This window comes from Panthera leo, chromosome C2, assembly GCF_018350215.1.
Source record: "Panthera leo isolate Ple1 chromosome C2, P.leo_Ple1_pat1.1, whole genome shotgun sequence".
Classification (NCBI taxonomy): Eukaryota; Metazoa; Chordata; class Mammalia; order Carnivora; family Felidae; genus Panthera; species Panthera leo.
The window spans coordinates 103,401,640-103,473,728 of NC_056687.1; the positions used below are offsets into that span (position 1 = coordinate 103,401,640).

The window sequence follows — 72,089 nt, forward strand, 5'->3', positions numbered from 1 at the left end:
AGGGGAAGGGAGAGGAAGGTAAATAAATTGACTCTTGGATACAGTCCAGGGTAAACTTGGGAATCCTGGCTTATGTGCCCTAGGATGAAAAAAAAAAACAATTCAGGACCACTCAATGACCACTCAGTCTTCCTAGGCATCAGTACATTACTAAAATTTCCTTCCTTTTCCCCTATTTTCACTTTCAGTAGAACTTGCATGTGCTTTATAATTCTGAGGCTATATAGGCTAGAAGTCACAAACTCAGTAACCGAAACGAAGGAGCAAGCTGTGAACCAATGACAGCGTCAGAGCTGATACTGGTGTATGGGGGGTGAAAACAATTGTGAATATGGACACCATTGTCTGCAGACCATAGCCAACCCCCCTCCCCCAACCAGTGATGGTTCACTGGTGTGTACCAGTCAAAATGTCAAATTCAAGGTTTGTACATTCTGTCTGCTTTTGGTCTCCCCCCACCTTGCAAGGCCTTTAAAGAACTCAGGAGCCCAAATTCCTTGCCCTTCTAGGTTGTCTATGTAGATCTTGACACAAGGGAGCCATCTCCATAGTAACCCTAGATAAATCTAGACATCAGACAGGCTTTGATCCCTTAGACAGAAATGAGAAAATTTGGTTCAAACTGCCTGACTTTTGATTCTAAAGATGATGAATTCAAAAGACAAAACAAAATTATTTAAGTCTGTCCTCTGTGGCATCTAAATAAAGTGGACAAGTGGACGTATGATTTTCCCAGAGTTTGTCAGCTCTTGTGACTGATGGCTGAGATTTTTTGTGGCTTGGATGCAGCACCCTGGGTGTCTTCAGCAGGCAACAGCTAAAACATCACACAGGTGAGAAAGGACCCCCCTAGTGAGGTTTAGAGCAGAGCAAGCCTTAATCCTCCATTTAGAAACATTTGCAGGGTAGAGAAGAGAGCAACAGCCTTCAGTGCCCACAATGAACAGGAAGAGAAACGAGCACGAGCACTGGCAAAAGTAAGGGTCTCAGAAGACTGGTTTTCCCAGACGTCTGCACTCCTTCCTATCCCTCTACTAGAAGGCCAAATTTTAGAAGGTGCTTTAACTCCCTGGAAATCTTGAGTTGGAAAAGGTGTGGGGCAGTATAACCTGATCCCTTGGCTCCCTGGGGAGCTTGCTCTCGTAGGTCCCCACATGGGTGCAGGGAGATCGAATCTCAGAAGTTTCAGGTCTAGTCCCTGACTCCACCCTGTCCTGCCCTAGGGGATCCTGGCAGTCATTCCAGCAAGGCTGGTCTCTAGGAGTGCAAATCTCCTTCTGCTCCCGAAAAAGAAGGACCATGGGTGGGAATGGCAGGCTGACTGTGGACACGGCTTAGTTTATAACTTTAAAATATTGAGATATATGCTATGCAGCCTGCTTTCATGCTGCTGAATCTGATCAGTAATCAATTTCTAAGAAACACCAAGTCAGGGAAACATGTTAAACCAAAGCCCAGTGATGCAAGCAGCAAAAATCCAAAAAATGGAAACTCTACAGGACAAATAACAAACAAATTGCAAGAGGGAGGGGGAAAAAAGGCCACAGAAACTATAGATTAAAAGAGACTTGAGAAACTATTCAACCAGCTAGCCTGTGCAGCCCTTCAGAAACGGAGGGAGCTGACTGTTACAGTCATTCATGAGCGGCCCGAGGTGATTTTAATACTGACTCGATATTTGGCAAATCTAAGGTATTATTGTTAACTTTTAAAATATGTGGTAATAATATCAAGGTGACATTTTAAAAATTATCTTTTAGAAATATATATTGAAATATGAATGGATGACATGATATGACATCTGGGATTTCAAATAATCTAGTGGCAGGGAGAGGAAGGGGGGATAGAGATGAACTCAGATTGGCCAGAAATTGACCCCTGTTGAGACTGGATCATGAGATATGACAGTTCCTGATACGACTGTCTCTAGTTGTACATAGGTTTCCCTTCTTCCTTCCCTCCTTCCTTCCTTTCCTCCAGCCATGTCTATACATGAGACTAAAAGTAAAATAGGAGCACTTTGTGCGAATAAATGCAACGTCTTTTGATATTTGAGGAACTTAATCTTTCGCGTCAAATGCTTTCCACATGTTAAATGGAGGCATTACCTATATCAAAACATTTGCTGTATCAAGACAGTGTATGAGAGAAAGCAACTCTGAATCCAGAATGAGCTTTAATTTAAATCTCACCTTACCAGCTGGGCGACCTTGAGCAAATCATTAAACCTTGCAGAACCTCCCTGGCAGTGTTCTCACTTATCAACCGGTAATAAAACCACTTTGTTTGCTTTGTTGTGAAGATCAGCAAGAATGTTTGAAAAGTACCAGGAATGTGATAGGTTCTTAGCACACAGAGTTTACAATTGATTATAGACACTGTTGCTTTTATAATTTCTGCGAAGATTTAAATTCTTTGAAACAGAAGACAGAATTCTTGGTTTTAAAACTTCCACAGTTCACCATTTTATTAAGGTTTTTGTTGCATTTATATGTATGACTAACTCTTCCTTTTAGTCTGAGATAGCAGCTATAGAAAACAGCAAGCAGTTTAAAGTTCAATATTAAATGTTGATCTGATAATGAAATTGTCTTTGACCATCACATTTTGCCTTATTCTTACACCAGCTTCTGACTGAATATTTTCTGCGTATATACTTATCCATAAGAATAAACTTTGTCAGTTGGCATATGCAAAATTCATCAGCTCTTGGGAGCGTAAAGAATGAATGTAAAGGAGGAGTATTTATCATTAACCCCCCACAACCTGCCTCCCCTCCTGGAACATGGGAGAAGCGTCCCTCCACTGCAGCTCGGCTTCCCTCTCCTCTTTGTCTCCTCAAGGACATGACTCCATGATTTTCCCTTCTCTCCTCAGCGTCTTCTGTTTCTCCCTCACTACTGGATAAAATACAAATGATAACATCTATTTAAAGAACCCAATGCTCCCTTGACCCTAGGTCCCCATTCAGCCTCTGCCACATTCTTTGGCTTTCTTTAGAGCAAAATTCTAAAGTCCTCTCTCTCTCTCTCCACTCCCTGGCCAACCCCTCTAATCATCTTTCATCCCCACCACTCCCAAGAAACAAGTCTTGTCAAGGACTTTCAGTCACACTCAACCCAAAGACTGGGTCTTTGTCTTCATCCAAACTGACCTCTCACTGCATTTTGATGTCGTTGTCCACATTCCTCTTCCTGATAAGCTTTTTTCTCTTAGGACCTGAAGCTCTTCACTCTTTCCCTATTCCAACCTCCTTTTCCTTCTTCTATACCCAGCTGCTAATCGTAGATCCCAGGCCTAAGTCTTCAGCCTTCTTCTCTTCCAGCCTTTCTGCTCCCACCAGCCCCCCACCCCAACCCCCAACCCCAACCCCACCATGGATCTTTTCTAGGCCCATGATTTTAAATGTTATCTATTCACTAATGACAACCTTATTTTTATCTCCAGTCCTGACTTCTCCCCTCCTTAAGCTCTGATCCCATATATACATCTTTTTAAATTCAAGTATAATTAACATAGTGTTATATAAGTTTCAGGTGTACAATATAGTGATTCAACAATTCTATGCATTTCTCAGTGCTCATCACAAATAAGCGTGCTCTTAATCCTTTTTACCTATTTCACCCATTCCCTGACCACCACCACCCCCCCCCCCCCCCCCCCACCATACAACCACTAGTTCTCTGTATTTAAGAGTCTGGGGTCTTTGTTTGTCTCTTTTTTTCTTTGTTCCTTTCCACAAATACAATTATTTAAATAACATCCACTCCACATTTGGGTGTCTAATTGGCATCTCAAAGCTAACATTTCCAAAAGAGACTCCAAATTTTACCTAAGCCCCACCTCTTGATTATGAGCATAGAGGGGAAAAAGATCTAAGGACACCAGTTGTTTTGCAAAAGTCACTATAAAAATAATCAGGTTTGGGGCACCTGGGTGGCTCAGCCAGTTAAACACCCAACTTCGGCTCAGGCCATGATCTCGAGGTTCGTGAGTTCAAGCCCTGCGTCAGGCTCTGTGCTGACAGCTCAGAGCCTGGAGCCTGCTTGGGATTCTGTCTCCCTCTCTCTCTACCCCTCCCCCACTCACACTCTGTCTCTCTCTCTGTCTCTCTCTCTCTCAAAAATAAATAAACATTACAAACATTTTTTAAATAAATAAATAAACAAAATTATTTAGGTTCTGTAAATCATTCAACAAATATTATATTTTAGACACGGAGCTGAGTGCTGAAGATCCAAGAGGGATGAGACAAGGATCTCCACCGTCGAGAAACTCAATATAGTATATAGCCATTGCTACTTACCAGTTGTCTAAACTTGGCAACTTCTTGCCTTGGGTTTTCCTCATCTGTAGCATGATAATAATAAAAATAATAATTATACTTTTTTCATATGATCATTACGTGAACCAAATAAAATACTACAAATAAAAGTGATTTTTCCAGTGTCTGGCACATGAAAGGCACTCAATAAAGGATACCTTTTTAAAAAGTCACTAAAAGCATATATGTCCTGTTGTCTCCTGAGATTCAAAGTGTCCTTCTCTTTATGCCTCGAAGGGAGACAGACATATAAAGAAATGTGGAAATTATGTAATCCACTTGAGAGTAATACCTAACTGAGTATAAGTTCTGAAAGAAAATGTCCTCCAACAAAAAGCCTAAACCAAACAATTGCTACATAAACATCCACCGCATAGGACACCTTTTTCTCTATGCTTTTCCCTTTAACTTATTCATCTTTGTCTTCTGGCCATCTCTTCCCTCTCAAGTGTTTTTCATTTAAAAAGGCAGGCCAGGGGCACCTGGGTGGCTCAGTCGGTTAAGCGTCCGACTTCAGCTCAGGTCATGATCTCGCGGTCAGGGAGTTTGAGCCCCGCGTGGGGCTCTGTGCTGACAGCTCAGAGCCTGGAGCCTGTTTCAGATTCTGTCTCCCTCTCTCTGATCCTCCCCCGTTCATGCTCTGTCTCTCTCTGTCTCAAAAATAAATAAATAAACGTTATAAAAAAATAAAATAAAAAGGCAGCCCATATTGAGAGGCACGTTCTTTCTTTCTTCCTCCTACACGCGAGGGATCTGTTACGTTAAAAACCTGAGGCAACAGAGTGATGGTGTTCAAACAGCAATTATGGAGAACCATAAATGAACCATATCATTTCACTTCCTGCATAAGTACTTTGCAGGCACTCCAGTTTCCACATATTAGGATTGTTCTTGCTCCCCAACCACAGGCACTGAGTCTTTAGAAGTGTGTCCTTTCCTTGGGAACACTGAGGGAGACATTACAGGTAAATGCTGTGAAACAGGGTTGTTCTACAGAGCAGTGGTATGTGTTCAGTCACTTGAGATGAGCTATTTTCAATCCTGGTTGAAAAAAGCTCAGTAATGTCATGAGCTGTTTGAAAATTCCTTTAGACGCTCTTACCAACCAAGCTAATTATTCAACCGTAGTTTCTTCTATGCCTTGTTCCAATTTTTGCTAGAGTTTAATGTGTCCCATACTTAAGTCATCCACATCTCAGTCTTATAGGTTGTAAGGTTTTCTTGGAAGCACACTTAACCTTAAATTATATAGTACGCACATGAGTACTATTTTTTCTTTACCAAAATCTTTGCAGGCATGTAAATTATTGGCAAATTGAACTCCTCAAATTTCACATTAAATCCTGATGAGTGATAAAGAGTGCTATTTAAGGGTTACAGGAGAGAAACTGAAACCCAGAGACATTACTAAATCCATAACAGGGCAGGAATGGGATGATGGAAGCCAAAATAAAACGCTTTCTCCTTTTGTTTTTCCTACAGGCCTTCTTTAACCATATGCCTAGTCAGCACCCTAAACAAGGGGCAGCCTCCTGAAGATGTTCGCATTTTTCTTGAGAGGGGACGACAAAGTGTCTCCAAAGGCTACATTTAGCTTTATTCACTTTCCCAGCCCTCTTAAAGCAAATGAGTCCCTCTGTGCCCCTCCTTTGATTTATTTTGGTGAAGACCTTACTGACAAGTAAACTTTCTTGTCTCTGTTCAGAGTCTATAAATAATGAATTACTGTCTTCAGAGATAAAAGGAAGGATTAGTTCACAGCAAGGTCAACAGCACATTGTAATGCTCCCTTAAGCCCACCCTTGATAGAGCATAGAAAGGGCAGGTCATGTGTCAGAAACTTCTTCATCAGGACCTGGGAGAAAAGCACCAGACTACCTCCCTTATAGAAGGGAACAGACTCAGGGAGGTTGACTTGCCTGAGCGCTCACAGCCAGCACGTGGCAGAGCTGAAGTGTAACCGAGGCCGGTCCTATTCCACACCCATCCCCCTTCCCCTCTGCACCATAGAAGACAAGGCTGCTCTCCTGGAGCATCTTTGGGAGGGACATCTGGAGATCTATAATCTAACCCACCCAGATCCCCTGTTCTGGTCCAACCCTTGGGCCAGCCTCGGAAATCCATTTTCTCCTTCTGAGACACTAAGGCTTTGCCAAGGGCTACCCCAGATTAGGCTGAATTCCCGAATTTTGATGTTTTGAGTCTTTCTCAATCAAATATGAGTCAGGGTCAAATCAAAGCAAACTGGTCTTCGAAAATGGAAGGCAGGGGCACCTGGGTGGCTCAGTCAGTTAAGTGTCTGACTTCAACTCAGGTCATGATCTCACATTCATGAGTTAGAGCCCCACATCGGGCTCTCTGCTGTCAGCACAGAGTCTGCTTTGGATCCTCTGTCTCCCTCTCTCTCTGGCCCTTCCCTGCTCAATCTCTCTCTCTCTCTCTCTCTCTCTCTCTCTCTCTCAAAAAAGATTAAATAAATAAACATTTTTTTTTTTAATGGGAGGGAAACAGAGGTCCTGGAAGCAGAAGGCCAAGTTTTCTGCCTGGAATCATCATTTGCTGGCAGTGAAAACATATTGCCCCACTGCTCTGAGTCCAAGTTTCCTAATCTGGAAAATGGAGACAGTAAAACCTCTGCCTATCCCACATTAGTACACTGAGAATCAAAAAAAGTAATGGAAATAGCCCAGGTGTCCCCCAATAAGAAAAAGGATAAAAGAAAAAAAAAACTGTGGTGTATCCACACAATAGAATATTACTCATTAACAGAAAGGAACAAATTACTGATACCTGCAACAACACAGATGACTGTCAAAAGCATTACACTAAGCGGGGTTGGGGGGGTGGGGAGAGCCAGACACAAAAGCCTGAATGACCCAATTTATATGAAGTTTTCTAGCAAGAAAAGCTAACAAGTGATGACAAAAATCAGGACAGTGGTTGCATGGGGCTGGGTGGGGGGAATTGACTGAGAAGGGACATGAGGAAACTTTCTGGGGTGATGGAAATGTTCTGTCCCTTAACAGAGTATATGCGTTTGTTAAGACTGATAGAATGCACACTTAAGACCCATGCATTTCACCATATGTAAATTGTGGCTCAATAAAAAGGATAATAGCATTTAAAATTCTATAAATAGAAAAGCTGTGTACAAATATAAAATGCCACAGTCCTCTTTACATCACTTCTTGGTCAAACAACCACATCTGAGTGACTTGTGGTTGCTCCCAACAAAAACGCATTTAATTGAGGTTCCTTTCTTTTAATACCCAAAGTTCATGATTGGATCAGAACACAGGGATTTCTGAGAAAAGCAAATAGCATACAAATAAAGGAACACTAAGTTTAGAAATAATGAGTCACATTCTAATAGCAACGTGGTGGCATGTGGGCCATTCCACAGCATATACACATTTCCTCTAAATCAGACTCCTAGATTTCCATAGGAAAGGGAAGTCGCTGTTCAAAATTTAGTCAAGATAGCAAGCAGCAATGAAAAGAATAACAGCCATTTGTATTGAGTATACCACCAGCCTCCTTTAGAGTGTTACTGTTTCTGCTCACAACAGCCTTGCAAAGCAGATAGCATTGTCTCCATTTCACAACTAAGAAAATCAAGGCTCAAGAATGGCAGTTACTTACAGTAAGACACATACCAAGAAGTCAAACCTATGTGTGTCTAATTCCATAGCTTCTTCACTCTATCCTGACAGATTATCAGATTATATATATATATGTGTGTGTGTGTGTGTGTGTGTGTGTGTGTGTAATTTTATATCATTATGTAACAGTCAGAATAGGAGTACCTAATATTTATTAGGTAAATATATTACCTCACTAAATGTTTGTGTAAATCTCACATTTAACATGTATTATCTCACTAAATGCTTGAAACAGAGTAAGAGGTAGACATTACTAGCTTGATTTTACAAATGAAGAAAACTGACCATGGGAACTAAAGGAACTTTCTGAAGATCACATATGTAGCCAGGATTTGTGCCCAGACAGCCTGGGAAAGGGCTCATGCATATTCCGGCCATTGCATTATCTTTTCTCAATGCCAGTTAAAGGGTGGCTTACCTCTGAGAAACCCAAAGTGCAAGGCATAATACAGTAGGATTAAAACTTTTATTTTGGAAAAGAGTAACAAATTTTTCAAGTTTGCTAGGAAAGATCTGCAACCAGGTGCTAGTCCTAGACTGTAAAACAATTGCACATCTCCTCCTACTCCTAACTCCTAAGAGTAGTGGGGGCTATCAGTATTTCTATAGCAGATGCAATGACAACAGAACTTTATAAATCTTTATGAACAAGTATTGTAAAAAGCTCACCAGGATTGACCATCTCTTGGAAAATTACATTTATCCAGTCTAATGGTTCACCCCAACACCTCCCAAAGTTGTGTTCAGATTCTCAGAGTAATGGCTCACTGTGCAGTAATGGAAGATAGAAGTAAGAGTATGAGAAAGGGAAGAGAGACTGTGAGCTTAAGAAGAAACCCAAGTGTTTCTGATACTCTCCTTCCTCTTTCTCCTCCTTGAGAATTACTGACCTAAGTCTTCTATTCCTATCACAGGGCTGCCAAATGTTAGCATGCATCAGAACCACCCGGAGCAAGGGAAAGTTCTAACAAGTCCCCAGGTGAGACTAATGCCACTGGGCCAAAGACCACACTCTGAGAACCACTGCCCTATAATATTCATCGCTAACCACTGCCCTATAATATTCATTGCTATGGATTCTGTGTTTAAATATCTCCAACCACAATGGACACTGAAGTGAAATTAACACTGCCCACTCAGCAAAGCTTCAGGAAGTTAGAATTTTATTTACTTTTCAAAATGTTAAATTGAAAAGCATTTTGTAGTAACAAATTCTAAACACATATACTTCCGAAGTAAAAACAACAGGAATTTCCATATTTCACCAAAAACTAAGAGGGCACACTTCTTCTTCTTCTTTTGTTTTACAAACACCAAAAAGCCCACCTCAAAACTGTTAACGTATGAAACCTCTGCAGACACAGAAGCTAAGGTGCAGCTTCTGCATAAACATGGGCAGCCCGAGTCTCAGTTGAGCTCATTGCGCTTAACAGGTCTCTAGCTCCAGTTCACAGTCAGAAGCAGAGATCAATAAAGCTCCATAATGCTTGTCCGTTAGTCTCCAGACTTTCTTTGCACGAAATGATAAAAGATGAGCAAGGGTCAATAGTGCAATAGACATAACCCATCCCTGCAGACTCATTAGAGCTCACTACAGTTACATTGAGTCAAATAGCACTTTTTAAGGGGGTTTCTGTGTTTTTCTGGGGTCACTTTGGAGAGATCCCCTCCCCTTGGTTTATCAATTCACCAAATCCTAGGTAGGAAAGGGACCTTAGAAATCTTTTGGCTTAGGGGGCGCCCAGGTAGCTCAGTGGAGCCTGGAGCCTGCTTCAGATTCTGTGTGTCTCTCTCTTGCTCTTTGCACTTCCCCCATTCACGTGTGCACACGTGCTCGCTCTCTCTCTCTCTCTCTCAAAAATAAACACTAAAAAAAAATTTTAAATAAATAAATCTTTTGGCTTAACGTCCCATCAGCCTATATTGCGAGAAACTTTCCTACAAGATTCTTAGGAGATGCAAATATGACAGTCTCCAAAAAGATGAAGAAGACAGAGAGTGCCTGGGTGGCTCAGGCCATTGAGTGTCTGACTTCAGCTCAGGTCATAATCTCATGGTTTGTGGGTCTGAGCCCCACATTGGGCTCACTGCTATCAGTGCAGAGCCCTCTTTGGATCCTCTGCCCCCCTCTCTCTGCCCCTCCCCTCCTCTCAAAAACATTTTTTTTTTTTTTAAAGAGGAAGACCGAGATCTACACGAGTAACTTTCAGAGTAACTTTACCTCATCCCTGACCTATTCACATGATATGATTGTTGTTTAAAATAAATCCTCCAAAACCAAAACCTCCAGACTGCTCAGCTAATTTACAATCACAACAATGAAAAGCTCCATGAAAGGAGGAAGTCACCCTGTGTTTGTCACCACTGTAGGCTAGAATGGGCACAGCTGGACCTGGGTGCTCAATCAGTGATCATTGGATAAAGTAATGAATGAATGAAACCATCACAGGCACCCATAGCTGTAACAATACTTTGTAACTTTCCAGAATAACCCTAAATGACTTGTTCTATTGCTAAGGTTCCTACAAGACTGCAAAGACACAAGTTTTAGCTTCATAGAAGAAGGAACTGTGTTTTATATCTAAAATCCTAGTTAGTGATACCAAAGAGACATGTTAAAATAGAGGAAATTTAGTGTGTTAAGCCATAAATGCAGATATGAAACGTTAAATTAAATATTAGTGTTGTGAAATTTAAAAAAATTTTAATTTTAGTTCGATCCTAGCAAGGCTTTCTGTATATATGAACATGAAACCTACTCAAAAAAGGAAATTAAAGCTTTTATTAACCCATTTAATCCTAAATCATAATTTTGCTACTTAAAAAAAAAAATCTTTCATAAACTTCACTATTAAGGAAGTAAGAAAACTAATAACCAAGGAGTACCTGCTATGTGCAAGGCAATGGGAAACTCTTTTTTTTTTTAATATGAAATTTATTGTCAAATTGGTTTCCATACAACACCCAGTGCTCATCCCAACAGGTGCCCTACTCAATACCCATCACCCACCCTCCCCTCCCTCCCACCCCCCATCAACGCTCAGTTTGTTTTCAGTTTTCACAAATATCGTCTTATTGGGGCACCTGGGTGGCTCAGCCTACTAAGCGTCCAACTTTGGTTCAGGTCATGATCTCACGGTTCATGAGTTCAAGCCCTGTGTCAGGCTCTGTGCTGATGGCTTGGAGCCTGGAGTGTGCTTCAGATTCTGTGTCTCCCTCTCTCTCTGCCCCTCCTCCCCTCCTCAAAAATGAATAAATTAAAAAAAAATTTTTTTTAATATCATTTTATTCACCACATCAGTAGGTACTAACCTTCACATAGCCAGGTAATGTAGATATCTAGATATCCACTGAAACCAACAGTAAGCCAATCTGGCAACTTTTGTGTCAAATTTAAATTAAATGATCCAACAGCTAAGTTGAAAAGTAAATTTCTAACGCCTTACCCATGCATTAAATGACTAACTAGACTTGGAGAGAAGAAACATTAGCTTTAGTAAACAAGAGTAGGGAAGGTATATTTCCCGATTAAGTCAGGAATACTATTTGATATCACTGGAAAGGACAGGCATTTCAAGGGACATTGATTATTTCCTCGTGAACAAAGAAATAAAGTCAGCCAAAAGGGCTCCAAATGATATTTTTAAAAGGATACAGGGAGGGCAAAGATTATCATCCCGTCCTTCGTAAGAGGTATAGGAGGTCAAAAACCTCCCCTAAGCAAAGGAGGGCTCAAAAGTGGATTATTTACTAAGATGGTGAGAAAGCAGAGTGTCTTCTCAGAGCATCTGCAGTAAATATCTCCTCCTGTCTCTCATTCTCTATCTGTCAATCTCTCTAGCTGAGCCACTTTTCATTCTCTTGTCATTTGGGGGAAGAACCGTCTGTGTGTGTCTCTCCCCATCTTGGTGACACCCCATCCTCATCGTCTTCCCTCCGTCTCTCCCCTAGTGGCCGTGGTATAGAATTGAAGTCTTCAATTTTATAGCCCTTGATTGGAAATTTTTATAGTTCTCCCTTAAGAATGGCTCAGCTTTTTTTAAATGAGCTCCAGTCTTATTTAAAACTTCAAGGTTTATAATTACTAAAATTGTCTTGAAATCTGCTAAATCCAGAAAACCTTGTTCTACGCCTCCATGAAAGATAATTTTAAGATGAATTCAGGAAAAGCAGCATTTCTGCAGATCCGGAGAAGGAATACATACACACTGCAGGAGGGTATGTATCTATGAGTGCTCGACCTCTTATAAAGCCAACCATTGACTTAAAAACAAAAATAAAAGTCATCATAAAAAAAATTCTAGTATAAAAGGCTTGAGGCAAATAAAATGTACCATCTCTGAGGTATATTGACTCAAACTATTACACTGTTTCCGTGTAAAGAATGAAAACCTGAAACAGAAAAAAAAAATGATTTTAAAAGAAAAAACCAGTTTATCTTAATATAAGACAATTTTCTCAAATAGAGGGAAATTCCTAGCACTCATTTTGTTTCAGCTATTGATCTACCACTTAATTGCTCCTTCCTTTGCTATTATTGATTTCAAAATCAGAAGGAAGGCTTAGCCTATATATTCATTTGTTTATCCCTCAAATGCCTGTGGGGAGAAAAGCTGCTGACAGAAGGGATAGTATCTCCCTGCCCAGCAGCTTCTGAACTTAAGAGACCCCGCCTCGGAGCCCAATGTCTCAAAAAGGAGGACACAAAGGTTGATGTATTGTTGACTGAAACTTGTCCAGCTTATGAAAAACAAAGAACAAAAATCTGTGCTCCAAGACTCCTTGCAGCTTCAGAGTTACTGTCAGGTCCTACCATGGGTCCAAATTCACAGCTCTGTTATTTCTTCCTCAAAAGCAGGTCTTTTGTTGCTAAGTCCAATGAACCCAAGTCTGGCTCCCTTCTCCTGGGACTTGAAAGATCCTTAGTCCTTAGAAGGGCTTAAGTTTGAGTTCGTATTTTCCAAAGACCTGTCAAAGAGACTTCTGAGTAAGCCCTCCACAAAACTGTGTTGCATCTAAACAACGACCGCAGTAAAAATAACTTTACCCTTATAACCTGGAATTGATGGTGTATTATTCACACAACAGTTTGAGGAGAATGCCTAGGTAACCTCTTACTCAAAACTGTATCTCAACTTTCCTTAGCAATAACGGCAATATGAATCTTTTCTTTTTAAAAAACTATAAGCCTCCTTGAAATTAAGATGAAAAAATAAACTCTTGCAGTTTTTATTTAATATTCTCCTCACTTAAATTTGGATACTTACCATAGAAATGTAGCTTCATGATGAAAGCTTCATCTTCCTACTATTTGCCATGTCTGAGATTTTCTTTTTTTTAATTTTTTTGATGTTTATTTATTTTTGAGAGAGGGAGAGAGAGAGCAGGAAAGGAGAGAGAGAGAGAGAGAGGGAGACACAGAATCCAAAGCAGGCTCCAGGCTCCCAGCTGTCATCACAGAGCCTGATGGGGGGCTTGAAGTCATGAACCTTGAGATCATTACGTGAGCTGAAGTTGGACGCTTAACTGAGTCACCTAGGAGCCCCAGAAATTTTTTAATAGAAATGCGGGACTGCCCTATCTCCTCTAAATAAACTCTATTATCTATGCTAATAGAAGATAGGGATATTTCAAAATAAGACTCCAGTAATTCAAATATTTTACCGTAAATATTCATGTTACCTCCCACCTGGTTTTTTTTTATTTTTTTTTAATGTTTATTTTTGAGACAGAGAGAGACATAGCATGAACGGGGGAGGGCCAGAGAGAGGGAGACACAGAATCTGAAACAGGCTGCAGGCTCCAAGCTGTCAGCACAGAGCCCGACATGGGGCTTGAACTCACGGACTGCGAGATCATGACCTGAGCCGAAGCTGGCCGCTCAACCGACTGAGCCACCCAGGTGCCCCTACCTCCCACCTGTTTTTACCAGAGCTGATTGTAAATTAAAAACAAAAACACAATAAAACAAAACAACTTTTTAAAGACTACCTCTTACTCACTAGCTAGGTCACTTCCCAACTAAGGAACTTGCTCTCTCATTCCAACCTCAAATTCAGAATTCAAGCTTGTGGCTCAGCAAAAGCACAAGTTTTAAAGACCTCTAAAATGATTTAAATATAGTGAAATTAAAAAAATGTTGCACCCACATGTTATGCCCAGGGTCTATTCTGTAGCCTTCATTAAAACGTTTACTTCTTTATTTCATTGGTTAGACTCTCAAACAATCAATAAGATAATAAATATGTGGCCAACAGCAGTTCAACTTACTTCTTTATCTGCAAATTCTTTTTTGGGGAAAAATCTGAAAATCTACTTACATTTTTCTACAAAGAAGAAATATCACAGGTTTTAATGTGGCTTCCTTGGGGAATACTTCCTGAGGTATTACTTCCTTGGGGAAGTATTCCTTTGGGAATACTTCCTGAGGTCATTTCTTTTTGAACCACTTACAATTGAAAATTTCTCCATCTTGGGTCCAGGCAGCCATCATCGTTCATCAAGTTTAGACCTGAAAGGCATCAGTCAATGATGGCAGTTCCTCCCTATGCCACAATGTCTGATATCCTTGATGACAGGCATTTCTCTTAATTCACCTCCTGTTTCCAGCGTCGGAAACTCTAAGTGTAATGATCAGTAATATCTAGCCAGGTCTAACACTTTACTTTTTGTCCATTTGGTTGCCTTGCCTTGACAATGTCTTCCTGGTCTATAAATGCTAGATACCCTGCTCTCCTTTCAGTCACTGTAATTTATTTTTATCCTTTTGTTATTATTTTACTTTTGTTTCAAGTTTTTATTTAAAGTCTATTTGGTTAACATACAGTGTAAAGTTAGTTTCTGAAGTAGAATTCAGTGATTCATCACTTACATAACACTCAGCACTCATCACAAGTGCCCTCCTTAATATACCCATCACTCATTTAGTCATAATAATTTAATACCTGTTTTATCTCATGCACTTCTCTATTGTATGCTCAACCAAATGCTTAACTGGATGCACAAGTCTAATGAAGAGACACAACATTCTAGGAGATGTCAACTGGTAATAGAGATCCCTCCACTCTGAAACACAAGTAGAAAAGAGCGTCTAGAAGGTTTGCTGTATGTTTAACTCCATCTCTGGTAGTCAGACTTTAATTAAGTCAAGAGACTTATATCTTCACATCAATGAGTCACTGAAATGTGACGTGGTGATATCTGTAAGCCTTTTCTCCACTTTGCTAATTGAAAAGCTCAAAAAAGAAATACATCTTCTGAATGCAACCCTTCTTTTAGCCCTAAAGGATCTGGATGATATGACAATATACATTTTTTATGCAATTCAGTAAAAGTCACATACTTCCATCCTCTTTTTCCCCCTGATCTTTTCCATGTGCTTCCTGGTTTAAAAGCTTTCAGGGGTACCTGGGCGGCTCATTTGGTTAAGTATCGGGCTTCGGCTCAGGTCACGATCTCATGGTTCGTGAGTTTGAGCCTCGCGTCAGGCTCTGTGCTGACAGCTCAGAGCCTGGAGCCTGCTTTGGATTCTGTGTCTTTCTCTCTGCCCCTCCCCTGCTTGTGCTCTGACTCTATCGCTCTCAAAAATAAGTAAACATTAAAAAAAAATGTTTTAATAAAAAAATAAAAGCTTTCAGTATTAATACAATAGTGGGGGGAAATGTTGAATGTTGCTCTAATTTTATATTTGACATGGTCCAAGTATGTTTGGCCATGCCAATTAATCTTCTTGGCCTTCATATATTATCTATTAGTTAACTTTCTTATTAAATAGGGTTAATACTTATTCTTTTTTTAAAATGAGATGCTATAATAAAAAAGAACCAATATTCATAAAGTTTCTAAAAATATAAAATATATTTTCTCAATTCACTTCAATAAGCACAGGGATTGCCAACCACAATTCAAGACACTAAGCCAGGAAGGAGGGATACAGAGCAGCGTTGACCAAGACATAGTTCCCAAACATTGCTAAACATCATTCATACTTGGGGTTTAATATCAAGAGTTTAACAACAACAACAAAAGTACAATACTCCTACACTGAAAACTACAAAACACTGTTGAAAAAAATTAACAAAGATCTAAATAAATGGAAAGACGTCCCATGTTAATGGATCGGAAGACTTAATATTGTTGGGACGGCATAATCTCCAAACTGATCTACAGATTCAATCTGTAGAAAGGGATAGAAATCCCTGTCAAAATTGCAGTTGCTGTTTTCAAGATGTTGGCAAGCTGATTCTAAAATTCATCTGAAAGGGGAACCTGGGTGGCTCAGTCAGTTGAGCATCCAACTCTTGATTTCAGCTCAGGTCATGATCCCAGAGTTATGGGATTGAGCTCCATGGTCAATCCACTACACTCTGGGCATGGAGGCTGCTTGGGGTTTTCTCTCTCTCTCTCTCTCTCTCTATCCCATCTCTCTTTCTCTCTCTCTCCTCTGCCCCTCTTCCACTCACACGCTCTCTCTCTCTAAAAAAATAAAAATTAAAAAATTAAATTACATGAATATAAAAATGCGAGGGATCCAGAATAGTCAAAACAATCTTAAAAGAGAAGAACAAAATTGGAAAAACATTTCAAATTTTCAAAACAGTAAAGCTATAGTAATCAAAAGAGTATGGTATGGCATAAGGCTCAATATATTGATTAATGAAATAGAATTGAGTGTCTAGAAATAATCCCTTACATTTATGGTTGTCAACTTGGGCTGCTATAACAAAATATCATAAACTAGATGGCATATAATTGACAGCAATTTATTTCTCACAATTGCAATGGCTGTAAGTCCAAGATCAGGGTGCCAGTATGGTGGAGTTTTAGTAAGAGTCCTCTTTCAGGTTATAGACTGATGACTTTTTGTGTTCTCAAAGGGTGGAAAGAGAGATACCTAGCTCTCTGGCCTCTGCTTATAAAAGAACTAATCCTATCCATGGGGGCTCCACCCTCTTGACCCAATTACTTTCCAAAGACCTCAACTCCAAATACCACTATTTTGGGGATTAGATTTCAACATATGAATTTGGTGGGGATGGGGGGACACAAATATTAAGTCCATAACAATGGTCAATTGATTTTGACAAGAGTGCTCTGAAAATTCAATGGGCAAAAAATACTCTGTTCAACAAATGGTGCTGGACCAGCTTGATATCCACATGCAAATGAAAGATGTGGATACCTACGTCACACCACACACAAAAATTAACATAAAACAGATCATACACCTAAATGTAAAATCTAAAACTCCTAGAAGAAAATATGAATAAATCTGCATGACCTTGGATTAGCAATGGTTTCTTACTTACACACCGAAAGTACAAGAGATCAAAGAAAAAAGATAAATGAGACTTCATAAAAATTTGTTTAAAAATGTTATGCTTCAGGGGCACCTGGGTGGTTCAGTCAGTTAAGTGTCCAACTCTTGATTTTGGCTCAGGCTCTGTGCTGACACCACAGAGCCTGCTTAAGATTCTCTCTCTCCCTGTCTCTCTGCACCTCCTCCCCTCATGCTCTCTGTCTGTCTCTCTCAAAATAAATAAATAAATATTTAAAAAACACAAACTTTTGTGCTTCAAAGAACACCATCAAGAAAGTGAAAAGACAACCCCACAGGATGGGAGAAAATGTTTGCAAATCATGTATCTGATAAGGGACTTGTGTACAGAATACATAAAGAGCTCTTACAACAATACAAATACCTAATTAAAAAAAAACAATTAAAAATGGGCAAAGAAATTGAATAGACATTTCTCCAAAGACGTACCAATAACCAGTAAATACATGAAAAGAGGTGCAACATCATGATCTATTAAAGAAATGCAAATCAAAACCAAAATGAGATACCACTTGACACCTCCCAGAATGGCTAAAATCACAAAGACAAGCAATAACAAGTATTGGCCAGGATGTGAAGAAATCGGAACCCTCATATATTCCTGGTCAGAATGCAAAATGGTGCAACTACCTCAGAAATCACTTTGTGATTCTGGCAGTACCGTGATTGAGGCAGTACCTCAAAAGTTAAACACAGAATTGGTATATGACCCAGCCATTCCACTCTAGGTATGTACCCAAGAGAAATGAAAACACGTGTTGATACAAAGAATGTACACAAATGTTTATAACACAAATGTTTATAGCAGCATTATACATAAAAATTCAAAAGGGGAAGCAACTGAAATGCCCATCAAATGATGAACGAATAAAATGTGGTATGGCCACACAACAGAATATTATTCAACAATAAAAATGAATGGATAACTGACACATACTACAACATGAATGAACATTGAAAAAGCTATGCTAAATAAAAGAAACCAATCATAAAAGACCTCATATTGTATGATTTCATTTATATGAAATTTCCAGAATAGGCAAATCCATAGAGATAGAGTGCTGGTTAGTGGTTGGCTAGGGAGGAGGTGGGTGTAAGAGAATAGAAAGTGACTGCTAGGGGCGCCTGGATGGCTCAGTCAGTTAAGCCACCGACATTGGCTCAGGTCATGATCTCACAGTTGATGGGTTCAAGTCCTACGTCAGGCTCTGTGCTGACCGCTTGGAGCTTGGAGCCTGCTTTGGATTCTCTGTCTCCCTCTCTCTCTGCCCCTCCCCTGCTCATTCTCTCTCTCTCTCTCTCTCTCTCTCAAAAAATAAAATGAACTTTAAAAAAAGTGCTAATGAATATGAGATTTATTTTGGGGGTCATGAAAATATTCCAGAATTAGATCGCGATGATGGTTGCACAACTCTGTGAACATACTAAAAACCACTGACGTGTACCTTATAAATGAGTGAGTTGTACGGTATGTGAATTATATCTCAATAATGCTGTTTTTTAAAAACAAAAGATAGAAGGGTAGGACAGCCATTTAAAAAATTAAATGATGGACATCAATATAAACTTTTGGTTCCTATTTATGGTAAGATTCTGTTTTAATTTACACAGCCAATAGCATGTTGTGACCTGCCTGATTTTAAAAAGTCTAGTCTTGCTGGGAAGAATTTCTTAGGTGATTATTACATGGTTTGTGAGATGCTTCACCAAATTCCCCCAATGCCTCCCATAAAGCTGTCATATAAATTTAAAATACAGGTCACTAGGTCACTAGACCAAATACTGAAGAGTGGGACAAACTGCCCACAAAAGGACCTTGGCTTCATTTTCAGTTGCCATTATGTTTGCATGAGCTTCTTTGCCTATTGTTGTTTACTCTTGACACCTGAATTTTCTTATTGCCTTAGTTTCTTTTTTCTTATTTTCACTCTGGGTTTGTTCTTTTTATACCTAACAGCAACCCTGACCCCAAAATTAAATTTGATGGTAACTAAAATAATATCTTTACAATGAATGCCAAATTCGCCACAGAAAAATCTCACAACCCTAGAGCAGCTATGAATTTTCATAGTACATAAAAGTCAGAGAAAGATGTTTTGTTGAAGAAGGGTGACAATTCACTCAGTGGGGAATGGGGCAGTCATGGGGTTGGAGTTCTCCTTTTCTCATTACACAGCTATTAATTACAGCTGAAGAGTCTTACTCCAACTAATTAAGGATAAGTCTGAGAAGATTGATGCTAAATCAAAAGCCTTAAAAAAAAAAAAAAAAAAAGAAGAAGGCAATGAATCTCTTAGCAAAAGACAGGCAAAGTAAGTTTGTTCTGGGCAGAGTTGCAGTTACACGTCAAAACCCAAAGTAAAATAGTTGGATCGTTCAAACATTTTGGCCACTGTGCTGATTAATGGTCAACTTGACTGGGCCATGGGGTGCCCAGAAGTTCATGCAAACATTACTATGAATGTGTCTGTGAGAGTGTTTCCATAGGAAATTATCATTAGAATCTGTAGACTGAACAAACATGATTGCCCTCCCCAATGTGAGTGGGCCTCATGAAATCAGTTGAATACCTACATAGAACAAAAAGGTGAGGTAACTCCTCCTGTCTGACTGCTTGAGCAGGATGTTGGTCTTTTCCTGCCTTAGATTCAAATCAAGAGGTCAACTCTTCTTGAGTCTGGAGACTGTCAGCTTTTGGACTGGAATTTACATCATTTGCTCTCCTGGGTCTCCAGGTTTCCAACTGCAGAGCTTGAGACTTGTCAACCTCCATATGAAAGTGAGCCAAATCCTTATAAACTTTCTCCCTCTCTCCTCCTCTCCCACCCCACTCTCTCTCTCGTCTGTTCTCACTCTCTCTATAATTGGTTGTGTTTCCCTAGAGAACCCTAATACAGTCACTTTAGACCAACATGTATTTCAGACATTGAGAGTTCCATCATTACTATCCTTAACTGATGAATCAATCTCTCTCATAAAACAGGAAATTGTTCTCTTTAAGTTAATTTCTACTTTTGAAATCTGAATTATTTAATTTTTTTTTAAATTAACTGCTGTTTTACTAAAAGTCTTTTGAACAGATGAGGAAGTGAAGTGCTCTGTGTTTGGATATGTGATACTGAATTAAAATATGTCTTATGTTGGTCTGTTACATTAAGGTAAGCAAGGAGTTTCCCTGAAAAAGTGGTTCATAGAAAACACAGTTGAGTAAGTCATAGTTGGCACAAAAGGAGAGGAAGGGAAGAAGATAGGGAGGTAGGAGAGAAAAGGAGGGATGGAGGGAAGGAGAGGAGAAGGAGAAACCAATCATATTCCTAAAAGACTAGGTTCAAGCTGTATGTGTTATAAAAGAAAAGATTCTAATAAGTAAAATAGATGTATTAAGCATTTTCTAAGGTCCAGATACTTAGCTAACTGCTTTATATATGTATTATAATCTCATTAAGCTCTCAAAATAATGGTAGGGAACACTTATGAGACATTTACTCGGGGCCAGGCACAATTTTGAGTGCTTTCTGAGTATTAACTTAAGTAATTTAATATGTTTATTATCCTTTTGGCAGATGAGGAAATTGAGGCTTTGAGGGTTAAGTAAGCTGTTTTCATTCACAAGTTACGTGGTCATGTTGGGATTTAAATATGGAGGTCTGGCTCCAATATCTGTTCTCCTAACCAGCACAACATGGCCACCTTCTCTGAGAAAAGTGATATATACAAAGTCATGGGAAGATTGTTTACACTGAGCCAACAGAGTATAGGGCAAAAGACAGGTTTTGAAATCCAACTCTTAAAGTTCTGTCACTTTAGAAGAGGCACAACCTCTCTGATTCTTGCTTTACCATCTATGAAAAGGAAACAAAACCTCCTATCCTGCAGACTTGTGGCAAGACAAAGATGATTTATGGAAACATTGGTGATCATAGTTCAATAAATTATAGTCATTATCATCATTATTATTATCTTTATCATTATTATTATTATTTTGAAGCTTGACAGAGAGCTCAAAAACCCAAGCCATACAACTTTCCTGGTTGGTTGGTTGTTGGTTGGTTGGTTTTCAACCTGAAAGTTCTAATTAATGAAGAAAATAAAATTCTATGTAGATAGAGGGAAACACAAGAATTGATAGTAATGGAGGATAGCAGGTACATCTTTATAATCACATAGCCAGGACGGGAAAAAATGTCTTCATTTAACAGAAAAACAGAATTACCCACTTGTTCTGAGAACACAAGGATAACTATACAATCACTAATGACGTTCCTTATACTAAGCAGACGGAAACTGAGATTGTTCCTTTAATTGATTAATATATTCCAGTAATTTATCCAAGCACCTGGGTTTAACCATGATATGGTTCTGGAAACAGTAGCTGGCTTAGCCAAAAGTGCAGAGTCGGTACAAAGCTGGTTGGTGACTCTATGCAAGCTTCACAAACCTTTAGAATTCTACTAAGTGTTACAAAGAGTTCTACTCTGGGACAGTAAGAGCATTTTATGTCATCATAAAAATAAGTGATGCTAATCTAACACTGTTTTTAAAAAATAAGGGTTAACCTGCACACTGTGAAAGCAAACCAGAAAGAAGTCAATAAAATTTGTCTCAAATTTCTGTTTTTGCATTTATTTATTTATTTATTCTTATTTATTTTTGAGACACAGAAAGAAAGAGTGCATGCAGGGGAGGGACAGAGAGACAGGAGACAGAATCCCAGTGCAGAGCCCTATGTGGGGCTCAATCTCACAACCATGAGATCATGACCTGAACCAAAATCAAGAGTCAGACACTTAAGTGACTGAGCCACCCATGTGCACCCATTTTTTGCTTTTAAATACCCACATCTGTTACTGGGTTTCCTACTTATTCTCCTCCTGATAATAAGATGAATATAAGAGAATAGGGGTTAATAGTTAAAGGGAGATGTTGCTGATGTAGTTAGCTGGAACTTTATTTTTTTTTTTTGTCTTAATTTCATTGGCTTTCCGTTGTCCTCTTTGTCTTGTCCACATGGTTGTAGATACACATTGGATAGTGTTATGTAAAGACAGTGTTTGAAACTGCTTTAGAATAGATCCTGTAGGAAATCTTTTGTTAAGCTGGTCTTACAGCAGCTCTGGGGGTTTATGTATTGTTCTTCTGGGGTCTCTTTATTGCTAAGAAGTATCCTTTTAAGAAGAAGACTATTATGATACATTTCATATGTTTGTGACAATTAATGGGACAGCCACATTCATTCCTTAATGAAATACTCCTTTTCCAGTTTTTAGAACAAACTACTGACTCTCATTATTAATATGACTTTTATTCTAATATTACAATTGAGAATGTTTAAGGATTAGGATCTTCTGACAATGAAAGACTTCAGCTTAAGCATATACATATCTGTAAACTTGCAATCAGTAAGCTGGAGCAGCGTCGCTCATGCTGCTAGAACATAGCTCCATAGGTACTCAGAAAATGCATTAAATTAAGAAGAAAGTAAAGGAAGGAAGGAGGGGAGGGAGGAAAGCAGGCATGGAGGCAATCCTGCTTTTGACATGCACCTTATAAGAGAGCGGCTGGTTTAGTTTTTAATTCGGGGGGCTCTTTCTAAAGTATTCCAAAGGTTCTCAGTCATGATGCTTGGATTTCTGAATGCAAAAGAGTCATGAAGGAGGTGGCTGAGTCACTGAAAGGAAGGGAAGGAACATACAGTCCCACTAACAAAATAGGAGAAATGTCATAGCACATAAGAGAAGTTCTGAAAGATGAGTATTTAGAGAAGGCAGAATGGAGGAAGGAAGCCAAGAGGAGAAGGGGGGGAGGGAGAGATGGAGAACTATATGAGTACTTTGTAAATGGTGGTTCATTTTATTCTTCAAAAGAACCCTATGAAGCTGGTACTATTCCCACGTCACAGATGAGAAAACTAAAATACAGAGATACTAGATCATTTGTCTCAGAATATAGTCTGTTGGTAGAAAAGCTGGGATTTGAACCCAGGAGTATTTGGTCCCAAAGTCCATAACCCTTTCCACCATGCCACGGTGGTTAAGTTTGGAAGCATGAGAAAACTCACATTTCAAACTGTTAATTTTGCTCCCCCAGAAGTAAGACCATCCTCAGCAGATGCACACCAGATCTCGCACCTGACAGCTGGCTGTTTTAAGTAAAATCTCACATCAGGTCTTCTCTCCTCCCTGGTATGCTGAACTCCAGATATATTCCAAACAACCTTTCTGGATCAATCAGTACAGCTTTTACCAAGTGATCCCATTCCCTTCCCTGTAATATTTGTCCCCAAACCTCCCAGGTTACCAAAGGGAATATACTCTTTTATTACTTTTAACTTTTATTGCCTCTAAAAGATTTCTACCTCAGCAAACATGGGCTCTTCAGTTATGCAACAGTTGCTTTATGACAATGATGACAAAAGGCCTGGTTCAAAATGTTCAATTGATACAATTATCATTACTTCAGATTCTTCTACTATTATATTCTAACAATTCTTTCTGGTTCTTTAAATTTTATTCCCCTTTCCGTAAGCCGTGGGGTGTCTTAACCATTTCTTATCTCACAATTTGTATTATCAGCATAAAGGGAGAATCCTCTTCGTGGGGAAAGAACATCATTTGAGGATTTTTTTTTAATATCCTCCTTATCTGTGGCTATATTTCATCTTCCCTTCCTAATGTTACTTGTGTCTTTGTTTCTTGATTTTCTCAGTGAATAAGTTTTTCTTTTATTGATCAATTCTCCTGGATTTTTAGTTTTCTATTTCATTAATTTCTGCTCTAATCTTTACTAGTTAACATAATTCTTTTGTAATTTTTTCCTAAGTTTCTTGGTTTGTACATTGTTTTGCAAAAAATACACTTAAGGTTCATGATTTCTGCTTATCTATACTCTCATGACTTTGTTACGTATGATTTTTTTCTTCTTCTGTTTTTAAAGATTTTGTGGGAGCCTGGGTGGCTTAGTCGGTTAAGCGTCCTACTCTTGATTTCAGCTCAGGACATAATCTCACAATTCGTGGGATTGAGCCCCAGGTGAGCTGTGCACCGACAGCACGGAGCCTGCTTGTAATTCTCTCTCTCTTTCTCTGCCCCTCCCCTGCTTGGGCATGTGCAGCTCGCTCTCTCTCTCTCTCTCAAAATAAATAAACTTTAAAAAAAGATTTTGTAATCTCATCTGTTCTTCTCTTTAATCTATATTTAAAGTATTTTTAAATGTCTAGTTGTATATCAACGAGGAGGAATTTTTCTTGTTAATTTTATCCTCATTGTGCTTTGATAGATGATGTGATCTGTATGATTTCTGCCTTTTAAAATGTGTTGATTTTGAGGGCACCTGGGTGGCTCAGACGGTGAAGCCTGTGACTTTGACTTGGGTCATGAGCTCACAGTTTGTGGGTTTGAACCCTGCATCTGGCTCTGTGCTGACAGCTCAGAGCCTGGAACCTGCTTTGATTCTGTGACTCCCTCTCTCTCTGCCCCTTCCCTGCTCTTGCTGTCTCTCTCTCTCTCTCTCTCTCTCTCTCTCTCTCTCTCAAAAATAAATAAATATTAAATAATATAAAATGTATTGATTTTTCTTTTTTTAAAATTTTTTTTAATGTTTATTTATTTTTGAGACAAAGACAGAGCATGAGCAGGGAAGGGGCAGAGAGAGAGGGCGACACAGGATGTGAAGCAGGCTCCAGGCTCTGAGCTGTCAGCACAGAGCCCGAAGCGGGGCTTGAACTCACGGACTGTGAGATCATGACCTGAGCCGAAGTCCGACGCTTACCTGACTGAGCCACCCAGGCGCCCCTAAAATGTATTGATTTTTATCTTACAACCTAGTTAAGTTTTGAGAATGTTCTATGTTTAGATAGAAAAAAATATCTTTTTTCCACTTGAAAGTGAAAAGATACACATAAAGGTTTATCTGGGTGTGGTTATATTACACACATGTCATTTAAGATTATTTTTAATTTTTTTTTAACGTTTATTTATTTTTGAGACAGAGAGAGACAGAGCATGAACGGGGGAGGGTCAGAGAGAGAGGGAGACACAGAATCCAAAGCAGGCTCCAGGCTCTGAACCATCAGCCCAGAGCCCCACGCGGGGCTCGAACTCACGGACCGCGAGATCGTGACCTGAGCCGAAGTGGGCCGCTTAACTGACTGAGCCACCCAGGCGCCCCAAGATTATTTTTAATGGTCTGGACGCTTCTGCCAACTGTACCAGTTTCTCCCCAACTGCAGTTGAAGTAATCACAAGGTCTCGTATCCATTTCACAAACCTTTGGCAGGGAGAAGTGAGACCTGTTTCTATGCTTCCACAAAGGTATAATCACATGGGGGGCGGGGGGGGGGGGTGAGTCAAGATCTAGTAAGAAAACTAGATAATGAATAATGAGACCTAAAAACTAGTGTAAATAGTATTGGCTGTACTATACAACAGGCTTGGTGACCCTGGACAAGTCACTTTTCAGGTTTTCTCTTTCCTCATTACCCCAATGGTGGAGTCTTACTTGCTCTGCCCAAATTACGAGGTTTGTCAGGAGAAGCAGGGAGGTGAGGAATGCGAACACCACACAGTGATGATGAAATAAAAAATACTAGCAACGGGTGCAAATATTTAGATGCCGTACAGGAGAAGGACAAGGTAACGTAAAAACGGCCAATACAGGCTCCAAAGAGCTCAGTTCCTCCTAGTGGTTTCCTTCCCCAGGTCCCCGCCACCTCCAGCTTCCTTTGGGGACACACTCCCTCCTGCGTGGAGAAAATCCCGCCCGATAACGTTAAGTCTCCCTCTTCGCGGCACCCGCAGCTTGGAACCTGCTGGAAGTGTGTTGTGAGCTGAGCAGAAACCTGCCAGCAGCTGAAATTCGCGCTCCAGCACAACCAGCCCGGGCCGAGCATGTGCAGTGCCTCCTCAAGCCCTGGGGGCTGACTGGCAGATGTTGCCCAAATGCTCATCAGTCAAAGGAGGCTCTGGGCCCCGGACGCCCCTGGGTCTTGGGCAGATCGTCTCAGGTGCGGAGTTATCAGGGCTGGGAGCCTCTAGGGCCTCGGCGCTCTCGGCAAAGCAGCCGCCACGTTAAATCTAAGCACCTTGCTCTCGGTAGAGAAGGGATCGATGGTGTTCTGGATGCTGGCTCCCAGGGAAGATGCATTTCGCCGGTCCCGCGCCTCCTCGGGAAGATAATTGAGAGCGGAGCGCGAGCGCTGGGCACGCGGGCCCCGGATCCGCGGGAGCCCGCGCCGCGCGTGTCTGCACCGGCGAGCCGCCTCCCAAGCCCTCTTTCCCCAGTTTGCTTTCCTGCCGCAGTCCGGGCCCACATTAATTCTCTTCACTTGTGAGTGAGCACACACAAGTTCCCCGGGCACGATCCTTCCATCTGTTTCCCCGGGGGAGTCCAGTTTTTCAACGATTAACCTCCCAGCCAAGGGGCGGAGGGAAGGTGGCGGGATGGAGGGAGTGGGGCGGGGAGAGGCGTTTTGCACGTTCAAAGGCACCAAAATTAGCTGCCGACGCTAAACGGGTTTACTTTCCTCGGTTTTTGACAAACAAATGCAGTGGGATGCCTGCTCGGCCGACTGCCGCCCCGGCCCCGAGCCCTGGGCTCACTCCTCAGCCTGCTGCCGAGTTTCGCTCCGCAGTCCTGCGCGGCATCCGCCGAGCTTCGCCCCCTTGCCCAGGTCTGCAGATGGATGGATGCTGGGCAGGCTTCCTTCCCCTGGTCGGGTTAACGCCGGCTTAGGCTAAAGCCCCAAAGCTCCCACGTTGGGCCTCCGGTTTATCAGCCCGCCCCCACCACCACTACCAAAGGACGTGCCCCTTTGGTAGTGTCGGGGCTCCCAGCCCAAGCGAGGGGGAGGACACCTCCCTATCCCCTCCTCCCCATCCGCGCGGCGGCTCGGGGTTTTACTGCAGCAGCCGGAGGTGACAGCGACGCCTTAGCCTCCTCCGTTGCTCTCAGAGCCCCGGCTTCCCCTGCATCCGGAAAGCGCCCCCTCCAGAGAGGCTGGTCCCCGGAGAAGTGCTAACGAGCTGCAGAAAACCAAATTTAAAAATGTAGAAGTCGCTGGGCTGCATTCCTCCGAGGACGAGCCTGATCGCCCAGGACTGAGAGTGGCAGCGTGTGGGAAGTTGGGACCGTAGAGCAAGGGGGGAGGGGAGTGGTGCAGCCGGCATTCTCTTCTGGAAGGAATCGCTGGGAGCAGTGCTGTTGGACACAAGTTTGCGTGGGAGTGTTTTCCTTTTGTCAATAATTAATCACCGGAATCAGTCTGGCAGAATTGGAGTTTTAGCAATAGTGCAGAGGGCGGGGCCGAACACCTAACTCCAGGACGCTCCGAGCCACCCGGCGCAGTGGGAAGCTGGCAGCAGCTGGGGAGGAGCCAAAGCCTGGGTGCTCACCTAAGCCGCAGGGAGATACACCCAACCGGGAGGTAAGCATCTTCCAAAATATATGCTTGAACGCTAAAGCAGATTTAGTAAGATAGAATTCCTGCCTTTGCAGGGGAAAAATTAATCCTAGCTTTAATGCAATTTATCAGTTTATTATTTAACTGCATTAAAAAATTAAGGATTGAATGGGTTTTTCCATTTGCCTTGAACTGTGTTAGAAACTAAGGTTTCAACTCAACAGAAGCCAAACTTTATTACTGAAACTTTCCCAGCCAAAAGAAGAGAAAATTACTTCGTTAATTACTTTCAGGATTTATCTTTGTGTAGTTCAGTAACTGTTCAGGGAAATATCATTGGGAGATGCTTGGTTTCATTCTTAAATATTCTAGTTTTATGTTCTTATACAATACTTTTTTTGCCCATAAAGCTACTTTAGGCAGTAATACACACAAGCCAACTGGCCAAAAAGTGATGAATTTCCAATAAGGAATACATTTTAACGTTTTCTCACGATTATTAAGCAATACGTATTCTCTCAAAGATGATGATGTGATTATTTATAACTAACCAGACTTCTAAACCCCAAGAGAAAGGAATAGTCAACTTCACCATGGAGGTGGGGTGTGAGGAATAGGAAGAAAAGGGTTTTAGATATGAGCAGAGTCTCAACTAAAGTGATATTCAACTGGTTGGCGATTAATATATAGGAGTTCAGCCCTTGATTCAATAAAGAATTTGAAGAATTGTTAAATGTAAATCTTAGCCCTAAAACTACAAATAAATTCATCAGGGAAATGGGGAAAGTTGTTTTTCGAAAAGACATATAGTGGTGTGGTAGTTCTTTTGAATTAATGAAGAAATGTATGGTCATTTTTGCCTATGAACTTTTCAGATTAATGCATAGAACTAATGAGGTTTTCATAACTTGATTTGCACATTGTAACTATTCCTATGCTTTTAAAAACAGGCATCATTTTGATAAATTTCAATGGCGGTGATGGCCTTCTACACAGATTACTAGAGCAGCAATAAGCTCTCATCTGAAATGCACTATCACCCTCATTGTTCAAATATTTCCATTCAACTATTTAATAGCAATAAATTAAAAATGGTTTGTCAGACCAAATACATTTGGATACAAAGTTAAAAGTCAACCAGTCCTCAACTTCAGTCAGTTTTCTTAATCCACTGTTTATAAACTTGCAAATACTTTTATAAAGACTGCCCTTTATAATTCTGTATCTACTATGTCAGCATAAACTATTTTACCACCAAGTATACAAGGTGAAACACTTTCTCTAAAAAATTATCCAAATGGAACTCAACTTCCAGAATGGTGTGTAAGGAGCTCCATGAACCCACTCCTTAGCAAAACATCAATTGGTAAAGAGTATACATCAGCAACTAGTTAGTCTCTAGAAATTGTCCTGAGGAAATATAACGGATGAAGAAAACTTTATTCAAGACAGTCTACTAAAATTCAGTAAGAGCAGCAAGAGTGTGAGGCATTTGAGCCACAACCCAGTCCCGGCCCACCTCCAGCTATGGGACCATGTTCCACTCTGGATGGGTGCCGCTGAGAACACAGGACTCCCTCTCAACTTGGATCCTAGTCTAGGGCTATGGTATATCCCTGAGAAAAGCAGGCTGCCGGCATCTTACCACCCCAGCTTTGTGTCGCAAAAGTCCTTTTCTAGACTGGAGCAGGCAAGAGGTCTGAGGCTCTTCCTCCAACTATCCCCGATTCTTAAGGCCTGTGAGGAAAAACTCAACATCTAAAAGACAAATAAGCCATTTGAAAACGGGCAAGGGAATTGAATAGACATTTCTCCAAAGAAGATGTACAAACAGCCAATCAACACACGAAAAAGTGCTTACTATCAGTAGTCATTAGGGAAATGAAGATCAAAAGCATAAGACACCATTTCACACCAACCAAAGTGCCATAATAAGAAACAAACAAAAAAACCCCAGATAACAGTTATTGGAGAGGAGGTAGAGAAATTGGAATCATCATACACTGCTGGTGGGAATGTAAAATGGTGAGCTGCTATGGCAGCTAGTTTGGTAGCTCCTCAAAAAGTTCAATATAGAGTAACCGTATAATCCAGCCCCATTCCACTTTTAGCTGTATATCCAAGAGAATTAGAATGTGTGTCCACATAAGAACGTATACACAAATGTTTGCAGCACCATGACTCAACATAGCCAAAAATGAAAACTATCTAAGTGTTCATTGACTGAAAAATGGATAAAGTATGATACAGAATGGAACAACGGAATATTATCCAGCAATAAAAAGGAATGAAGTACTGATACTTGTTACAGCATGGGTGAACATCGAAAAGATTACGCTAAGTGGAAGAAGACCATATATTGTATGATTCCATCTGTGTTCCATATCCACAATAGGCAATCCTGTAGCCAGAAAGAAAGGGTGGAATTGTAGAAGAATAGAGGACAACTGGGGCGCCTGGGTGGCTCAATTGGTTAAGTGTCCGACTTCGGCTCAGGTCATGATCTCGTGGTTTGTGAGTTCAAGCCCCGCGTCAGGCTCTGTGCTGACAGCTTTCTCAGAGCCTGGATGCTGCTCTGGATTCTGTCTCCCTTTCTCTCTGCCCCTCCTCCGCTTACACTCTGTCTGTCTCTCTCAAAAATAAATAAACATTAAAAAAAATTTTTTTAAAGAATAGGGGACAACTGCTAAAGGATACAGGTATCTTGTTGGGGTGATGAAAATGGTCTAAAATTGACTGGTGATGTTTATATAACTGTGAGCATACTAAAAACCATTGAATTATATACTTTAAATGGGTGAATTACATGTTAATAAGACTTTTTTAAAAAATAAATTAGCCAAGATATTAAAAGAACAGATGGATTTAGAATTTGGACTTCATGAATCCCCACGTACCAGTAGATGTATAGTTTATATGAGGCTTTCTCCCAAGGACCACACTGAAATATATGACATAATTAAGAGTGGCACAGGTGTTACAGGGCTATGTGATTTGCGTATGTTTGCAAACCCACCAAGCTTTCCTCTGTTTAGAAATAAGTCAAGTGTCATTAAGGCAGGCCTAGAGAAAATTGGCTTGCAAATCCCCTACCTTTTTGGACTCACCAACCTACTCTATTAATTTAAGCCCAATGAAGCCAGTTGTTCCTCCCACTTCTAGATAAATCTAATCCTTTATCAGTTCTTCAGGCCACTTATTGAAAGAGGCCACACTAAGTGAGAGGAGGTTACTAAATCTCAGCCAAAAGTGAACTTTGTTACTCAGATTAGCCCAGTCTCGCTTACACTGGATTGGGCCCGGAAGTAGGAGTCTTGGGAGGAAAGGACGAGCTGGGGCAGCCACTAGGGTCCTCAAAGCACACTGACATGTCACTGCTGGGAAGCATCTCCTGTGATTGGGACAGTCTCAAATACAGGAGAAGCTCTCAAATAATTAATGGACTGCCTGATCTGGTCCTAAGAACCATGGAATTGGATGACAGCGTTTTGTCCAGAAATAAGAATATAAAATTGGTGAGTCTGAGTTTCGTCTGGCTGGTAAGCAGCACCTCAACTTGCTGCTAGAAACAGTTATAAGTACACTCAGACAAACCATGCCCTTACCCTTAGCTGTAGGGACTCAAGTAAGTCTGCCTGCTTCAGGAAAACTCAAGATTTTCCATTCTCATCAGCACAGACTGATCCTTCCATGTATGTTTATTTTTTTTAACTTTCTTAAGTGTTTATTTATTTGAGAGAGAGAGAGTGCGCATGCACATGCACAGAAGACTGGCAGAGAGAGAAGGAAACAGAGAATCCCAAGTAGGCTTCGCCCTGTCAGTGCACAGCCTGACACAGGGCTCGATCTCATGAAACATGAGATCATGACCTGAGCTGAAATCAAAAGTCAGACGCTTAACCACATGAGCCATCCAGGCGCCCCATGCCATGTATGTTTAGAAAAGCATATCATGCTGATAAAAATGGGTTCTATGTTACTTTTGACCATCAAAGTTTTGTAGAGGTCCTTTTGTCATATTTTAGCCAATTAGAATTTTTAAAAAAAATTTTTTTAATGTTTATTTGCTTCTGAGAAACAGAGAGAGACAGAGCATGCGCAGGGGAGGAGGAGAGAGAGAGAGGGAGACACAGAATCCAAAGCAGGCTCCAGGCTCTGAGCTGTCAGCACAGAGCCCAACACAGGGCTCAAACTCACGAACCATGAGATCATGACCTGAGCCGAAGTCAGATGCTTAACTGACTGAGCCACCCAGGCACCCTGCCAATTAGAAGATTTATATAAAATAATTGTAACTGTAAATGTCCAACCAGTTGTCTATAAATTAAATATATGTAAAAAAAACCCTTGATCACAGTTATTATTTATTAATATTACTTTGATCAGGATTAATAATTCATTTATCCAACAGATATTTATCGTGCACCTATCCTGTGCCAGAACAACTCTAGGCCCTGAATGAGTAATAAACTAAGCTCCCTTGAGGAGCTTAAATTCTAGAGGGGACATCAGCCATTTAAAGAATTATTTTAAAATAATAATTATTATAATAAGTGAATTTTATAGCATATGAGCAGAGAAAAGGGCTCTGGAGAAAAATTAACCAGGGAAGGGAATGAGGTGCAGTTTTAAACTGTGGCATCAAGCTAGGAAGTAAAATTATATAATTAGATAACGTACAGATTGTGTACAAACTTGGCCACATGTCTCTGAGATAGACCATGAAGATTCCCCCTGGGAGTCTTGGTTTCCCCTTCCCATCAGCATTATTTTGCTACCTTAGATTTGCTGCTGTTTCAGTAAGGAAAATATTAGCCTCAACAAATTCCAAGCAGGTACAAGGAAGACATAGCTAATACCTGCTCTAAAGAACTATAACCTAAATAAAACACTGCCTTATGATAACAAAAATTCTCGTTGAAGGAAATCATTAGCCTGGGCTTTCGGTTTTCTTTTGCCTTTCTCTTTTGCTTTGCCCTGGATTCTTGTAGTCTGCCAGAGGACTGTGTGGTAAATAATTAAGAACTGCTCTCCCAAAGTTAACATCTTTTTGAAGAGTGAGAGGGTAGGGGAGAGGTTGAGGGGAAGAAAATTTTCAGGCCAACTTGGAGAGGTGAAAGGAGAACAGATCTTTCAAAATTAGAGAACAGAGCATGGAATCCCACAGATCACTTGATAAAAGGTGGGGGAAAGCAACCAGAGTGTCCACTTAGCTGGACTGTCCCAGAATCTCTACTCAAGTCACCTGTTTTAAAAGATACCTGAGGACACATTGTTCAGTAAAATACAATGGGTGTGGCAGCTTTCCTGGAATAGAGCTTTTAGAAAATGGCTTAAAAGAGAGCAGGGACTTGATTTTTTTAAGTCAAAAAAAGAGCATTTATTTCAGGCTTAGAGGAGAAGAATTTAAGCATGTTCAGAGTCAAGTTAGAAATAAGTCAAAAGAATCCCTCCCTGTTGGGGCGCATGGGTGGTTCAGTTGGTTGAATGGCCAACTCTTGATTTCAGCTCAGGTCATGATCCCCGGGTCTCAAGCCCCGAGTCGGGCTCCTTGCTGACTATGGAGCCTGCTTAATTCCCTCTCCCTCTGCCCCTCTTCCTCACTTGCACGCTCTCTCTCTGTAGAAAGTGGCCAGAGGAGAGTGACCGTGTCAGTCTTATTCATAGTTTATATCTCCAGCATACTCTTGATGAATAGTTGATTGGATGGATGGATATGTAGATTAATGATCTGCCAGGTTAAGATCAAAGGTGTTTGCACAAAGAGACAGTATAGCAAGAGTGGTTAAGAGTTGTGTACTCTACATTAGTTGTGAGACTTTGCACCAGCTTTTAAATTTCCCAGTGTCTCAGTTTCCTCATTTGTGAAACAGTTATAGAAATAGTGCCTCCATTATAGTGTTATTAGGCGAACTACATAAGGCAATACATATAAAGTGGTTAGCAAAGTTCTGGGACATAAGTTGTTCAATAAATACTCCCTGCGATTGTTACCAAAATAGAATGGTAGTTTCCTGGGTGACAGTTTGCTATTTAAACATTGCATCCCTACCTTTTCAGCTCCATTAGAAGATCAAAGGTTGTCAAGTAGGAATTCCAAGCTAATGTGATCATTTTGAGTTCAAGATCTTTGAAAAGATTCAAAAGTGAATTTGGGAATTAATAGAAGTAGAATATTGAACAAATAAATTAAAAGGACTAGCAAAAGAAAGAAGGAAACAAGCTCAAAATGTTACTTCCATGGCAATTTTTCTGGAGCAATAATAACTCTACTGTCCTCACACTCAGACCTCTTCTTTAGGTGACCAAAGTGCCAGCTCATCCCTGTTCTGCAACATGCTTGTGCCTCATAGAATGTCATGCCCCACAGACATCAATAAATGTTTGCTCATGCAGAAGAAAGAAAAGTGAAAACAAAATTTGAAGTTGAGTCTTATCTAAACCTAGAGAGTGTGGGGTACCTGGGTGGCTCAATTGGTTAAGCATCTGTCTTCGGCTTAGATCATGATCTCACAGTTCGTGGGTTCAAGCCCCGCATCAGGTTCTGTGCTGATAGCTCAGAGCGTGGAGCCTGCTTCTGATTCTGCATCTCCCTCTCACTCCGCCCCTCCCCAGCTTGTGCTCACTCATGCTCTCTATCAGAAATAATAAATGAATAACTTTTAAAAAATAAATAAATAAACCTAAAGAGTGTTATAGTATCTTTTTCATTTCTTTTGAAAATCGAATAATCCGTTTTTTGTGTGAGATCTTTAGTCAGAATTATCATAGTATCTCCTCATAGACAGTTCCCTCTTACCTTCTAACTGAGGCCAAAGGCCGGCCTATGACCAACCTATGGAAACCCAGCGTCTTTACTGCCTCCTTCTACTTCTGTCAGAGAGAATTCACACTGTCTCTTTCCTAACCATGGAGGAATGTCATGTTTTTCATCTTCTGTTAAGAATAGTAAACTGCTTGCCCCTTACTAACCCATCAACTGGGGAGTCGTTTTTAAGTAAAATCAGCTTAGAATTGCTTTATTGATGGGAAAAAATAGGCATAGAAAGAATACATAACTGACCCAAATACTTCAGTTACCAACTCTTTATTCCTCGAGGTTGCAGATACTTTACTCCACAAGGGAGATCTTGGTCCTTAAATTTTTAATAAGATATTTTATTGACTAAAATTTTAAACAAAGAAAATAAATCAATCAGGTTGCCCTAGTTCTGGTTTCGAAGGGCAGGAAAATCAGGTTATAATTTAGGACAAAGGAGTTGTTCCACAGGTTTCCTCCATTTAGGAGAAAACAAACATTGATGCAAACACAAAAGAGGTGATATGGTACCCCTGTGAACTTCCGGAGTGAAGTCTTTCTCCTAGACTCATGGGAGTCACCATTTGACCCACTTAGCTCGTATGTCTCTGAAGGGTCCAGTAGAGTCACTTGAAAGGAATCTCTTTGGATTGGAAATAAGATGCATGTAGAAAATAAGAGGAACAGGTAATAAATGTGATTAAAGTTATTCTCTCTGAGCCCTTACTCTCTGAGCTCCCCGAAGCATCCTTTACCAATGTTGTGTTTGCTGTATCACCTTCACAGCAACGCAGAGATAATCATTTTTGTGCTACTGACAACCTAACCAATGTTCCCAGAGGTTAAACAACATTCTGAATATCGCACAATAGCAAACTCCAGTTTGCCAATTTCAAAACCCACACTTTTGTTATGGCAAAAAAACAATTTAATGAAGCAAATCATTCTCTAGTGGGATATTGAATTCTGTTGTAGAAATAAGATCTTAGATTTGATGAAATCTTAGTAATTTCTTCTTAAAACCTTCCTGCTGATTGGTAACAACCCTCAGAAGGTGTGGTTCAGTCTCTGCTTGAACAGTTTCCCTAATGGAAATCTCACTCCTTCAACCAGGCAATCGTTTCCCCTTTAGATAGCTCTTATTGTTTAAAGTTTTTCCTGAGATTCACCTCTGAAAATAATAAAACAATTCCAAACCTTCACCTCCATGATAGCCTGTAACACATTTAAAACACAAGTTTCTCTCTCTTCAAATCTTCTCTCAATGTTGCCCTTGAAAACCTTCCAGACGTTCTCTATCTAACTTTCTTTGGCTGTGCTCAACCTGCCGCAGTAACCACTCATACCAACTGGAAAAAAGATGCTAATCAAAGCAAAGAGTTGCAGCCCCCTCTTGTCATCCACGGCACAGTACTTCTGTAGATACAGAAGAATATTGGCACTGCAGTCTGAATGTATCCCCCCAAAATCCATGTTGAATCGGAACCCCCAAAGTGATTAGGAGGTAGGGGCCCTTCAGAGGTGCTTAGGTCATAAGAATGGAGCCCCCTCATGAATGGGATTAGTGATCATATAAAAGAGGCTCCAGAGAGATCTCTTGCCCCTTCCACCATGTAAGGACATGTTAGAAAGTGCCAGCTATGAGCCGGGAAGAGGGCCTTCACCAGAAAGACAGTGATGCTGGCACCTTGATCTTGGACTTAGTCTCCAGAACTATAAGAAATAAATCACTATTGTTTATAAGCTACCCAGATTGTGGCATTCTATAAAAGCCCAAATGGACTGAGACAATTAGATCACTTTTATTTGCCAACCATTCCACAACACTAATGGCTCATAATGAACTTGAAGTCAATTTAAATTCTTTAGTGTTTTTTACTTGAACTGATCATAGGCCACATTTCCCTCCATCTTACCCTTGGACAATTAACTATTTTTCCAGCGTTTTTTTTTTTTAAGTTTATTTATTTATTTTGAGAGCAAGAACTCCTGTACATGAGTAGGGGGAGGGGGCAGAGAGAGAAGAGAGAGAGAATCCCCAGCAGGCTCTGAACTGTCAGCATGGAGATTGACATGGGGCTTGATCCCACGAACTGTGAGATCATGATCTGAGCTGAAAGCAAGAATCAGACGCTTAACTGACTGAGCCACCCAGGTACCCCCAACTGACTTTTCGAACTGAAGAACACGACTTTATATTTCCCCCAAAGTTTGACCATACTTGGAACTCTGTAATCTGCTGTATTTTACAACTCCGCCCCATAACTTGGACTTATCTGCAAATTGTCTTTTTCTTCCTTTCTTTCTCTCTCTCTCTTTCTTTCTTTTGCTTTCTTGCTTTCATGTCTATTTATTTTGGGGAGACAGACAGAGCATGAGTGGGGGAGGGGGAGAGAGAGAGAGAGAGAGAGAGAGAGACAGAATCCCAAGCAGGCTCCAGGCTCTAAGCTGTCAGCATAGAGCCCAACACAGGGCTTGAATCCCAAATTTATGTTACTTTACCAATTATGAAGCTCTTTCACAAACATTTCGTATGATTCTTACAACTACCCTGTAAATGAGATACTTTTGTCATCCTATATGTGAGGACAAAGATTCAGAAAGACTGTCTGACTTGCCAAATGTGACACAGCTAATAAATAAGAAATTAAGAAACAAGCCTTCGGCCTTCTGACTCTGTTTCCAGTGACTTTTCAAAACCTGATTTTAAATACAATAATTAACTTCACCTCTTTCCTTTTTCTACAACCTCCCTGCCCTCCACATGGATATCAACAGAGACTAATTAAAATCAAAAAACATTCTCTACAAACAAAATCTCGCTCAGAAACCCACTACGTAAAGCAGATTACAAGCTGGTTGCTCTGCTAGAAGAGAGGTATAAGCCTCTTAGCCTCTAACTCTGTCCCAGTTGGGACCTCCCCTAAACCCTGCTATGGATGGTAATGTGGCACCTTATAGTCCTCCAAGTACATTCAGATGTCACTAGCCAATGGCATGTTCTCAAACTGTAACCTTCTCTAAGAATAATTTTTAAAGTAAGGCTAACTTTTCATGCCTTATTTTTATAATACAATCTAGAATTTTGTGGGAAATCGTTTAGCAGGATGGAACAGAATTGTTTTGACGTGGAACAGAATTGTCTTATTTATTTATTTATTTTTAGATTTTTTTCATTTTTTTAAATTTATTTTAAAGAGAGAGAGAGCATGCGCATGTGGAGGAGAGGGGCAGAAGGAGGCAGAGAGAAAATCTCAAGCAGGCTCCATGCTCAGCGCAGAGCCTTTCGCAGGGCTTGACCCTGTGACTCTGGGATCATGAACTGAGCCAAAATTAAGAGTTGGACACACAACTAACTGAGCCACCCAGGCACACCAACATGGAACAGAATTGTTTTAAAGTTTGAAGGCAACTTTGGGTTAATTCCCATCTTTATTTCACAGATGAAGAAACAGCAACCCAGAGAAGAGAAGTAACCCACACAGGATCATTCCATAGAGGCACAAGGGCAAGAACCCAATCTGGACCCTCCCTGGCAGGTAAATTCTTCCAATTAGAGCATGGAATTGCCCTTTTAGAAATCTGACCCTTTTGAAACAATATGACATCTTTAATAACATGGAGCTTCTGGTTCTCACATAAGCAACCAACAAACATTTATTATACACTTGATATTACAATGGCATTTAAGATAATATAAAGGAATAAAATGTGGCAATTAGCTTTAGTAATGAGGCCTTGAAGCAGCCGTTCTCAGTTTACAGACATCAAGGCCCCTTTGAAGTGTAGGTAGAAAATGTTTATGCAAAATTTGCAAACATTTTAAGGAGTTTATAGATGCACCCCACCACCGAGTGCTTAACCTCCAGGTGAGGAACCTCTCTCCAGCTCAGTACAAGTGCCAGGGTCAGCACTGTATAGCTCCAACTACTTTCTTATTTATGGGTCTGCTGGTTAAAGGCTGCTTCTGTTTCAGTATCCTTCATCTTTTATTTAAATGGAGCCGCATCCTATCCTGAAGACCTTTGATACAAGAGAGGAGTAAATGTCTTAGTATCTAATTAACTAGATGGGACAAATTGAGAAATATAAAATGAAAACATTTTCTTTCCAAAATGTTAACTGTGAAAGTGAGGATGATCCATGCTTATAATGGGACATTCATTTCCCTTCTGTTTCTTTAATTTTTAAGAAAGTAAGAAAAGAAAAGAAAAATAAACCTAGATTTCGACTAGTTGCCTGGCCACTTTTATGAAATCTATGGTAAACGGGAAAAAGAGTAGGGGTGGGGACAAAAAGAAATAGATTTATCTTCTAAATTGAATGTTTCTTAATCCTTCCCTTTGCCATAATGTTTTCAGAGATTGATGATCCTGAAATGGTTGGCCACAATTTCTTCATTTCAAAATAATTTGGGAAGTTCCAATATTACCTTAAAGTTATTGATAATGAGGCCTGATTTTAAAATTCAAAAAACACTCCTTGGACATTAGCATGTGCAGAGCATTGTCACAGGAAGCAAGTGCAGTGTGACAGAAAGACCACTTTGGAGTGAGAGAATCCTAGGACTGAATCCCACTGTCATTTCCTCCTTGGCTTTAGACAATGAGCAAGGTACAAAAAGATAACGAACTTCAGTTTTCTTTTTTTTTCTTTTTTTTTTTTTTAACTTTTATTTATTTTTGAGAGACAGAGAGAGACAGAGAACAAGCACGGGAGGAACAGAGAGAGAGGGAGACACAGAATCTGAAGCAGGCTCCAGGCTCTGAGCTGTCAGTACAGAGCCTGACGCGGGGCTCAAACCCATGAACCGTGACATCATGACCTGACCCGAAGTCAGTTGCTTAACCTGAGCCACCCAGGCACCCCTCAATTTTTGTATCTTTAAAATGAGGTGATATATTTTTTATCTCCTTTTGACAGCCACACCAGAACTGAATAAATGTACTAGAGAAGAATCTCTCTAAAAGTGGCCTCTAATGTGATAACTGATAAAGTTCAGATGATTTGTCTTACAGATGAGCTCATTCTCTTTTAATCTATGCCTGGTGTCCATAGCTAAGGCTATGATTAGTAGGATTAGTATAGTGTATAGTGTGTAGAATATAGTGTGTAGTCATCATAACAGTTAATGTTCATTTAGCCCTTCTCATGTATTATTCTAATACCTTACACGTTTTCATCTTGCCAGAAATTTTATGATGTTCTATTATGATTTCTAATTTCCAGTTGAGGAAACTGAGTTGGAGTGGGTAACTTAGCCAGGATCAAAGCCAGACATGATCCAGAGCCAGAGCTCCATTCTCACCACACTGCCTCTCAGTGAGATTCTCACCCAGCTCCCCGTGTGGTCACTGTGAGACTTTTGCCCTCAGTTTCTTCATCCTTCATCACTTAAGTTAAGCATCTAGCCAGTGCCTGCTGCAGTGGTGCCTAATAAATGTTTCTGTTCCCTGAAGAGAGTTCCACATTATAAAATTCTAGGGTTTTTAAAGAGCTCTTAATTTGTTTCCCAGGGCTGTGGTAACAAAGTACTACAACGTTGGTGGCTTAAAATAAGAGAAATGTATTCTCTGATAGCTCTGGAGGCTAGGAGTCTGAAATCAATGTGTCAGCAGAGCCACACTCCCTCCAACGGCTTTAGGGAACATTTTTCCTCTGTACCTCCCTTGCTGGAATTTTAGCTACAAAGACCCTTTTCCCAAATAAGGTCACATTCACAAGTTCCAAGATGTGGACGTATGTTTTTGGGGATCCACCACTCTTAGGGGATTCCCTCTGGTATTCTTGACCAACAAGCCCTCATTTATCCAAAGAGGGAAAAGAACATTTCATCTCACCCAGTTTAGGTGTATAGTTAAATTGGTTATAAAATCTGCCAGTTGAAAATATTTTTCTTAATGTACCCACTTGCCGCTAACCTTCTCACATTTACTTGAACATCAGCAAAGCTCTTAGGAAACGAATAAGCGTTACCCATTTAAAAGAACAAGCGTGGAGCTCAGCGCTTCTCCGCTTTTCACTAGAATCACACAAGGCATCCGTGCACCTGGAGAATAAAGCCAGCAATAATATGTCCACATACTAGGAGAATGAGAAATCCACTTGGCTCAATTGTCAACGAGAATTTTTTCTTTTAGTATGTCATTTAAGTAACTCAATTCTAAGTACAAGATCATAAGATCTAATTAGAGTAATTTAATTTACTAAAAGCAACAACATTTTCTGACATAACTCTATAAACACCTGCCTTTCCTTTCTCCCCTTCTCATTTTACCCCTCCAATTCCTATCCAAGAAACTAGCTGACCTAGAATCCCAACCAACTCAGTAGGGAAATGCCCCTGGATCTGGGGGTTGGCAGAGAAGATACCTCAACAATGCTATGTCAATCTCCATGACGCTTGGAGTCAGCCTGGCTTTCCACTCATTTGCCTAAAAGCAGTGATAACTGAGACACAGAAGTAGCTCAGTTGAGGGCAGTGAAAAGGCAGCAGACCATATTACTACTGTCACAAAAATTACACCTTTGGAAATTCAGTGTTAGTGGTCACCAAAATAAGAAAAATACCGAACTCATCACCAGGAGCATTCCAGACAGTATGATAAGAAGTAAAAAATAAGCCAGAAGAATGAGAAGGAGGAGGGAGCAGAGGAGGAAGAACAGAAAAATAAACAAAAACAAAGTTTTATGAGCAAATATTCAGTATTATCAAAAAAAATAAATAAATTTGCAAAGAAAACTACAGTTAGGAAACACTATCGAAGTATCTTGGTTGCCCAGCTGCCTATGCAAACAGATTTCCTTTGACAGAATTCTGGGAACAAGTGCTCAGCAGGTATGATTTTGACACATCAGTGTTGCAGTAACTCACCTTCTTCGGCCTCAAATTGTTCCTTGGAAATAAGCTTTCTGTTTCTGATGACATATCAATTATAATGAGGATAGGTGGGGATGGATAAAGGCTTCATGGTCAGACTTCTAGCTCCTAAGAAAACAGGGTCCTTTGAAACAAACAGTAAGCAAGTAGTTCCTTTACCAAATTGTGGGTTTTATGGCTAAGAGCTGGGGAAGAAAAGAGAAAGGCAGAACTGTTATGATGTGCATGGAACACAGTTGCCTAGAAAGGGGTTTATAATGATAGTAGAAAAGTTTCAATCAAACAATTTAACCACTTTTCCACTCTTACTCCTTTGTAAGTGCTCATTGTCAAAAACGAATCAGCATATCATAATTACAGTTCCTACAAGTACTATATTCTGTATATTGTATGCCAAATTTCACTGATACCAAGCATACACCTAAATATGTCAATCCTCCTCTCAGAAGCTTCTTTGTAGTTTGGCAGTTCCCAATTTTCCTCTTATACCCTGCAAGTCAAGAAAAAGGGAACCCCGTTGGGACCTTGCAATTATTATTTGAAGACATCTGGGGTTATTCACTTACTCAGCTTTGGATAGTACATCTGTGTGATTTTGCTCAACTAGTCATGCCCCACTATGAATTGAGAACCTCAATGACTTTTAATAACAAAAAACATATATTGTTCAGACTGTTTCCAAGTGTATTTTTAAATTTCAGTTCTCCATAATGTTTAGAGTTATTCATTGACATTTAAAATTTTTTAAGTTTATTTTTGGTGGGGGAGAGGCAGAGAGAGAGAGGGAGAGAAAGAATCCTAAGCATGCTCCACACTGTCAGTACAGACCCTGACACAGGGCTCAAGCTCATGAACCATGAGATCATGACCTGAGCCAAAACCAAGAGTCAGAAACTCAACAGAATGAGCCATCCAGGTGCCCCTGACATTTAAAATTAATTGCAATAAGATACACTACATGTAACATAAAATTTTACTATCTTAACTATTTTTAAATGTACAGCTCAGTAGTGTTAGGTATATTTGCATTGCCGTGCAACCAGTTTCTGAAATGTTTTCATCTTGCAAAACTGAACATAACCATGCCCATTGAACAACTCTCAGTTTCCCCCCTCCTCTAGCCCCTGGTAAGACCACCATTCTACTTTGTTTCTATGAGTTTGACTACTTTAGATATCTCCTATAAGAGAAATTATACATTTGTCTTGCTGTGACTGGCTTATTTCACTTGGCATAATGTCCTCAAGTTTCATCCATGTGGTAGCATGTGCCAGAATTTCCTATTTTTTAGGGATGAATAATATTCCATTATATGTATATACTGCATTTTATTCATCCATTAATCTGCCAGTGGACATTTGAGTTGCTTCTGCCTTTTGGCTCTTACGAATAATATGGGTGTACATTTAATGACTTAATTATTTTTAATGACTTTAAGGCCACTGTTTGTGTGGCAACTCTGTTTACTTTTTACCTCTGAAAACAACTTGGCAGACCTTGGGAATAGTATCTTCAGAAGGAAAGGGCCACCCAGAAGCTATAGTCTTTCCTCTTTCCTTCTTTATAGGATAACAGGGTTTCTTCTTTCTTTAATAAAATAGTAATACAGAGGTTCATCTTAAGAAATGACATTATAGTTAAAAGCTTGGCTTAGAAGCCCTACTCTCCACTCCAGTATTGGCAGAAATAAATAGGCATACTTGCTCTTTTTCTTTTTGTTATTATTTATTTTTGAATGTTTATTTATTTTTGAGAGGGGAGGGGAGGGAGAGAGAGAGGGAGAGAAAGAGAATCCCAGGCAGACTCCATGCTGTCAGTGCAGAGCCCAACATGGGGCTCGATCCCATGAACCATGAGATCATGACCTGAGCCAAAACCAAGAGTCAGACATTTAAACGATTAACCCACCCGGGTGCCCCACTTGCTCTTTTTCTATATGAGTAAATGAAAGGACAACAGGAATAAGACAAGATATATCATCTCCCCTAGTGCAAATTTCTCTTCTTATTGATCTACTCAACATTAATGTACTTCCTGCTCTTTTTTAGTTTTGAAATATTTATCTTCTTTTTGATAGCTACCCAACATAGAGACTGGTTTAGTATGAATAGTTTATTTCTTAAATTATTTTGAAATTTTCTGTTAAAGTCAAATTCCAAATTTTCTTTCCCAGGCAGATGTCCTTAATTCACAAATCCCTCTGGAATCTGTCAGCAAATGCCAAACAACAAGGATTACTTTGAAATTACAGTTACTCAATACATGCCATGCTGCCTAGTGGTCTCAGGTCTCAGTTGAGAGTTGGACTGGAAACACATGTTTTCTATTGTTCTGCTTTTATTTAGTGTCAGTTAAATTTGGAGGTAATAAAGTTGGTCCAGATAGCCACAAAAACACTCTGCTTTCCTGTATGATTCAAACCAACACTGTACCAACAACAACTTGGCTAAACTGCTAGTGAGACTTTTTCCTTTTAGTACTATTTCAGTAACTCACTTCTAAGAACGAGAGTAGAAGGCTTAGAGTAACTTTTGCCCAAAGCGGTAATATCCTTTGACTTATAATTGTTTGTTCCTTCCTCTCTGAGGAATCTAGAGAATTGTTCAAATCCATCACTTCTGGTCTGCCTTCCAATATTAACCCTGGTATCAGCGTGAAGAATTGGTTGCCAAAGGACGGCTGGAGCGTATTCTAAGATGGAAGGGAAATTCACATGAAAATGTTAAGCAAGGATGGAACTTTCTATGAGGTGCAGAAAACATTGGCGTCATCCACAGAAAACTTAGAGCAAGATATCTGGAAAAGTGGGAAGCCAATAAACTGCTATTATGCCTGATTCTTACATAGACATGATAGGAGGTTTTGCCATTAATCATAGGAACTTTGTGTCTTTGTGAATCAAATCATGTTCATATAAAGAAGCAGCTGTTGATTAGGTCCCCAAGACAAAAACTATTACTTAAGGTTGGGCAGGGCACAGCCCACACAGTGGTATGTGGTAACCCTGCCCAAGATATTTGAAAATGTGCTTGGAGATTGTGGTGCCTTTCAAGCAGTGGTTTGTGGTCATCGCTATATATGTGTGTTGTTTTATTTTTTATTTTTTCAAAAACATTACTAGGCAATCCAACTAGCAAACACAAATAAGGGTTGAGGTTTTCTTTTCCCTATAAAATATACAAAGCACTCCGTTATAGACAACCGTTATTTCACAAAGACTCTTTGACTTTATAACAAGAAAATCTTGCAAATAGTTTAAAGCGGTACCAATTCATAAGACACAACAACAAATACTACTATGACTATGACTTCTAAAGAGCTCACAACCTATCCCTACATTCTTTACATCAGTGAGACAGACTTAGAGACAATTATGAATTATCTTTATTTTACACAGAGAAGCTGTGACCCAGAAGATTTTGGAACTTGTTCAAGGACACAAAGTAAAATGAATGAATTAATGAATGAATGATGACAAAACAGTAAAGCTGAAACAGAATTCAGGTCTTCAGATGTTCTCTCATCCTGTGATTTTTTTCTATTAGAACAATTTTTCTACCTACCAATCTTAAATTATTACTCACCTAGAGTAAGCACTTGTAAAAGCCATTTTAATGGGCTTTAAAACCACTTCACAAGTAGTTTTTTTGTTCCCCACAGAGTCTGTGAACTTTTAACAGTATGAGAAGGAAAGAAAAAAAAAGCATTTGTTACACTGAAAAAAATTTAGTACCAGCTTCTTCTTTCCTTCCTACAAAAAGACAGATTGTACTGAATTTATAAAAAACAATCTGCCTAAACCTCCTTGCCTGAAAGCAGACAATGAGAATTCATCACTACCTTTTATGTACCCCACATTGTGCTGTGGAAATATTAAATAAGTACAGGTGTGATCCCTGCCCTCACCCCACTTACAATCCAGTCAGCCATCCATCCAGCCATCCAGCTCATCAGCCAGCATACAAGTATCCCACATTGCAGACAGTGGAGATAAAGAGCTGACTGGGGCATATTCACAGTTCTCAAAGACCTCATAGTCTAGGGGAGAAACAGACTGTACATGGCTAATTATAATATGGTGTAAGTGCTAAAACACTGCTCTAGTAGTAACACATAAAAGAAAGCAATATATTTCCCTTGGGAAGGGTAGTCTCTTGGGAATGTTTCATAGAAGGGAGAAGTCTCTTGGGAATGTTTCATAGAAGGGAGAATATAGGAGCTAGGATTATGAAAGTAATCAGGATTATGTCTAGAAAAGAAAGGGCACAAGAGCATTTCCAGAAAAAAAAAAAAAAGATGAACAAAAGCATAGAAGCTTAAGAGTAAATGGAATTTAGCAGGAGAGTTCAGAGATGCTACTGGAGAGGTAGAGAAATCAAACTCTGAAGGGCCTCAGAGAAATGTTTCATATCATAGGAAATGGAGAGCCACTGAAGGGTTTCAAGCAGAGAAATTAATCTGTGATTTTAGAAAGTTAATTCCAGCAGCAGGATGGAAGATTTTAAGGTGAAAAGGAGATAAGTTGGTAGGCTATTTCATTAGTTCAAGCAAGAGATGGAGAGAATCCATAGCACTGCCCAATAAAATTTGCTGCAATGATGAAAATGTTCTACATCCATGCTGTCCCATATGGTAGCCATGAGCCACATGTGGCTACTGAGCACTAAACATTTAAATTGCCACATGTGACTAGTAGCTGCCATATTGGACAGTGCAGAGGCATCTCAGAGAAGCTGGCACTTGAGTTAAGCCTTAAAAGGAGGGTTTTTCCAATTGGTGTAGCTCACAATTGGGATATTTTTCAATCACCAAAGAGAATAACATGGAATACAGTAGAGCTAATCAAAGAGAATAGAATAAAAAAAAAAGCATGCACTGCAGAATAATATTGTTGAGAGATGTTTGTTTCGGTTATGTAGCTGGGTTTGTGTGTGTGTGTGTGTGTGTGTGTGTGTGTGTGTGTGTACCCTGGATCACAATGTAAATGTACTTTCCCTCTCCATTCTGCTTTAAAATGTTTGAAAGCCATGCCTTTATGAAAGGGTATGATTTAACTATGTTCAGAGTTATTAGGAAAACGTTTCCAGAAGCGCAGAGTTTAAGTTCATTGGAGTTTAGAATAGGGAATAGGGATAACTCTGGACCTTTCAAGACTTTCTTAATTACTATTTTGCCTTCCAAAAATTAATAGACTTTATTATTTAGAACAGTTTTAGACTTACAGAAAAGTTGAGAAGATAGTACAGAGTCTACATGCCCTGTACCCAGTTTCCCCTACTAATATCTTACATTAGTATGACACATGTGTTACAATTAATGAGCCAATGTTGATATGCTATTCAGTAAAGCCAGTATGTTACTCGTATTTCCTTGGCTTTTACCTAGTATCCTTTTTTCCTTTCCAGGATTCCACCCGGAATAACACATTGCATCTAGTTGTTGTGTTTCCATAGGCTCCTTTGAGCTATGACAGTTTTTCACACTTAGCTTGTTTCTGATGACCTTGAGAGTTTAAGGGGTACATATTCTACAGCATGCTACTCTGTTGGAATTTTGTCTGGTGTTTTTTCTCATGATTAGACTGAGGTTGTCGGTTATTTGGGATAAAAACACAGAGGTAAAGTGCCATTTTCGTGCCATGATATCATAGATACCTACCATTAACATCATTTATCACTATTGATGTTGGCCTTGATCCACTGGCTGAGGTAGTGCTAATCAGTCTTCTCCACTGTAAATTTACTTTTTTATCTCCCTTTTCAAATAGTACTCTTTGGAAGGAAATCACTCTGCTCCTTTTAAAAATGAATTACTTAATTAAAGGGAGGCTTGAACTTGGAGTAAATCATATTGAGTTCCTTCCAAAAGGAAACCTACTTCTGAGGACAGACACAGTCTCTTTTTAGATTCAGTGTCTCTCTCTGTAGCAGGCAGAATAATTTTTTCACATCTCAGATTTTCAGGTTCCTAATATGAAGCACACACACAAAAGCTGAGTGACTGACATAGAGTTCCAAAGTAAGTCAGAAAGGAATTAACCCAAAATCAATTGCAAATCCTTCTGACTTTTCTCCTCAGCCCCGGATTCTGATGTTTTAGAAGTAAATTTAACCCAAAATGTGTTGGAAGGTGTTTTTTTTAATCCCCCAAGAGAGAAGATTCATTTTTAGCTAATGTTTAGAAAGGGAGATCTCATACTGAGAAAATCCAGGAATTTGGAGTACCTTCTTTAGGTGCAGGATCACGTGTTCTGTGATATTAGCAAGGTAAATTCCACCCTGCCAAACCACCTGCTACTTACCTCTCACTGCAGTTGCCTAACTTTCTGCCACTCCTATTCCCATGGACAGAAAACAACACGGAACTTCTGAGCAAGCCCCACCTCCACATTTGTTACATCCCTGCACGTTCCCTTTACAGTATTCTCATTTCATGACTCAAACATGGGTTCATGGGAACACATGTTGTTGTTTGTTTTTCATTGTTGATGTTGCTCTATTTATCCTTTCTTGTCCATTCAGGCCGGAACAAAGTCCTGCTCCTGAGTAATGTGTGTCATAAGTCCCAGGTCCTCCCTGTTCATTCTGGGAAAAGAGGTGAAACTTTATCTCCTTCCTCACTGGACACAAATCTAGTGAGAGAAAAAAATCATCATCTGTTGATAAAAAAAGGGCAGTGACATTCAGAAATAAAATATAGTCACTTACTCTCCAATCAATTGTAGGATAACTTCTTAGGGGACTTCCAAGCCCTTACTGTTTTCCACTGCCCCAGGGTCCCTGTTCATTTGCTGGATTCTCTGTAGGATTCAGTCTCTTCCTGTGGTTCCCAGGACTCTAATAATCCTTCTCCCTCTTCCTCCCCTGAACTTGGTAAAACTCTGCTTTGGGTCTTTTAACCATACTAAGATGTACATCACTAACAAGAACCTTAATTTTTGCCAGTTCCAGGTAACATTTGCATTAAATAGGATCAGGATCCTCATTTGGTTAGAGGAGCATATGAACTGTGGGATTCAGGAAAAAGTCCTGAGTAGGGCAAGAAGAGTAGAGACAGGGGAAACAGGGTAGGGCTGAAGTCTTCCAGATATCCTACATACCTGGCTCCATTGTCCTTGCTCAAGTCTGAGTCTTCTAAGACCATGGAAAACCTTCACTGGACTTTTCACTTCTTTCATCCAATGTTAATTCCCAAAACACAGGGTGTTCCCTGCCTGGTCCAGTCACTTCCATTCAGTTTGACAAACCAATTTAAATGTCAACAAATTTAATATCAATTTGGTGTTAGCCCCATAGACTTGGCCCTTTTCTTTAAACTGAGTGATTTGGTCTAGGGGATCTCAGTTCCATTAACATTCTAGATTTCATTTTAACATTCTAGATTTCACTTTAGCTGCCTAACACATGTGGCAAATATTGTCCATAATGTATATGGGTGGAATATACTCAACTGAATTAGAATCCTCAAGGGCGCCTGGGTGGCTCAGTTGGTTGAGCGTCCGACTTCGGCTCAGGTCACGATCTCACAGTTTGTGGGTTTGAGCCCCACATCAGGCTCTGTGCTGACCGCTTGCTCAGAGCCTGGAGCCTGCTTCAGATTCTGTGTCTCCTTCTCTCTCTGCCCCTCCCCCATTCACGCTTTGTCTCACTCTGTTTCTCAAAAATAAATAAATGTAAAAAAAAAAATTAAAAAAAAAAAAAGAATCCTCAAAGATGATGGTGACTATCTCTGTCACCATGGAATCTCCAGTTCCTAGTGCAATTTCCGGCATATCAATAATTATTTTCAGTAAATAAAAGGGAGGGAGGGAGGGAGGGAGGGAAAGAGGAAAGGCTTTTTCCAGTTAGATTCTAACTTCCTATCTATATGCTTCTCCATGTACAAATCCTTTGAATTGATGCTACAGTTTCATTTTTACTAATCCTTACAGCAAACTTAAACACTAGGGATTATTATCTCCAGTTTACAACTGAGGACATTGAAGCCCAAAACAGTTAAGTACTGGGCCAAGGTCGCACAGCCAGTATGTGCAGGAGTCAGGACTTGAACCAACATCTATCTTTATTCCCAAATCCATACTCTGCATTATGCAAATGTAATAAAAGCATTTCCCAAACTATAAATAATCCAAATTGTTTTGTTATTATTATCAGAGAAACTCTGATAAATCAAATCCGTGAGGCACCTTAGAATGTAGTACCACACTGGTCCCCATGTTTTTAAAACAATGGCCCAGAGAAAGCCTTTCCTTACGCTTCACAATCCATTCCTTCAAGTAACACTGCTGCCCTTTGCTTCACCTCCCACCTCTTACAGGAAGCCTCAATTGCTTTGTGTTCCATAGGGGCTTCCAGCCCTCCCAATTCACCCAAGGGTATCATCACTCAGCTTCAGCTGTCAGTCACACCCATCTAGGCCCCTGCAGCCACATCACTATCTGCTTAAGCAATGCTACCCCTAAAAGTACAGCCTCCTTAAAGATCTAGGAAGGTTTTTAAAATCATCAAGTTTAGAGGACCAAAATTTTTTTAATGTATGTTTATTTTTGAAAGAGAGAGAGAGAGAGGGAGAGAGAGAGAGAGAGAGAGAGAGAGAATGCAAACGGGGGAGAGGTAGAGAGTGAGGGGGAGCGGCAGACAGAGAGAGGGGGACAGCAAATCCAAAGTGGGTTCTGTGCTGACAGCAGCCAGCCAGATGCAGGGCTCAAACTCACAAATTAAGGGAGTCATGACCCGAGCCAAGCCGAAGTCAGATGCTTAGCCAACTGAGCCACCCAGGAGCCCCGAGGGAAAAATTATTTTAAAGGTAACAAACTACTGCCTCCCTCTTTTCCATATATGGAAATCATCTTTCAAAAGCGCTTAACCAAAAACAAGGAGATTCACTGTGTGCTTGAGCAGAGTTACCATTTTAAGTTCTTAGTTTAGCTTTACTGGGATAGGGCATTAGGTCGTTAAGGAAGTGAGCAAACTAATTCCACCCTTCATTGTGAGAAATTAAGACTTCAAGATGTTTCCTCTTATCTAGTTCTATGTTACCTATGGGTAATTCATTTCATTGCATTTCTGCCATCTTATTTCCCCAAATTCAGCCTATTCTCCTAGCTTCCTTCTTAGCATCTTTCCATGTCCTTTCCCCCATGTGGTACTCGTTCCTGGCCCCTCAGCCATTGTGTGTTTGTTGCATGGTCCAGCGTGCTGCCTGTAAGAGCATCTCCTGTCTGCAGGTCCATTTTGGGGAAAGATTCCTTCTGAAGCCATTACTATTCAGAAGAAATCACACAGTAGTACTCAAAATGCATTTGTTGATGAATGAGTGAATTCTTCTACCCACATTACTCATCTTAAAAAGTGGGTTTTTTAAATCTTGGATGCAGTCCCATAGGAAATTTAAAAATGGAATCAAAAGGAAGTAGACATATATTACTTAAGCAAATCTAGAACCTAAATATAGTGATATTCCAACAATAGATTGTAGCAGATGGTTTACCAATAATAACCCACTCTCTCTTCTCACCTTTTCTTTTTTTAAATGTTTTACACAATTTTATCCCATTTTATTCTGTAAAAATGCACACAGATTCTAGAATATACTATAATGCCATTTTTTTTCAACTGCATTAGTAATTTTTTAAAATTACAGTTGACATACTGAAGTACCTGGGTTGCTCAGTTGGTTCAGTATCCAACTCTCGATTTAAGCTCAGGTCATGATCTCACAGTCGTGGGATCGAGCCCCGTGTCAGGCTCTGTGCTGACAGCACACAAGCTTGGGGTTCTCTTTCTCCTCTCCCCCTACCCTTCCCTTGCACACACTCAAACTCCCTCTCTCTCAAAATAAATAAACATTTTAAAAAATAACATATAGGTGACATACAATGTTGTATTAATTTCAGATGTACAACATGGTGATTCAGCACACTAACAGCACTTCACTACATAAGTGTAGTCACCATACAGTTATTGCAATTATTATTGACCATATTTCCTATGCTGTACTTTTCATCCCCGTGACTAATTTATATAGTTATCTTTCTACCTAAGAAACAATAAACAATCTTTAAAATTGCTTTTCATCAATAAGGGGAAAAAATAATCCAAGTGGGGGGAGAAATCAATGCCTTTTAGAACTTTTAGAACTTCAGGAGACCGAAGTGACATATGACAATAAAGGCATTTTTTACATGTCAGAGATGGCTACCGAGAGGGTTAGAAAACTATACGGAGGACTGGAAAAACTAGCAAGACAAGAAAAACTTCTAAAATCTTAATTCTCTAAATTGTTAGCAATGTGTAATCAATGTCCTACCAGGTATCCACCTTTGGTGTAATGCATGTTGGTATGCTTTAGATCTATTGTTTCATTGACTGGTTGATTTTTTACAGCTTAAAATAATAAACATTGACTGTCTCACAGTTTCTGTGGCTCTGGAATCTGAGCACATCTTAGCTGAGCAACTCTGGCTCAGGGTCTCTCACAAGACTGCAATCAAGGTGTCCGTTGGGGCTGCTCAAGCAAGAAATTTAATTTTAGAAAACAAAGCTATGGCTTGTGTGTATTTTTAAAAGCTAAAATGTAGAGAGAAAAAGTCAATGATATTTCTATAAATAATTTGTAAATGAGTAATTTATCTCATTTATAAAAGTGAAAAGAGTATTAAGAATATTTTAACCAGATTTTTAGTACAAGGTTGATCCTGAATGAGTAACGCCCATGGGAGAACAGAGACAGGTTTTCTGCAATCACTGGGCTTGAAATTCACTTCAACTTGGCTTTAGAATGCAGGGAAGGCCATGTGTCCATATGAAATTAACTCCTCATTCTCTCAAACCTACCACAGCATTCCCCTGTTAACCCTTAGAGACCCCTTCACTCATAGGATAAAGACAAAATATTTAGCTTATCCACCTAGGCCCTGCAGTGGTTGCCTAACTCTGGCCATTCCCTTCTCTTCAGTTTTCTCCTACTCCCACCCTCCATCCCCAGATCTCTATGGCTCCATTCCCTGCCTCCCACAAACATCCATCAACCCTCTTCCCACCTTTAACTTTGGCACAAACACAACTTGATCCCTATCTTGGCCATTCTCCCACCTGACTACCCATTTTATCTGTATGACTTATAGTCATCCCTTGAATCTCATCTCAAATATCTCTTCCTCCAAGACATGCTGAGACTGGATCAGGTTTCCCACAGCCCCTTATACACTGCTCTTTTCCTTTAGGGCATAATGTAGTTGGAAATTACATATTTGTGTATATTATTTGATTGCTACCTGTCTCCTCAACCGGACCAAGTTTCCTAAGGGATCTATGCCATAGGTCTATGCCTATGTCTGAGTCATTGTTCTCCCACCTTCTCCCAGTACAACCTGGAACATGATACCTGATGAAGGTATTCTCACACTCCCCAACAGTTACCTGGTGCCACCCTGAATCCTATCTAGGTAATGAAGAGGAAGCAAGTATGGGTAGTCATGAATAGAGTTTTAAATATAATATATACAGTTGTCTAGTGGGACAGCCTAACAGCTCAAATGGTGATACCTCCTCATTTTCTCCATTTCAGCCTATCAGTGAAAAATGTTGGTTGTTTGGATAATATCACTCACTGAAATTACCACTTCTTCGGTCATTCATTTCCTCCAAGACCTAATTCTATTGGCCTTTCCTCTTTCTCTGCAACCAAAGCTAGGAATGAAAAATAATGTTGGAAGTCAGCTCTTACCAAGGTCCACCTACCAGGACAAGGCATTTAAATCCAATTACTTAGTTCCCACTTTGGCTTTTAGGAAAGATGGGAGGCTGACTTTTCATAAGAAAGTGCAATGACTTCAGTTGGTATCATCCATTTATTTGGATTACCCTGGCCATTATTACAGATAATCGCAACCTGGTAACACAAAGACTTTTCATTTTCAGGGTTCTTTTTTTTTTTTTTTTTTTTTTTTTTTTGTAGAGTTCACACTTATCAGAAAGAGTTACTTATTATCAAAGCCAAACTGTTGAAAGTCAATAATAGCTAACTATATCCTACTTAGGTTGGGACTCTGAGTGATCTATAACTATTATTTTTCTTTAAGTTGGTTGCTTGTCATTCATTTACTCACTCATTCAGCACATATTTACTTATGACCATAGCCTGAGGAGTCCACAGTCCTATGGAGCAAATACATCATACTTTCACGAAAAAGAATCAAAGAAAAGAGACATTTTCAGGTCAGAAAATAGAAATGATCTTTAAAAAATTTAACTGTGATTTGAATAGGAAGCGCTCTCAAAGTGGAATTAGATGATGTGGCACCGTTATATTCTTAGGAGTAAGCAGAAGAGGCACAAAGGTCAGCTTGTATTACCATAGACACCTGTCATGTCTATGAAACCTTATAGAATCTTCCCAAGAATCTTTTTTAGAAATGATAGATGCCCTTCTTTCTAGGAGGTTTTAGATGCATATAGTTGTAAGTGTGATCCATCTAATCACAGTGAGACCAAGAAAACATTTTTATGTGGTTTCATAAGTTCTCTACCCAAAAGTCAAATGACCATCCAACTTTGGGCTTCCCGTTTGTTTTAGAGATCCCCAAGACCACCCACCTGTTCAGTGACCTACCAGAAAGACTCACAGAAGTCAATATATATTTATACTCACAGATAAGGATTATTACAGTGAACAGATGTATAACAGTATCAGCAAGGAATAAAGATACAGGTAGTATCCCAAAAAAATTCATTTAGAGGCTTCTGATGCTCTCTCTCTCCCATGAGTGGACAGAACAAGTGCTCTTCTTTCTCCACTAGCAAAAAGTGCAGTGATACACATGCAATATTTCTGCCCAGAGGAGCCCATCAGAGACACAGCACTGAAGTCTTCACTGGGGCTTGTTCCATGGACATCTTTGCCTGACAATTACCAAAACTCCAGACTTCCAGAATAAAGTAGGTGTTCACCATGAATTATGTCATTTGCACAGTTTAGGCGTAGTGAATCATCCTTATCCATTAGGGAATGGAGAGAACATTCCAAAAGCCAAGTTCCCAGATGCCAGCCCAGGGCCAAACTTGCAAGCAGATCCTTCTAAAGATAGCAGCCTCAGGCTTGCTATATTAACTCTTTTCTGCGCACCATTCTTTAAATATTCTTCCAGAATACATATTGTAGGAAATAGAAAGTTCACACTTCTCACTCTTTGTACACATGGCTAAAGAAAATGTGGTTAGCCTCAATTTTTAGATATTTTCACTAGACTATTACTAGCAATTATCATTTTTAGATAAATATTATCATTGCTAATATTGTTGCCATTAATCCTAGTACTAATTATTATTCAAAATGGCAATATTATGAATTCCTATGATTAACATATTGGGTATTATTTCTATATAATACTCACATTAATCCATTCAGTGATCATTAACATGTTTTTAAAGGTGCTAACGTGCGGAGACCATGAAAACCTAAGGAGCTTCTGTGTTTGGTTCCTTATTTTATTTCTCTTCTCATCTGTTAACAGGACAGACTTTCTGCAGCTTGAAAGGAGCCGACCATGGATTTCAGACGTGTGAAGGACTATTTCTCCTGGCTCTACTATCAGTACCAAATCATTAGCTGCTGTGCTGTCTTGGAACCCTGGGAGCGATCCATGTTCAATACGATCTTACTAACCATTTTTGCTATGGTGGTATACACCGCCTATGTTTTTATCCCAATCCACATTCGTCTGGCTTGGGAATTTTTCTCCAAAATGTGTGGCTATCACAGTACAATTTCTAATTGATCTTAGTTGCATTCTGTGAATCGGCATTGCCTCTGTAAATGTTGCTTACAACTTACCAACTTACATGAATACTGTGTCTTCTTCCACTCTCTGATCTGAAAAGCTCCCTTCTCTATGCACTCTTGTATCTTGCCTGAAATGTGAGATAGGTGTCTCTTTAGGTTCTTTTGTACATTCTGCATTGTGCATCGGACCATGGATAACACAAAGACCTTACCTCACATACCAGCCGTAGTCTCTCAACTTAAATCTACAACTTCAGATTTTTTTTTTTAATCAGAAATTTCATATAAAATTTTTCTGGGAAGTTGGCTCCTAAGAGACCTACCAGAATCATATTTAAAATGCTCCCTTGATACTTGTTCTGTACTAAAGGGTCTATTTTTAAAAATCTGTTCATAAGCTCCTGTCAAAAGTATCCTATCCTTGTTTACAACATATGAAAAGATATGAATAAATTATATGGGCCCCCTAAAGTCTTATTTTCTAGTAAACTGCTGATACCTAAAATTCTTTTACTTCAAGTGCAAAAGAATAGGCTGGAGGCAATTATCTCTTTTCAGACACGGTTCATGAATTATTTCAAATGCCTTCTAAAAGTCTGGATTTATAACAGGTTAAAATCAACAATGTTGATTTTAGATAACCCAGTAAGTATTATGATACAAAAATGTTAAGTGTAAGGAACAAAACATAATCAAAGTAAATTTAGATATTGTGACTTGCGATGCTGCCTGGCCTTGCGTGATGCTGGGGAGCCAGGGGGAGAAGGGGGAGGGAAAAGAAACTGCTTTCTTTCTGTGATTTCACTCAGTGGAGGGTTGGGGGGAAGCATGTATTGGGCTACAGGAAGAAACGCTAATAAATAGACTGGAAGTAATATTCTACCAGCAGGAACTCGACAGCTCCAGTTAAATGCTTTGATATAGTGACTCCTTTGCAGAGCAAAAACAAGATTTATTCAATTTCCTTCAAAGTGTTTATCTCAAAAACAAATACAAGTTTTTAAGTATACTGCTGAATCAGATGTGAATGCCAAAGACCAAACCTTATAGTTTGTCTTTCCTTCCAATAACTAGTAAGGTTAGTAATTCTGGAGGGTAAAAATGGAAATAGTTTTTGGACAATATTTGCACCTATGTTTGTATTATGGGGGGAAAAAAAAGCAAACATTCCCAGGAAGCCCAGAGAGAAAGATGTTTGGCATGCCAAATTAACATGCATGTTTGTTAAAAAACAAAAACGTGTTTTGAAGATAAACCAGATCTGAACATGTACTGTTGATTTTTGCAAAATAAAATTAGGTTTAATTTTGTAAATAAAATATTCACCTCCAGATTTGCTTTTTCCTCATATTACACTAAATATCCAGGTGCTTCTGTCCTCATTTGTCCCCAGACTTCCTGTTTCTTACTAATCCATTGTGGCAACTGATCTTAAAACAGTAGGATAAAACTAACATCTATCAAGGGCCTTCTCCATAATGAACACATTTTACATGTTGAAGTAGGTATTAAGGTCTCCCAGTTACAGGTAAGGAAAGTAGAACTTGGCAAAGATGAGATTCATGTTTAAGATCCTTTATCTACTAGTGGCAAAGCAAGAAAGCAAATCCAGGACCACACAGGGCCCTGAACTATTTGCCACATGCAAGCCCATGGGAGGATAATGTGAGCAAATGAAAGTTGATGGGATAGGGTCACCAACATGTCAGAAAGCAAAACCACATCAATTTAAAGGGGCAAGGGTATGAGGAGACAGCTGAGGTCAGAGGAACAACAGGCCCAAGTCCCAGCTTCCACCTTTGCTGTTACCCAAGTGCTGTGTTCACCCATCTCTATGCTGTCCAGGCCCATCTGCCTATTTTGAAAGATTGCTTTCACTTTTAAATATTTAACAGAGGATTCTCAGTTAAGCATGAACTTGGACACATTCCCAGTTCACAATGATTTAACACCCTTATATACATGGACCCCTACTAAGTACTCTTGGAATTCAATTACAAAGATACTGCATTGACCTTCTTAAAATCCTCCTTCTAAAAGTAAGAGTTAAAATAAATGTGAATAGACACAGCAAAGCTTAATAAAAGATATTGCAAAGCACTGCCCCAGGATGTCACTTTGAAGGTAAGCATTTCCTCTGAGCAATCAAAATGATAAACATAGAGTCCAACAAATACAATCAAACAGTTTGGATAAAAACCTATCTGCATGCAGAAGGCAAGAAAGCCCTACCTGCCGTGTCTGCTTTGTCAATTTTCTAGACTAGGCAGAGATGCTCTTTACCATGACTACAGTTCACCTAGTTTACAAACACTGTTTATATGCTTTTTCTTTATTTCTTTTATATGTATATTTCAATGGTGGTCACAGAACTGTAAAAAAAAAAAAAAAAAAAAAAAAAAAAAAATAGCCAAAAGCTTTATGGTTAAAATGGGCTTATGTTTGTCACTCACTAAACTTGGAATCATAAAATGTTCCTGCACTGATATTGGCCAAGTTGACAATTGCTTTTACCTACTTGAGCAACAAAAAAAAAATATGAAATGCTAAGAAATCAGGCAGTTTTAACAGCAAGATAATACTGGTCAGTCTTTGTTAATAAGTTGTGTGTACAAAAAAAAAAAATCTCTAGTTCACATTTTCTACTTTTTTCTTCTTCCATCATTACCATATTTAGATTATCTCACTAGTAGAGCATGTGTCCCCTGGAAGGCAGGAAATTTATTCTTTCTGAATGCCCAGTATCTAGCCCAGTGTGTAATACAGAACTTAGCAGATACACCTCCTAGAGAACATTACATAGTTTCCCATATCCTGTATCCACATAGAAACAAGGAAACTCAGTATTTGTATTGGGCCAACCTCAGAATGGAAAATTTCCATCTATCAACCAAAAGAGTAACACTCATTCGTTTATTTCTTCATTCAACAAGTGTATTAAAAGCCAACCATGTACTGATAGAGGAATGGCAAGATGGATAGATATTCTATGAAGAAAGCATCGTAGAAACTAGGTGGTAGGTATTCACATGTTTGTTGTAAAATTCTCTCAACTTTACTGCACGTTTGAAAGTTTTTATTGAGAAAACATTGGAGGACAAGTCTACCATGTGCTAGTTGTTGAGCTTGCCACTAGGAAACAAAGATAAATGAGACAGAAACAGTAACATTCCCCAACTCATGAATCACACAATCTGGTAGGCAAGATGACACAAAGAAAAAAAATAAGCAAACAAAATATTTATGAGTTGTGGTAAGGTCTTATGAAAGGAACAGCAGAGTGCTAGAGAGGAAGAAAACAGAGGGTCGAGGCAGGTAGAGCAATTGGGGGACCCAGTGAGACTTAAATCCAAACTTCTCTTACTGTAGGAGGTTAAGCAGGGGGACGATGTGGGAAAGAGGTGATCTTACCTTGTAAGATGGGGACACCTGGCTGCTGTGTGAGGGAAGATGGGATGGGCAGGGGTCAGAGCCGGGATACCCCATGCAGGAGAGAGCTGGACTAAGGTGGAAGCATCAGAAGCAGAGAGACAGATGGTCTGATTTCACATGTATTTTGTAGCTAAAAAGCCAACACGCCTTGATTATAGGTTGGATCAAAGGAGTAATTCCATGAAATACTCACGACCTTTTTATTCCTTTTTTTAGAAATTTTTTAAATGTTTAATTTTATTTTTTGAGAGACAGAGACAGAGCATGAGCAGGGGAGGGGCAGAGATACAGAGACACAGAATCCGAAGCAGTCTCCAGGATCTGAGCTGTCAGCACAGAGCCCCTTACAGGGCTTGAACCCACCAATGTGAGATCATGACCTGAGCCAAAGTTGGACGCTCAACCAACCTGAGCCACCCAGGTGCCCCTCAAGACCTTTTTCTTTAAACATCTAACCTACCCAAAAGAAACTTCCTTCTCATTTTGGTAATTTCCGGAAATGATAAACTGTCCTAAGAGAGACAGAAAGAAACCAAGTTCATGTATTTTTACTATTTTTTCCAGCTTTTAAAATTTCACTATATCTCATCAAGAATCCTTATCCTTTTTATTTTTAAGTTTATTTTGAGACAGAGAGAGAGACCATGAACGGGGGAGAGGGGCAGAGAGAGGCACAGAGAATCTCAAGCAGACTCCACGCTGTTGGCATGGAGCCCAACACGGGGCTCAATCACACAAGCCATGAGATCATGACGTCCGCCGAAGCCAAGAGTCAGATGCTTAACCAACTGAGCGACCCAGGCACACCAAGAGTCTATACTTCTGATTGGAAGAAAGGACTCCTATTTTCCACCATGAAACAGAATGTTATTCTCTAGGTACTTTGCATCATCAGACTAAAACCAAAAAATCAGTAGCATGGTTCTTCCAAGGGATTAAATTATCCCAACAGTAATTCTAGAGCTTGAAAAGGCTTTGAAAGAAAACTTCAGGGCTTGGGGTCTCTTTGATTCATTCCTGAATTATTATGCTGACAACAGTGAAAGTAATAGTACTGAGAAGATTTAATGGCGGTCTTATCATACTGGGCTGACCAATTTTTAATTTTAGCTATTTGGTTGGAAATTATAAAGAAATAGGGTACAGAAGGAGTTCCAAAATAAAATGACAGTTGCCTTTACTATTATGGCAAAGCCTATTTCAGTAGCTTTTTTGTGAACAAAATGATGATGTATTCCATTAACAATATTCACACCTCTCATCATTTCCAGATGGAATTCAAAATTCAAATTGCTGCTTTTAATATTGTACTTTTGTTCCTAAAAGAGGCAGCATTTAACCCAGATGTCTGATTATGGGGGAGGGGAGATTGCAAAATAGAGGAGAGCACCCCAGGTTCCACCCTCCCAGCCTCCACCTGCCAAAGCCACACCCACACCGAGCAGCCAGTAAAGTCCCTGGATGGCACCGACCTGATCAAAACGGACAAAGAGGAAGGAGAGACAGAGAGAGAGATTGGGGGGAGGGAAGGGGAGGGAAGAAGGTTTATCCTTTTGTTCTTTAAGTTTATACTGGGGAAGTCTCACTTCCAAGCAAAGTGCAATTCTTCTCTGTCCTCATTCCTCAAAGAACTTCCCTGATCTCATATTTTTTCCTAACATGAGCAATATCCAAATGTTTTACATCTTATTCATATTAATATTTGTTTCTTTTGTCACAATAATTCTCCTTTTCCCTCAGTTAAATAAGTCTTCTGAATAACCAGGCAATCGATCCTCTCTCCATCCTCCAGTGGGTCTTATGTCTTCCCTCCTCTATCGCCTGGCTTCTAAGTTTCACTCTGCCTCACCCTATCCCAGGCCTATTGTGTCACTATTTTTCAAAGTTCAATAACCTCCTTAGAAAATTAGAGAATGGACTTGGGTCTCTCCAGGGATTCTTCAAATTAAAGTCTACAGTCCATGAAATTCTAGTGACTCTCAATATTTCAGCTGCTTGAAGCTTCCCCTGGTTATTTTTTAAATTTTTTAAATATTTATTTTTTGAGAGAGACAGAGACAGAATACAAGCAGGGGAGGGGCATAGAAAGGGAGAGACACAGAATCGAAAGCAGGCTCCATGCCCCAAGTTGTCAGCACAGAGCCCAATGTGGGGCTTGAACCCACAAACTGTGAGATCACGGCCTGAGCCAAAGTCGGACACTTAACTGACTGAGCCGCCCAGGCACCCCATCCCCTGGTTGTTGATAGGAAATTCAGAATTTCTCTGAAATTCTATGGTCTCTGTAACCTTAGCACTGACCATCATTGTTGTGGGAGAAAGGTAATATAATCCATACATAAAAACAAACAAGCAAACAAACACACAAAATCCCAAAGAGTAATCGGTCAGTCCTTTACCTTAGATTCAATTGAGAAAATCTAGTTCATTGAATGGATGGTGGGTTTATAGGAGAGGCCTTCCTGGGGGATTCAGCTTGCATCTTGCATTTCAGTAGCCACCCCTACTGCATAGACCTTCCCCATCACCTCCCAGACCTTCTCAAGGTCCTCCTGCCTACACCTACTTGGAGCCCCAGGAAGGTTTACTGTCATTCTCAGCAACCTCCGTTTTCACCACTGGATGAACAAAACGGACTGGGGATAGGCAGGGCGGCTCTGAGGAGAATCCAAAAAGACAGAAGTGGTTCGTGTCTATTGGTCTAGCCAATAGACAAAGTGTCCAAAAAATCAGCTGTCAGTGTAACCTCTGGTAGCTTATCTTGTGCACCTTATTATGCAAAGGCACTACCAACCTCCTAGCCCTGAATTGTATTTCTTCGAGCCAGAGAAAGTAAATGGCTCCAAAGGAGAGGGGAAAAAGGAAAGTCCATTACTCACATATGCATATTCCATGCCTCTCCTATGTCAGTTCCCACAGAGGTATGTGGGTGTTGCTTCTGGAGAGCGCAGACTACATGTTTTGCGTGTGTGTTTGGTTTTTGTTGTTGTTGTTGTGGTTTTCCTCATGTAATTTTGTAAAAGCTCATTGAATGAACTGATGAGTAAATTAAGTCCTTTTTACAATTCCAGGTTGAAAGGCATAGAGTAATATTCCAGATATGATTTGTCATTAGAGTTTGTATTGAGTGATTCACATATAAGGAGAGTTTCTTTTTTAAAAAAAAATTTTTTGAGAGAGAGAACATGCATGTGCACTTGAGCAGGAGAGAAGGGCAGAGGGAGAGAAAGAAAGAATCCCAGACAGGCTCCATCCCAGGCTGGATCCCATGACTCCAGCTAGATCCCATGACCTGGGGGATCATGTCCCCAGCAGAAATCAAGAGTCGGATGCTCAACCGACTGAACCACCCCAGGTGCCCCTATAAGGGAGAGTTTTAAACTCTGAATAAGGAGGTGAAGGTTTTGAGAAATTACTGACCCTTCCTTATATTCTCCTACCTGTTGCTCATCTTCTGCTCCTACATTTCCTTTCGTGGCAATCCCCGCATGCGCATTGCTAAAAGATAGAGGGTTTTTAAAGGTTAATTGATGAATTTCCTCCTCAAGTACTACACCATTGGTTCTCATCTGTGGCTATACATTAGAATCATTTGGGAGCTCTAAAAACCACCGGTGTCTGGCCCCACCCCCCAAATTAAATCAAAATCCCTGGAAGGAGCCCCAGCCTGGTAGTTTAAAAAGCTCCCCAGGTGATTCTCATATTCAGCCCAGACTAAGGACCACTTTACCAGGTCATCATGAAGTGCTAATTAAGTCACTAAAATCCAATTTAGAGCCGGATTCTCCATTACTCTCTCCCACTTGCCGGGTTCCTGAATATGTCCGTGATACGGTCAAGGCTCCACTGTTTCTCTAGATACGGCTTGAATCGCAACAAATACTACTTCCCTGCAGTTTTTCTGTAAAAGTACTTAACACTCCCTTTAGAGCTGGAAGTGCGAAATAGTTAAGAACATCACACTCCCCACCGGGTTTGGTTCCACATAATGATGTCTTCAATCATTTCATCATGCATAATTTAGAAGCAGTAAAAGATCACAATTTATGCTTAGAGGCTTGAAGCTCTAAGTACACTCAATCTGCCACTGATGGGCTTGGTGGAGCTTTTTCATTTGCAACCTGAGTACAAGATCATGTCACAAGAATTTGGTTAAGCCAGATAGATAGTGCCATCAACACTGCAGCAGAGGGTGGAGCAAGGCTTAGACATTTCACCAGAACATTGGAAGGCATCAAGGCATCATGTGGATGAATGATGGTACCTTGGCTTCCTTTTGTTTTCAATTACTTGTAGTTACCCGTCTTTCATGTAATATACACATAATATAAGATGTTGTTAAACATCAAAAACAAACAGAGACCAGCCTTGAAAATTCTCTGAGCAGACAAAACCAGTTGAGTAATATAAGCAAAGCTTAATTTAGCTTTTTTTTGGCAAGACTAACTTGACCAGGTCATTTCTTGCTGATGCCTGTCGAAATCATAAACAAGTTTCCCAAAGTTGATATGAGGTAACCACTAACCAATTCCTTATCATTTAAGAAAATTATAATATTATAAACCAATCACTGTGAAGAATAGTCACTGCCTTTCTACGATATAAATTGCTTTATAACGATACACGTCTGAGTCTCATTCCGTATTTTGGTTTGAGGGTTCTCAGTTTGAGGACTGTCTTTCTGGTGTGTGCACAATAAACTTTTACTGGTTACTACTTAGGTGATTCCTGGTTTTACTTCTGCTATTTACGAGCTCTTGACAATTATACACACACACATTTTTAAGCCACCTAAAGCTATAGCAGTGTGGGTGGTAACAGAAGCCATTTTAATTAGAAACTAAGTTAACCAAGTGAAAATGTGTAATTGAAAAATAAATACGAGTCATGGATGGTGAAAGGATAAATACCAACCAGAGAGTAGAAAAGCCCAAGTTCTAGTCCTTGCTCTGGTAGCTGTGTGTCACCTTAGGCAGGTCACTTTCCTCTATGCTCCAGGTTTCTCTGCTGTGAAATGAGGGACTCACCTGGGGATGGCATATATGTTTTTGTCTTTTTTGGTTCTTCAGGCACTGGCAGGGCCTTCCTGGAGAGGGCGTTGAGAAGCATTCTGAGGCTGTATCAGCTCACTGGAAAGAAATCCATTATCAACATATCGGTGTCTATCACAAGGTCAGAAGAAGGAAAATGAAGCTAAAGTTCCACTGGGCCAAACACGAGAGAATTACTTTCCCAACTCTACAATGGATGGAGGGGCGCCTGGGTGGCTCAGTCGATTAAGCATCCGACTTCAGCTCAGGTCATGATCCCACGGTTCTTGAGTTCAAGCCCCGCGTCGGGCTCTGTGCTGACAGCTCAGAGTCTGGCACCTGCTTCAGATTCTGTGTCTCCCTCTCTCTCTACCCCTCTCCCACTCACACTCTGTCTCTTTCTCTGTCAAAAATAAATAAACATTAAAAAAATACACTGGATGGAAACCAGTGGAAATAAAATGAAAACAGCTATTTACACCACCTTACTGCTAATCTTTACAGCCATATAAAAACGCGTACACACATACTGGCACATAGTTGTCTTTACCCAGTCACACTTACCCTTCAGCTCCAGTTCAAATCTATCTCTTCTACTAGAAGAGGTCAACCGCATGCCATAATAATAAATGGTAACGTTTGTGTAGCATGTACTATGTGTCAGGCACTTAATTCACTTACCCCTCCCAGCAATCCATTTAGGTAGATATTATTATTATCCCCATTCTACAGATGGATGAAACTGGGGCACAGGCTGTTTAAGTGACTTGTTTAAGGTTACACAGTCAATGAGAGAGCTGGAATTTGAATTGAGGCAGTCTGCACCGGAGAAAATGTGGTTAACCATTGGATGAAATGGTGTCTTCTTCTGAACATCTGTATCAACCATCCCCATTCACCATATTGCATTCTATTATTTATTGATTCCATGTGATTACCAGAGATCAATCAATGTGGTAAGCACTTTGAGATTTAGACAGAATTTTATAGAGGGTAATCATACATCCTGGTTTGTCCAGCCAATGTCTTTGGGTGGAGGTGGGAAAATTCAGAGGCTTTCTACCTGAGATCATATCTGAGTTACATATTAAAGAATAAATAGCAATCGGGCCACATTAAAATCAGCAATTAAAATCAGCTTATTTTCTAATATAAAAATTCTTCCATTCTAGTTGGCTATATTGCTTGGACCCCAAAATACATTATTTTATAAATGGAGTGACCACCCCTCCCCAAAACTCAAAAAGAAGAAAAGCCACACCATTAAGTTACATGCAAGACTAAAGTGCATTCCTATCATAATTGTGGTAATTTGCTTTACACACAAAAGGCTTAAAACGTCATTTCCAGGTGATGTTCTGGGTTCTTAGAGTAGAGAGGGAGGGAAAGATTTAATAAAATTCTTGATTCAGAAAGGAGAAAATATTTCAGGGCACCAGAAAGTGAGGAAAATTGTTCCGCTTACAGTCAAGAGCTTCAGAATCTCCAATAAATCAAAGGTAATGAGCTGGTAACTCCATGAAGACGTGAAGGAAAAGATGCTATAGTTTGGTGAGTTTCAGACAAATAAAGATTGGTTCCACGTATACACTCTGAGCCCTAGTTTAGGGATGGTTGGGCCGATAGGAAAGCACGCTGATCAGAGAGAATAAAAAGGGACTTCACTGGAATCCTGTTTTTACTTATTTCTGGTTTAGTGATCATGCCTTTTATTTAACAGCCATATTTTTCATATTAATTATAATAATGAATAACTTTCAACCTGACCATGACGGTGACTTTATTCCACAGACATGCAAAGATACAAGCCTTATAAGATACATTTACCTGTAGCACCTGAAAGCATCGAGAAGCTCAGGGAAGAAATGTCAAGGAGGACATGGTTGCTTCTCACCTCTTCAAAGCCTGGGTTGACTCTGGGTTAGTTACCATAATGGGACACTCAAACGGAGCTAAAAAGTTGATTTAAAGATGGTTATATATCCTCTAAATTCCCAGATGGGAAGCAGGAGAAAAAAGGATGCAATCTATCAGGGTGGTGGGAGCCTGACTCTTCCAGAGACAGAAACCAACTTAGAAAAGACAAGAAATCAGTCAGAGGTGATCTCAGTCTACTGGGCCAGAGTGAAAAACCAAGATCAAGATCTGGGCAAAAACAAATAATAATCAGGAACCAGGAGAACAGAAATAGGGTGTCAAGACCCAGTGAGAAACACCAGAAGCTGGAGGGGGAATGCTGTCTGGAAACCCCATGGTCTCCACTCTTGGTGAGGCATGTCTGGGGTTCTAAATTTCACACTGCCCCTGGGAGGCTGGGGTGGAGGGGACATTTGGTCAACCTGATCCCGCTTCCCAGGCTCAATGCTAAACACCAGCTCCACTCTATCAGAGCACACACAGAGCATAATTCTTGACTTTGATACGTTGCCTCAGATGAGTCAGAAGATTCAGGAGGGCAGCAGAACAAGTTTCCACTTGAAGTCACCTAACATCAGTGCCCACAATCAGAGTTACAGCAAACCCAGTGTGCTCATTTGCACACTTCTCTGCAAGTTAGAGCATTTTTCATAAAGATGTGTCATGGCTTTTCCTTTATTAATTTGTTTAGCAAAATTTTTGTTCACAGTACAAAGGTGAACTGGAACACAGCCCTGTTTGATTACAAGTCCCATAGCAAGTACACCTTGTTTCTTTTTCAAGTTTTCATACCGTGTGACATGATTTATTTAATGTCAGTTCCCCCCTTAGACAGTAAGTGCCAAGGGGGCAGGAACTCTGTCTATTTTTGTCCACTATTATATCCTTGTCACAGGAAACACTACCTGGCACCAAGTAGCCCTCAATAAATGTTTGCTGAAGAGATACTACCCACTCAAGAAGTTGTGAGGACTAAAAGAGAAAATATATATGAAGCACCCATCACTGTGCCTGGCAACCAAATCAACATTTTTTTTAATGGAGTGAATGAACGGAGGAGTTTTTACTTCACTCTCTCTTTGTGCTCTTTCTGGTTATCTCCCTATTTTTTAGGTTTCTTTTATTACCATACTTTTCACATAAGTGCTTAATGCTTTCACTTCCTCTCTAGTTCCTCTCCAACTTCTGCTATTTGAGCTCTGCTGAAACCATCCCCTCAAAGCTCAAAGCTGTTTCAAAATCTGAACAACTGGAAAACTCCTTGAAACTCTCTCTTTAGTGTCTATGACACCACTACATATTCTCAGGAACTTTTCCAGTACTCTCTCCCTGTCACTGACACTCGACTTTCTCCTATTTTCTCTGTGTCACAGCAGGACTCACACTTTGACCTCCTGTTTTTTTGGCTCTCATTAAAATTGGATCTAGCCAATCAAGGTTTCTACTTATCACTTCTTGCAGATGACTTTAACATTTTCAGATCCTCCATATTTTGTCTGACCTGTCGTCCCGTATTCCCAACACCTTGAGAAACTTGCCCCTCCTTGATGCCCCTAGAGCCTTTTCATCCTCTCTATAATCACAGCATGTATATCTGTCTCTACCAGACTCCCTTAGAATAAAATGTGCAGCACCTAGCATAAATCCTGGCACAAAGCATGTGATAGTTTTTTGAATGAATGAATGAGTTTATAAAACTATTACCAAAACATTTTCATTGGACTCTCTTACAATATGTCAGACTTTACACCAAAATGATGTCCTTTGCCTCTGAATTATTTGCCTCCTGAATTTCCTGTTGTCAATAGTACTGACATCCACCTACCTGAGCCTAATTTTCAAGTCCTCTATGACTCCTCTCCATTTCCCTCACATTTATCAAATCTTGAATGTTTCCTATGATATTCTAGGTCCATTCTCCATCCCCACTATCAACGTGCAAACCTCGCAAGGCCTCAGGTCCCATCTGGATCGTTACGACAGACTCTGTGTTCCCAAATGTGCAAAGATTCTCTATTATCTGCTATAGGCTTGTAATCTAATATTCTTGACCTGGTTTTCAAGAATCTACATAATCCAGTCCTCCTCCTTCCCCTACTGTTGGCTACTGACCAAACCTCAGGTCCACATCCACTGCCCACTCCAGACAGGCTGTGCTTGTCATTGATCACTCAAGTGGTGGTTTGCTGGCTTATTCTCTCCCTGTCTGAAATCCTTCCCTTCTCTACCATCTATGGAATTCTGCCCACAATTCAAGACTGAGATCAAATCATGCCTTTTTATTAACAGCTCTATTGAGATATCTTTGACATATAAAAATTGTATATACTTAATCTGTACGAATTGATGTTTGTTTGGATATTGAAATAATTTCTTCTGTAGGAAAGTTATTGTGACCATTCCAACCCTCTGACCACCTCTCCTCACACAGCACTTAAATTCTCTACTACAACCTCACTCAGGGTTTCATTGAGGGTTTTTTCCTGCTTTCTCTGTGTTCACCTTGTTTCTCCAAGGAGATTGTGAACTTACTGAGGACTGCAGCTATGTTCTGAGTTCTCAGCAAGTGGTAAGTGGACATTTGCTGATTGATTAATTTTATCAGATTTGGATGCAACTGTGACTCACTTAAAAGATGAGATATAGTCACTAAAAGCAGACTACCACAGATAACTGTGGGAAGCAAAACTCATTTTATTTCCCTATAAAAGTTTGAGATGAGTTCCCAACAGGAAAAATTGTGTGTTCAGAATTTTATAATGACAACTGTAAAATACAACACAATTTTCAAATCACACTTATCAAGGAAAAACAGGCTATTTTGGCAGAAAAATGGGAAAGGGAGGACAAAATCAAATCAGTACAATTCCTCACACATCTTCACACAAACTAAATATACAAATGTTCTCAAAGATCTTTATCTCATCAACCTGCCTGACACTTTAAAGATGGTCCTAAAGATTGAATTTTTTCTTCCCTTCTCAAGAAAGACTCTCTGTTCTGAGTATTTTTTTTTCTTTTTTTCTTTTGTTTTTAACTTTTTATTTTGAAATAATTTTAGATTTACCAGAAAGTTGCAAAAACAGTACAGAGAATTTCCATATACCCTTCACCCACCTTCTTTTACTGTTAATATGGTGTATAACCATTGCACAATGACCAAAACCAGAAAGTGAATAGTTGTACAATACTATTGACTGAACTATAGATCTTAGTTGAATTTATTTAGTTTTCCTCTTACTGTCCTTTTGCTGCTCCAGGTTTGATTCAGGATCCCGTATGCATTTGGTTGTCTCCTTAGTTTCCGCCAACCGTGACTGTTGTTCAGGCTATCCTTATCTTTCATGACCTTGACTTTTTAAATGAGTACTAGGTATTTTGTAAAATGTTCCTCAATTTGGATTTATTGGGTGTTTTCTCATGATTAAACAGAGGTTTTTAAGCCTTTTTGACTTAAAATTGAAAAATTGATGTGTCCTTCTCAGTGCATCATAACAAGAGGTATATGATATTAGTATGCCTCAGTGCCAGTGACATTAATCTTGGCCACTTGGTTACTGTGGCATCTATTGGGTTCCTCCATTGCAAGTTACTATCTTCTCTTTATAATTGAAAAATAGAATGGGGGACATACTTTCAGATTTTACTAATAACCTGCTTCTATTCCAACTTTCACCCACCGCTTTTATCCATCAATGGATCTTGCCTGCAACAGTTATTACTGTGGTATTTGCCTAATGGTGGCTTTATATTTCCCTCATTCATTCTATATTTATTAATTGGAATTCTTTAAGGCTCAGTGTTTATTAATATATTACTGATTTAAGCTTCTTAGCAGATGTCTAGTATGGCGAGCACAGTTCTGGGAGTCTTGCAGATCCTTGTTTAGCAACAGCTCTGCCCAGTGAGATTTATTGACCTGGAAATGTCTGTTTTATACTTCCAAGTTAAAGGAGGTAACCTAAAGGGTATCTTTCAGAAAAATGAAGAAGGAAGAAAAAGGAGGACTAGGAGAGGAGAGGGGAAAGAAGGAAAGGAGGGAAGGAGAGAAAAAAGGGAAAATTAACCTTTTGTAATTTTCCTTAACTATTGGTTACTCTGAAAAAGTAGTATTTTAAGAGGACACTTTTTTTCCCCCAATGGAATAAACCCATATTGAATCCCAAGAAAAGGTCTAGAAACAAAACACGTTTCTGGCACTCATGCCCCCTGGGTGAGGTATACGGCAGGGTGACACATTTATGAGGCCACTGCATACCATACAAACACCATTATGGATTTTCCTCCTACCTTTTATAGTAACTGAGTATACCTTGGAACAGGAATCAAGGACCTCAAGCCACAGTACAAACTAGTGGAGTGGTAACTTGGAAGGTTGACGTCAATCTTTTAGGGCCTAGACATGCACAGAAAGAATTTAGTCTAAGTCTGTCTGAAGAAGGGAGAAATATCTCCTTGGCTTGGGGACTGGGGAGGAAGAAGCCCACATAGACCACAGTATCCTATTCTTAACACCAACTTTCTTGCCAGTCACAGACAGAAACTCTGTAAATTCTTTACTCCAGCAATCCTTTCTTTCTTGCCCCTGATCCTGATTGCCTTTATACCCCATATGCAGGAACATAAAAACATAGTGCACAGTGGTTTTCAAACTGTGAATGTTCACTTACACATAATTGGGGGGAGGTAGGTGTATCCACAAATACCTTTATTTTCATATGGTTGATACTCTCAAAAAAAAAAAACACATAGGCATATTCTGAGCCAATCTGAATGACCACTTAATACCCACAAACTGCCACTAATTCCAGTGCCTGTATATTTGCACTGTTGTTTATAATCAGTTTAATATCACCTAATCATTTGAAGAGATAGCATTTTACTTTTATGTGTTAATAGATATAACTAGCCACACTTGATCTGGCACATCTTAATACCCAAATGGCAACATATCTGTTATTAGACTTAAATGATTTATTTCGGCCAATTATAAGGATAAATCTTGATATTTGCAATGATATTCAAAACTGAAAGAAATTTTCATGGACTAAAACTTTAATTTCTTTTTTTAAAATGTTTACTTATTTAGGGGTGCCTGGGTGGCCCAGTCGGTTGGGCGTCCGACTTCAGCTTAGGTCATGATATCACAGTCTGTGAGTTCGAGCCCTGCGTTGGGCTCTGTGCTGACAGCTCAGAGCCTGGAGCCTGTTTCAGATTCTGTGTCTCCCTCTCTCTCTGCCCCTCCCCTGCTCATGCTTTGTCTCTCTCGGTCTCAAAAATAAATAAAAATGTTTAAAAAAAATTTTTTTTTAATGTTTACTTATTTATTCTGAGAGAGAGAGAGGAAGAGAGAGTGAGCACATGTGAACGGGGAGAGACAGAAAGAGAGGGAAAGAGAGAATCCCAAGCAGGCTCCACACTGTTAGCATAGAATCCTGCATGGGGCTCGATCTCACAGAGAACTGTGAGATCTTGACCTGAGCCAAAATCAAGAGTCGGATGCTTAACCAACTGAGCCACCCAGGCCCCCCTAAAACTTGAGTTTCTTAATTTACTTAATAAATTGGGATTTTGAGGGGCACCTGGGTGGTTCAGTCAGTTGGGCAGCCGACTACAGCTCAGGTCGTGATCTCACAGTCTGTGAGTTTGAGCTCCGCGTCAGGCTCTATGCTGAGAGCTCAGAGCCTGGAGCCTGCTTCCTATTCTGTGTCTCCCTCTCTCTCTGCCCCTTCCCTTCTTGCTCTCTGTCTCTGTCTCTCTCAAAAATAATAAACAATTAAAAATTTTTTTAAAATAAATTGGGATTTTGATATGACATCATGAAAATGAATGTGCAGTAACATACTCAAATGCAGCAAGCTAATGAGGAAAGAATTCAAACAGACCTAGAATGGAAATGAGGCACCAAGTTCAACAGGAGGTCAAATTACCTCATCTTGTGCTATGCAAAAGCTTAACATCTGGAGAATCAAGTCATACTATCCACAGCAGGTTAGATGTAATGGTATGATTGTTAGCACCACTCAAGAAGCAAGATGATTTTTTGTATGTATCCTCTTCTATACCAATCAGCTTGCAAAAGTTTGTTGTCAGAACGTATAATTGAAGAGATACATGGAAAATATTTTTGTTCAATGGTCCTTTGTAAAACAGGCATGCTTTATTACATTGATTGGTCATAGGATCAAAAGAGAGTGTATTATTTATTGTTTAAAAGAAAAAACAGGTGTGCCTGGGTGGTTCGGTCGGTTGAGTGTCCAACTTTGGCTCAGGTCATGATCTCACGGTTGACAAGTTCAAGCCCCGCATCGGGCTCTGTGCTGACAGCTCAAAGCCTAGAGCCTGCTTTGGATTCTGTGTCTCCCTGTCTATCTGCCCTTCCCCTGCTCATGCTCTGTCTCTCTCTGTCTCAAATATAAATATAAACATTAAAAATTTTTTTAAAGAAAAAATAAAAATAATGATGATGATGACATAAAGAATAGTCTACCATACTCAGAATCAAAAGGATCAAGCCAACAACTCAACAA

General features: G+C 39.9%; 1 protein-coding gene across 2 annotated transcripts; it reads left to right on the forward strand.

Moving 5' to 3' along the window:
• The first annotated feature begins 27,230 nt into the window (after nt 1-27,230).
• SPTSSB (serine palmitoyltransferase small subunit B) lies at nt 27,231-55,906 on the forward strand. 2 transcript variants are annotated; one of them, XM_042956026.1, is made up of 3 exons: nt 27,231-27,743; nt 37,962-38,057; nt 54,912-55,906. In XM_042956026.1, exon 3 carries the CDS (start codon nt 54,945-54,947, stop codon nt 55,173-55,175), a length of 231 nt encoding a protein of 76 aa, XP_042811960.1. In that variant the 5' UTR covers nt 27,231-27,743; nt 37,962-38,057; nt 54,912-54,944; the 3' UTR covers nt 55,176-55,906. The 2 variants fall into 2 exon arrangements, with proteins under 2 accessions (XP_042811960.1, XP_042811961.1); XM_042956027.1 differs by lacking the exons at nt 27,231-27,743; nt 37,962-38,057 and adding an exon at nt 54,263-54,336.
• The last annotated feature ends 16,183 nt before the right edge of the window (nt 55,907-72,089 follow it).

What these genes read in the sequence shown, in the direction of transcription:
- SPTSSB (XM_042956026.1), top strand. Translation starts at nt 54,945, where the DNA reads ATGGATTTCAGACGTGTGAAGGACTATTTCTCCTGGCTCTACTATCAG.